Source organism: Sceloporus occidentalis, unplaced genomic scaffold (assembly GCF_023333645.1).
Source record: "Sceloporus occidentalis isolate IW3139 unplaced genomic scaffold, rSceOcc1.0.p SCAF_220, whole genome shotgun sequence".
NCBI lineage: Eukaryota > Metazoa > Chordata > Lepidosauria > Squamata > Phrynosomatidae > Sceloporus > Sceloporus occidentalis.
The window spans coordinates 41,503-113,591 of NW_028317200.1; the positions used below are offsets into that span (position 1 = coordinate 41,503).

Genomic DNA, 72,089 nt, shown 5'->3' on the forward strand with positions numbered 1-72,089 from the left:
TTTTTTTTTACTTGCTACATAAATTATTTTTTTTTTACCTAAATTTCCTTTTCCATCTCCTTTAAGTTCCCTGCATAATAGCCATTATTGTAAACAATGATTGTTTAGCGCTTTCCAGGGCCTTTTTTAGAATACGTTAAACCGAGGCTGTGATTTAGCGCAGACAACGCGTTTCGCCGACACCCTACAGCTCATTGCTGCTTAGAATGAAAGTAGTTATATTCCAAACCTGTGATTGCTCTAATATCTAATAATCATTTTTTCATTAGTTACCTTTACAGAGAATAAGTAACACAAAAAAACATCACTAAATAGATGGTTTATCATTAATAATTAACCCCTTAATGACAAAGCCTGTACACGTACGCTCAAAATGCATTGTTTTCAATGGGTTTAGGGACCGCCCATTGTCCTTAAGGGGTTAATAGAGAAAGTCTGGTGCCTGTGATAATGTACAGCCACCGGTATAGTGAACCCCAGCAGAGCGGCTCCCCATCGCCCCGGCGTAAAAAATGACTTAAAAAGTTGTTTTCTAGCAATACTACAGATTTACAAAATAAGAGACGGGGTAGATAATGTTATCACGGACAGCGCGTTTCACAAAAACCCGATGGGTCTCTGCCGGCGAGCATAGATTCCCCCGGACAGATCATTCTATGCTTTAAACACCTCATTAAGGTAGGAAAACGTGAAATCTGTATGAAAGGTCATGGAATTTTTAGAGGGAGAGAAGGAAAGGTTGACCTCAGATCCCTTCCCGATGTGATGAAACTTCTTAGCATGACGGGAGGAAGTTTAAGCACACAGGGGTTATTGTGCTTACTGTATCTCTCTGTTGTAAGGGATAACATAAGATCATTGTCAGCGTTTCTGTAAACGGGGAAAAATTCTTCAATAGAGATGGCCGCGGGGCAAATAAAAGTGCGTGGGAAAAAAAATAACGGCGCTTTGACTTTGAGTCAATCGGTATAAAACGCGTTGGCCATTTCCCCGGCCAAAAACAGGATTAATGAGAATAACTTTCAAGTAATAACTTCCAGCCCAGCATTACTGTGTATAGGGATTAATTAATGTAAATATTATGAACCGTGAAATAACACAAAAAACAAGAGTGGAAAATAACTGCACAGATTGCCAATATCGCAAATTCATTGTATTGTTATTCTTTTTTTTTTTTTCTATTAAAGTGACCGTGGAAAGCTTATGGTTCTACTGCCTGATAAGGCGTTACAGAGACATCTAAATCTCATGATGATCCATTTTTTGAACCCACCAGGAATGAAGGAAAATGAGACTTGCTTTCTAACCCCAATGGCTTTATGATGTGTGAGCCAATGTCTATGGATTAAAATGCGTTGGGTACAAAGCAGAATGGACTCCAATATGCATTTTACAGTAAACTTGAGATGCAGGGTTCAAGCTACATTGCAAGTTATAACGCTGGGAGTACACAGAACCCAAACCCCATCAGCTCGGGGAGGACACAGAACCCAACCCCAAACCCCATCAGCTCGGGGGGGGGCACAGAACCCAACCCCAAATCCCATCAGCAGGGGGGGGACACAGAACCCAACCCCAAATCCCATCAGCTCGGGAGGACACAGAACCCAACCCCAAACCCCATCAGCTCGGGGAGGACACTGAACCCGACCCCAAATCCCATCAGGTCGGGGGGACACAGAACCCCAAACCCCATCAGCTCGGGGAGGACAGAGAACCCAACCCCAAATCCCATCAGCTCGGGGAGGACACAGAACCCAACCCCAAATCCCATCAGCTCGGGGGGGGACACAGAACCCAACCCCAAACCCCATCAGCTCGGGGAGGACACAGAACCCAACCACAAAGCCCATCAGCTCGGGGGGGACACAGAACCCAACCCCAAATCCCAACAGCTCGGGGAGTATCCGGGATCAGGCGAGAGAATTAAGGGATGCAATGGGTTTCCCCCACCTGTGTTATCCCTGTGTTGCCCCCAGACCACCCGACTTAGAGATCCACGAAAATGTCTGCCTCTGCCCGGGGACAGAAGGTCTGGGGCAACTCCAGTTAACCTGCCCCTGTCACACTGCCCTTTCCATTTGGATGAAATTCTTTGTTACTTGACTTCTCTCGCGCTCTCATTCACTCTCTCTGGCGCTCGTTCTCAATGTCTCCATGAGTCCTCTGTGTCTCCTTTTACGCAGTTCCACTTGTTCTCCTTTCTTCTGTCTTTGCCCGTGTCCTCGGAAACCAGGTCTCCCGGTGCACTTCCGCAAAAGGGCGGAACCTCCGGGAACACCCTCTCGCATGATTGGAGGAGTAGGGAAGAGGCTGTCCCAGTGAGTCTGCTCTTGTGCGGAAGTACTTCAATAGGCCGTTTTCGGACATCTAGATATTAATCCAGGCAATGGGGCCAATATGGTTCCCTGATATGGGGCCAGGTTCAACGTCCCACCAAATACTACCTGACTTAACTCAAGTTTGTTCATGGGATCGGCATACGAGACCGACGACTGATTAAGGTTTGAGTCTTTACAGCAGGAGAAACGGGCGACTAGACGGGGGCCGGATGGGGCCAATCTGCCGGCAGGTTCTGGGTTTCGCTGATAGCAAATGCTAAAAGAAGCTAAATGGAGATGGAATAAAACACCCCCACCTGAGCAATTCAACAGATAACGCAAAATTTTGCTAAACTGATACTTTTTGGTTGCATTTTCTAAATGGAAAAATAAATATGACCTTTATTTAATAATTATTAGATACAATATTAAAGAATAGGGGTTTGAAATGTGTATGTGGCGGGTGTATTTGTCATCCATTTCACTTGGTATCAAGGGAATCTGGACACATTTTTATCGCTAGTTTAATTGAATCAATTGTTTTGATCTCGATTGGCTGAATGGAGTGACATTTACAGTTACGTTCACTAAATGCCTGAGTGAATTTCAACCTTTGCCGCCGGTGAGTTTAATCGCTTACTGGAATAATAATCATAATATATGATATATATAAAATATAATATCTGTGCGAAAGGTTGTGGAATTTTTTGATGGAGAGGAGGAACGTTGAACCTTGGATATCTTCCTGATGTTATGTAACGTCTCAGCATCACAGGAGGAAGTTATTGCGCTTACCGCATCTATGTTGGAAGGTAGAAAATAATGTCATTGTGCAGCTTTCTGTAAGAAGTCGGAAATTTTGTCGAACCGATCTAAATGACCATGGGGCTAATCACGTTTAGGTTAAATTACCTGGAAACATTGCGTTGTTTTGACTTTGAATGAGTCAACAGGCATGAAAACGCGTTGGCCGTATCCTGGCCAAAGACAACATGATTGAGAATAACTTCCAGCAGAGAATTACTGTGTAACGGATACATGAATGTAAATATTATGATTCGTGAAGCACGAGGGTGGAAAATACCTTAATGGATTGGAAATACCCTGAACTTTTTACAATGTTAAGATACTATACTGTATATATATATATATTAAACATGCAAATAGGCGAGACGGAGATTCGGATCTAAGACGAGACCAACGACCGATTTGGACAAATTCTTCATTTCTTTTTTCGCCCACAAATTACCTTCTCTGACAGAAATTAGGATGCCCGCATTCACTCTTGTTCACTCTTATTCACTCTTACCCCTTACACTCTCTCACACTCTTATTCTAGTTTCCCTACCTTCTTTGCCAACCTCTTCCGCCTCTGCTTACCACTTCTTCTTGTTCTTCATCTATCTTCTCTTTTCTATCTTCTATCTTCATCCGCATCTCCGCGGACATAACCTAGCCTGAACTTTCCCCCGATCCTCCAAGCGGGGGAGAGGACGTCACTGAAAGCACCATGATTTGGGCAGAAGTTCACCAAATGGCGGTGTGCTTCCAGTTATGTCTCCTCCCCCAATCCTCCAATCAGGGGAGAGGACGTCAGCCTTTTTGATTCTGTGCGTAACAATGTTGAGTAACAATTTATGTGGAATCTTATTTTATTGAGTTCAAAAGGTCTAGTTTTAGAGGGCTTTTTTCCCAGATTCTTTACATAATTCTAATTGTGCAATGTTAAGGGAAATTATCATGTCTGACTTGGGGGAGAGAAAAGAAAGGTGACGGGAGAGATAGAGAAAGAGGAGAGAAGAGAGAGAAAAGGGAGGGGAGAGAAGAGAGGGGGTGGGAGAGAGACGTTTAAATACATAAAGGGTTAATAAAGGACGGGAAGGAATTTATTTCAAAGGAGGAGAAAAGTTACAACAAGAGACCGGAATCTAACACTAGAGAGTCAGAGAGTGAGATAGAACAGAAGGAAGTTTTACTTTACTGAGAGGGGGGTAGATAAGTGGAACAGCCTCCCAGCAGAAGTGGCAGAGTCTTCTGCAGCGAGGGAATTTAAACATTCATGGGATGGGTCTGCCGGCTAATTCTAGTTTTCTTTGTTAATAGAAGTCCTTTGTAGAAAGTTTTTGGTATATTTTGTTGCCAGTAAAGTCCAGGTGAGACTTTAAGCAAATACCCAGAATTCCTGGTGACGCCCTGGTCGTTTTATTACGGTTCGCCCCTCTATGAGCGACTCACCTGGGTCCCAAAACGTTACTGAAGTCCAGGTTCGGAGTGACTCTGAATAATCGGCTCCGAGGCAGGTGGATTTTAATTGCTGAACCTCGACCACTGAGACCATAGACGCATTTTATTCCATTTTCTGTTATTTGCTCATTTTTTGGAGTAGTAGAAATTGTAAGAATGATTGGTCGCGGCCGTTGGTCGCGGGGAAGGAATCGGTGTCGGTGTTTGTCTCAGTAATCGTCCTCGCGCTCGGTCACATGCCCGACACACGGGAAAAACCCACCGAACAAAATCGAATTACGACACACGAGGCTCGTGGAAATCCTGTGGATTTGGTGCGGTCAGCCACAGACAGCAAACAGCGCTCTTCTTGTGAGGGCGACGGAGCCGGTTCTTAGTAAGCGCTAATTGTATTTTCCTCGGAACATTAAAGAGAGAGCGAAGCATGAGGTTTGAATAAAGCGCCGAGGTCGAACGTTCAGCTGGTGATTAAACGCGTGCTCTCTGTTAGAAGCTCTCTGGATTCCGCTGATTTATAGAAGAAAGGAGGTTTTATTTATTTTATTTTTTATTATTTCTTTTAACCCCTTAAGGACAATGGGCAGTCCCTAAACCCATTGAAAACAATGCATTTTGGGCCCGTACATGTACGGGCTTTGTCATTAAGGGGTTAATATTAATAGAATATTTTTTATTATAGCTCTGCTCAGACGGAACACACGCTTTGCATGTAAAATATAACATTTTTTTCGCTTTGCCCCAAAACAAGGAGGAATGTTAGGCTGTAATCAACAAAGGGCCAGAAGAAGGAATTTTTACCTTACTGAGAGGGTGGTAGATAACTGGAACAGCCTCCCAGGAGAGGTGGTAGAGGGTAATACAGCGAGGGTATTAAAAATGCATGGGATAGACATAGGGCTCTTGAAGACGAGACCAACGACTGATTAAGGACTGCAGGTTCTGGGTTTCAATGTTTTACTTTGATAAAAACAGCCCCTGCTTTCTTTCACATAGAGTGGTTAAGAAATAAATGCCCCCGTTCTAAAAATAGACCAATCACATCTTAAAGCATAAATTAATTATTTTATTAAAATTACCTGTCGCTTGTTCTATTTGGTTGACAAGAGTATAAAAAAAAAATTTTTTTTTTTTTAATATTTGAATAGAAAGGGATTATTAGACAGCAGGCAGCCTGTGGCAGAGCCAGCATTATCTAATCAAGGGCTCTCCCTTCTTCTTCCCCGCCCCTTACAAAGGCTGCCTGAACCAATCAGCAACAACCAGCAACTGGATAACAGTGGGAGGAATAATCCTGCAGATCCTGAGAACAGGAAGTTGAGACGGCCGCTCCCATTGGATAAATATAAGGGGGGGGGTTTCTCATACATACAGTATATATTTATATGCTTTTTAATCTGTAAACACCACGCTACGGATTTATTTGGTGTCTCGCACTTTTTCTAAGCCCTCGAGGGTATTCTATATATTTGTGATATATATTTTTTTAGACATTATTTTCCTGACCAATGACGCATGGATGAGCGCTATTCCGGTATCGCCACCACATCTTGGGTTCTTCGCGGCGCAGCCTCAAGCGTTTCGTTGGCCTCGCAGTTTAATGATTCATGCTGCTATTTTCCTTTCGAGGTCTGGGTTGCCGTCCCCGTTTCCACTGAATAAAGTCAGGTTTTTTAATATAATTTAATGATGGTTTCATTTCCTTTTCTCTTGTTTATTTTACCATCTTCGCTGCCGCAAGAGCATGGCGTCCAACCCGAGCTTCCTAGCAGTGAATTCTTCTGGGCAGAACCCGGGCGGCGCGGCGACTCCGCGGCATCCGCTTCCTCGTCTTTTAATGTCTCGTCTATTCATTGGGGATAACATGGTTTAACCCTTTAACTTCTCCGGGAACAGGGAATGGTGTTAATAAGCTGACTTTTTTCACACAAAGGGTAGGATCCACGAAATGTTGGGATAACGAAGATTCCGCCCGTTGACACGGAACACTCGCACTCGTTACATAATTACAACCTTTAAAACAAATCAGACTTCTTATAAGACGGAGGAATCACCGACCGGCGCTTTCATCTTTTCTTATGTGGAATTTAAATATATGAACCAATTTTGTGATATTAATTAATCATTGGAGAGGTATTTCCAGCATTTTTAGTAGTTTTCTTATGTTTAAGGTGTGTACAAATTCTTAAGCATTTCCACTGTAAGAGCCGTCGCTCTCTAGTATGTTCAGCGGATAAATCCTGGCGGATCGGGCGTTTTATTATTTGCGCTGAAGGTTTCATCGTAGAAAAACGACACAAACAAGAAGCTTAACAGGTTCTGTCGCGACAGCCTATCAGGAGCCAGCGTTTGTGCCACATGACCAATAAGTGTTCCCGGCGAAAATGATTAATGAGCCAAAGTTTTACATGATGGAAGTATTATTTCTGGGAAGGGTCTGGAGATGATGTTTCTAGGTGCTAAAAATATGTTAAAAATATCCATTCATTTTTGGTTTACAAAAAGATAAAATTTGGTTGAACTAAAAGATAAAAGCCACAAATAGGAATTAAAAATATCGATCTCTTCATCGCTGCTGGCATTTTATTAGAAACATAGAAAACCAGAGCCTGCCAGCAGATCGGCCCCATCCGGCCCCCGCAACCCTTTTCTCCTGCTGTAAAGACTCAAACCTTAATGAGTCGTTGTCTTAGATTCAGATTTAATACCCTCACTGTATTACCCTCTACCACTTCTGCTGGGAGGCTGTTCCACCTATCTACCACGCTCAGTAAAGTAAAACGTCCTTATATTCCATCTAAGCCTCTAGTGTAGATCATGGCCATTAACCATTAATCACTTTTAATTATATAATTTACAGTTAATAAAAACTATGATATTCATATAAAACCTGTCATTAACTCAGAACCAGAGCTGCCAATGTCACCTTTTTTAAAGGCAGTTAAAAAAAAATAAAAAATTCTCTGATCCATTACAAAAAAATGTATTCCTTCAACCTCCCCACCCGAAACCCCCCAAATTAAAGTGATTTAAAATAAAATAAAAAATTATTACTAATAAATTACAATATATTTCCTTCAGCTTTCTGATGAAAATAAATCCTTTGTTATTCAGATATAAATCCATAATTTTAATTATTAATTACAATAATTGTTTTATTATTTTTTAAACAATTCCAGTTTATGTTTTTATCATGTCGATTGATCATTATATTCAGCAATATACTCTTTTCAGGCCGCTATCTGAATGCGGCTTTAACTTACATGGGAATTTCATATAGTTGGATTCCTCTTATAAAGTGCATATGATGTCTGAGGAGGGTGGTAGGTACGTGGAACAGCCTCCCAACAGAAGTGGTAGAGGGTAATACAGTGAGGGCATTAAACATGCATGGGATAGGCATACGGCTCCTGAATCTAAGAAGAGACCGAGGACTCATTAAACGGGGGCCGAATGTGGGCGAATTCCATGTTTCTATGAGTGTCCCTTTAAAAAGAAAACACATTTTTTAAGTAAAGAAGAAAAGCTTTAATCCGTGTAGAAATGATTTCAACAAACCAAAAAAGCACGTTCTTGGGTTTAAATTACCATCAAGTGTCCTACAAGAACTCAGTAGCGCGCTCGCTAACGCCAAAATAAATATTTTTTTGACATAAATATGTGAAAAGCTCCCACCGCAAAAAACTTTCCATTCGCCGGGGAGCTATCAGTTCATGTAACGCAATCCCTTGTAGATTATGCAAGTGGCTCAAAAATTAAGGAAACCCACAGGAATGGAATTAGGAACTTGGACTCGAAATTCCGCAGGAATGAAACCTTGAAAACCATTTGAAGGAAAGTTACAAGCAGAGCCGCTGGATAATTTTCGGAAACATCAATATTGAATCTGGTTCCCATCAACGACCAGCAGGCAAATAGCGAAACGCGTGTGGAAATATCACATTTTTCGTATTCTGTTGGATTGGGTTTATAACTGGTAGATATTGAGCACAAATACATTTCCAGTAACTTCCGCGAAGGACGATCCAACTTCATGCAGTTTACAGCATGACTGAGGCGCTTTCTCCACTGACGGCAGACACCTGTTACTGCCGAAAATAAAGACATACCGCGTCTTCGCTCGAGGGCCATTGGATGCCATTTGCGGCCTCCGTATTTTACCAAGCGACGTTGCGCTCCACTGTCATGTACCTGGTCTGCCTAACTCACGTGGCGGATCTCCTCCTCAGCCACCGGTGAGGTCTCGGTGAGTGTCGGAGGTCACAGGCACACTCCCACGTAGACCTTGTCTTGTGCACATCTTCAATGCCGGGCGCGGAAGAAGATAGAGAGGTCATATTCACGTGATGAACAAGCCTGGACGCCACAGCTAACGACACAACTGTAGCGGTGTGAGGTGATTGGTCGATGAAGGCATCCAATGAGCGGAGCATGTTTGGTTCACGTATAAAACCTCTCCAAGTGCTCTCAGTAGGTTCTCAAGTGTCCTGATGCCTACACGCTCTGTGTTGCTCCTCTTCTTGTCGTGTGATACCAGTTGATGACCTTGCGTACTCCTCTGGCCCAGACTTGGTTCTCAGATTGTTCTGGTAGATCCTTTTTGTTTGGTTTTGACCCTGCCTGGATCCTGATTCATCCTGCCTGACATCTAATCATCTGGTTGGACCTTGGCTTGCTCTTGACCTGGACATTTGGTTACCAATTCTGCTCACCAGCCCCCTGATCTCCTGGTTTGACCTTGGCCCAACCGTTGACTACCCTTCTCCAAATCTAGTCTCCGATATGTTACGGGCAACACCATCGCTACAGTCTTCCAAACTCAAAATGGCTTCCAGGTCTTAAGGAGAAGACAGAAATGTCCCAGAGGATCACGGGTTGGTGAGTACTTGTGTTAAAGGCAAAAGCAAGACAAATTAATGAATTATTACTAACATACCTAAAACTTCAGATCTGGCTCCTCAATAACTTAATAAATGTGACATTAGTCAAACTGCTTTTATATTGTGCTAACATTATATGGAAGGGTTCGATTGTTTTTAAGATTTGTCCTGATGGAACCATTAACTTTATTACTTGCTCTTCTTTATATATAAATATAGGAGAGGACGGATCGTCACTTCATATCGGTATTATTGTTATCTGAAACAATATGTAACCTGCGGCTTCCTTGTCAGTCTGATTGAAAGGATAATATTTGAAAGAATGTTACCATGTTGATAATAGTCATCCATAATATTTCCTGCTGCTTAACGCTTAGATATTGGCATGAATTATTAATATTAATAATAAATAGAAGAGTTTGTTCCCTGGAATAGGCCATGAATAACATGCCGTCGGCCGGGATTATCGGCGCCCTGACCCGCTGTTGAGAAGAGTGCTACGTCTTTACTGTGAATAAAAAAAAGTGAAAATGCTTTATTTTATATATATTCCTTGGAACCTTCGAAGGGCCAGAATATACAATTTTTTTTAATTTTTTTTTAGAATGTGACATTTGAGTCAATCCACTAAGAAGTTGAATTAAGGGTTAACTTGACTGACCAGGCTTGACTCCGCTCACGTACCCAGACATGCTGACACTCTCAAAGCAACTTGCAGGTTCACTAACCTGTTAATTGTTTGTGAAAGTATGTGAGTGCCTGCGGCTTTAAGTTGCTCGTTTTACAGGTGAGGACATGCGACTTCACTGGGAACGCACATGCCCTCATCTAAAACTCATGAAACCATCAGCCATTCTCCTGCCTCGTTACGTACATATAAAATGAATAAATCTTTTTTTTCTAACTTAAATGGAAGCCCTGCCTCCCCAGCTTCGTTGTGAGTCAACTTTTTGCGAGTAACTACTCAAAATTTTTGAGTTGCCATTGGAGTTAGGTTTGGTAGATTAAAACACATTTGGGCTTCTATTTCCTGTAACATGGAATATCAGGGCTTTTCTTGTTGTACGCAAGGCTGGTACAGGGCAGAAAATGAAGAATTACGCCTTAAGGGGGCAAATCGGTGAGGTTTTCCGGTACACCAGGGCAGCAAGACCTTCAGCAAAACAGTATAACCAACTCGGTGGCGTAGGAAGCGGCAGCTATAAAAGGATTTATGTGCTCAAGTAACAAAGCGACAAAGAAAGGTAAGTGCAAATAAGATAATACAGCAATTTGGGCAAAATGAACAAAACAAATATGACCTTCCTTCCGTTTTAACAAATTCATCAATTTAGACACACAAAAATAGTGTAGACAAACAACACGAATCTGGAGAAAGAACCGGGAAAGACATGTGCGTCAAGTCAAAGTAGGTGTAATAATAGCCGAGGATATTTATCATTCTGAGAGTCCCTGGTGACATTCTGTAGGATTATACAGAAGGAAACGAGACTCCATGCCAGGAATACGTTTCCCAGGGCACACAAAGCGGGATTTAAATAAAAAAAAAAATCACGCAAACATTACGAAACACACACAATAATCGAGATAAAAGTGTTTGCAGAAGTCTTTAATGTTTGGTTTCTCAAAACACTTTGCTTTCCTTACGGCGCATGATCTCCAAACAAAGCAAAGGTTTAATGTTCCTTAAAAAATGTAAATGAGTATTACAAGATAAAAAAAATAAAAGCGTCACCATTACACTTAAAAGCATGGAAAACACCGTTCTGGAGTCAGAGAAATCCAGTGGATTTTAATAAACTTTGGGTTCAGAAGACTTCATATTTATACATATCTCACGCTGGCGCCAGTGCCGCCATCATGGGCGTACAACCAGTACTGGTGTATAGGCCCAGGCAAGCAGGTGAGACCACCCTCCCTCATCCGTCCCAAGCCCCCATATTGGGAGCCCACTACCCAGGGCTGGTTCCTTGTGGCGCGCCATCTATGTTTGGGCCCTTACCGGGAACTGGCATCCAGTGGCTCCTTTCTGGACTATGGGGGCCGATGGCCGCTCTGAGAGTTTTAGGTCATGGTGGCCCCCGTTATAAGCAAGAAACAGAGCAGAGGGAGGAGCATGGAGCAGAGTAATGGGTGGAGCATAGCGTGAGATGGGGCAGAGGGGGCCCTGTCCATATTTTTGTATAGGGCCCCAGGATTCCTAATGGCTGCCCTGTCTCAAACTAATTAGCGCCACACGTGTAGTCAAGTATTTTATTCCAAAGGCAATATTAGGTTGGCCCTGGTGGCCGTTAGCGACTATTAAAGCTGCTGTTCCACCTACCCTACTGACTATGACTTTTTAACTAAAAAGCATTAGAAATATCATTTTCTAGTTCTGTTTCATTCTTAATTTTTCCTGGGATAACTTTATTGCCATGTGACACGAATGCAAACAATGATAGGTTGTTGCCGTAGAAACGGAAGATGCTTCTTAATGTTATGTTATGAAACCTTCAGGGGAAAGAATAAAATGACAGATCTGCTGGGCTTTATTTGCTTAACATACTAGAGAGAACAATTAATATTTTTCGGAACAGCGCATTTACGATTCCAACGGAGCTCTAAAGATCACAATTATGATAAAACATTTCTCTCTGCCAATCAACCGCAGAAATGTTATTATTTTGCACACTTTGTTTTGCTGTTTTAAGGTTATTTTGCAATATCCTCTGTGTTGCAGGACTTCTCAGACTTCTCAGCACAAGGAGATTTCACTTTTATACCATTTAAAAATTCCATGTAATTTAAACACGCATGGGATAGACATACGGCTCCGGGATCTAACACTAGACCAATCACTGTACAGCTGTAAATGTATGTAGATAAGAGTGTATGTGTGTGTATTAGTGTGTATTAGTGTGTATTAGTGTGTTATCATGCGTGTATATGTGTATTAGCGTGAGTGTGTATGTGTTATGAGGTTATTGTCAAATAAGATGGCCCAGCGTCTGTCCCTTGAGTTCAGTGCCGGGCAAGAGAGGGTTAAGAGATAAATGATATTATTTATCGCAGATTTTATGAAAGTCAAAGATTTTGTGCTAATTTTTAAAAATAAATCTGTTCCAGGCAGGGCTGGCGATGACGGGGAGGCCGTGGCGCTTTAAGGCCGGCAGCCGCCTGATGATGTCATTGCGGTGGCTGGCTGGATACGAGGGTCCGCACGCTATGTTTTTTATGCTCGTGCAGCGTGCAGCTGGACATAAACAGCTGGTATTTCCCGGTGTGCCAGATGGCTGGTCCAGGCCTGGTTCTGGGGCCCGGGGCGAGACTGGACAAACTAAACCGAGACACTCGGGAGGTTGAGTTTATGCCCAGCACAGCGCAATGTTTTTTCAATGTTCAAATACCGGCGGCCATCGATAAGCGATCTCTGCTAATTAGTCGTCGGAGGCAGCATTTTCTATTTGGTTAAGATCGGAATCGCCGTTAGCGATGCTGACCCAGCGAGTTTCTGAATGTTTATATAACCCGCCATATTTGATGGATATCTCGTTAACCTCTGCGTTCCTCTCCTCGAAACCGGCGCTCGATACCGGAACTGCAAACATAATAAATACCCGGCCATGTCAACAGCGAGCAGCATCGCAAGCACTCCGCCAAGAAGAGATCACTTTTTATTTCTCTTTCCTTCAAAGATTTTAATAAAATAACATTTTTGTTAATTTCTAAAACTAAAAAAAATCTGTATAAATATATATATTTTTTGTGTTTCTGGGACGAGGGTCAGTGCGCTAATCTATTAGTTTGGAAAGACATAATGGGGGCTGTGATAGCAGCTCTTAGGGGCGGGGTGTGGGAGGGAACTAGGTGGGGAGAAGGGAGAAGTGGGTGGGGAGCAGGCAGGGTGTGGGTGTGGCCACGCATCGTTCCCTTGTTTGCACCAGTTTAGCCAGACAAAATATTCTCATATATGGGAAAAACTGGTAACAAAACGATTTGAAGTTCCGTATCAGATTTTATGTAGATTTTTTTTTATGCTGGGGGAAATTGTTAATTATTTCCATTCTCAGAACCTCATAAAAAAAAAAATAACATTAAGAAGCCGGCAAAGGACTTGTTTTCTTTTGTAAAATTCCTGCCTCCTATTTCCAGCGCGATATTATCTGAAAGCTGCATTTAATTGCAAATTACCCAAGATTTCAACGGAGCAGAAAAGACATTTCGCCGACTCAGCAAAATCTGAAGGCGATATTTCTGTTTCCAGTTAATCAATTATATCAAAGGGCTGAAGCCGGGACACTTGGCAGGTATGGAAAGACAGTTGGCATGTATGATTTTAGGTCTGTTTAACACAATACTTTAAATAGTTAATCCAGTTATCTGTTTTTCTTGCTAATAACTCAGAATTGTTTAATTTAGCTAAATTCAAGTACACTTACCTATATTTCAGTATTCGTTTCTTATAATGATGATGTCATTTTCCACGAAGCCGCCGCAGGAACACATAATGCCAATATTAACAACTTATAGGGTCGGCCCACAAAATATACAGAATAATGTAACTATTATCGTTAAATACGTAAGTTTATTAGTCACATTTCGGGTAAATGTCATTATTACACAAGGCTGTTTAATTGCCAAAAAAAAAGATTAATCACAGAGGCCAGGAACGAACCCAAGTGTCGGGCGGCGTGTCTGCGCTCACGTACCGCCGCGACGTGTAGCAATATCAGGAAATATAGGTCAGAGGAACACGACACGTTACAACACGCCACGTATGATTTGGGCTGTCCGGACTGTGTAAACTCATAGCACCGCAGTTACTGAAGGGTTAAACCCGAATAAATGTGCTATGAAAGAGTCCTTATTCTCTTATCTTGACAATATTACATTTAAGGGACTATTTTGTCTCACACGATGGGGGCAGCCTGTGTCAGAACCCGCATTACTTAGTCAATTTCCTGTTCCGCAGCTCTCTCTCCCCTCCCCACCCTTACAAAGGCTGTCTGAACCAATCAACAACAATCAACAACTCAACAATAGGGGGGAGAGATTACTTAATGGGGAGGAATAATCCTGCAGATCCTTAGAACAGGAAGTTAAGACGTCCGCCTCTGTGTTATACACAAAAGCCTACCTGGGAACTCTCAGGGTTTCACCCAGAGACTAAGGGGGTGGGATCAGCGTTGCACCGTTCCCCACTTCCCCTACAACAATGGTTTCTTCCAGTAGGACCGCCTACTAACGTCAGCAGGGCCGCCCACCCGCATATATTGCTTATTTTATCCTATACACAGCATTTTATATGTTCATTTAGTGTACAGAACCGTAGCGTGTAGTATTTGGGGAAGTGGATCGTGTCATGCGTGATCCCTCCATGTTTGATATGCGGTTGTTAACTCTTTGACGTCGGTTCGCAGCCACGCTCTGACCCTCTTCCGTTGCAGTTATTGATTAACCTGTTCCTGGCCAGAGATCGGCCGCTCTGATAGCCTCTTATCAGTCAGCTGTATTTACTAACCAAGTAATGTCAGAGAGAGGCCGGTCTCCGTCGGCAGCTTCTGATTGGTGGGTCAGGCGTGCGCCCTGTGGTGATGGAAACAGAATAAAGGACACAGACAGGGTTAGTTATTTTTAGTGACATCAGGTTAAAGGGATTTATAGATTTAGTACTTTAAGCTAAAAATAGGTGACTGACAATTTTTATGAATACTTTACAAAAAAAAGAGATGTTTTTATGCATTTTCTGTCTATTGTCATGGCAATAGAAACATTGAAACATAGAATCTGCTGGCAGATCAGACCCATTCAGCAGATATACACATATGTACACACTTATGCTACCGCACACATACACAGTCACGCTAACACACATTCCCTCTAACACACACTTACTCATACACATTCATGCCAACACAAATACACACCGACTCTAACATTTCATTTCCTTTTCTCTATTACCCCCTTTTTAACTTACTCAATCCCTCCAACCACCAATCAGAACCCAGGCCTTCCCTGAAAAACACTCACATAAGACCAGCTAAAATCATTAACACACAGTGGTGGTTGTCTTTTGTTTAACTTGTAGGAGCCCATCTTTCACTTACCAGTGAGCTGATCCTTCCCGCCGGTGAGCTGATCCTTCCCCGTCAGTAAGCTGATCCTTCCCCGCCAGTGAGCTGATCCTTCCCCACCAGTAAGCTGATCCTTCCCCGCCAGTGAGCTGATCCTTCCCCGCCAGTGAGCTGATCCTTCCTCGCCAGTGAGCTGATCCTTCCACGTCAGTGAGCTGATTCTTCATGCCAGTGAGCTGTTCCTTGCCCGCCAGTGAGCTGATCATTCCCGTCAGTGAGCTGATTCTTCCCGCCAGTGAGCTGATCCTTCCTGCCGGTGAGCTGTTCCTTCCTGCCGGTGAGCTGTTCCTTCCTGCCGGTGAGCTGATCCTTCCTGCCGGTGAGCTGATCCCTGCCCCAGATAGAATAAGTTCACTGCTCTGCTTCCTCTCTCTCTCTCTCTGACAAAACTCTGGTACCCAAATGTGAGGTCAAGACACTTCCAGGTTGAGGAGGCAATGTGTTATGAGGGAGCGCAGCGCAGCGACTGCCTGAAACGTGTGTTTAAGTGCAGACAGTCTGGCGGAGAGGTGTGAGTGTCCGTCCTGTATGTGAGTTTGAGTGTGCATCACTGTGGCTGGTTCTGCTCAGAGCGCCAAACAGGTCGGTAGCTATGAGTTTGTGTCAATGTTGTTTGAGTGTACATGTGAGAGTACTTGAGAAGCTCTGTGTAAATAATAGTTGGCGCTATATCAATATAATAAAATAATAATAACCCCTTAATGACAAAGCATTGTCATTACATACATGTACGGGCTCAAATGCATTGTTTTCAATAGGTTTAGGGACCGCCCATTGTCCTTAAGGGGATAATAAATGTGGGTATTGAATCATGTTTTCTGTCATTTATATTATGAAGGGTCCTAGTTGGTGAAAACAATCGATATCCTAAGTTACTAGCCAGGTGGAGGCACTGCCGTTAGTTTGAAGAACCCCATTCAGGTTATTGTGACGCACCTGGCCAAAGAGGGGCAAATGGGGCAACAACCCTGTTCTCCACACCTAGAAGGACCCCAGTGTGACGCTGCTTACGACTCCATCCGCCAGTAATCTCTAAAATATTGTCATATGCCACATCAGCAGCTCTTCTCCATGGCGATTCTCCGCTAGGACCATAGGACTGGCCCCTGCTGTGAACCACGGAATAATTGTTTGAATGGAAAAAACTTCTCGGTTGCCCAGTGAAATGCGATCGTCTTGTGGCCTTCAAGACGACGTGGATCATACCAACTCACAAAGGCTCCTTCAGTCCGCAGAACCCCAGTCACACCCCGTGGGGTTCCGTTCATGGAATCTCATGATTCTCTCCGCCACTCACTGGAACGTTTTTCCCCAATAAATAAAAGTTTTAGGCCTCGGGGCTTCTGTTGAATCCTTGAAACAAATCCATTGTGAGGAATAAAAGGTGCAGTACGGTGCGCCCAGAAGGAGGAAGACATTATAATACGAATTTATAAGTCATGAGCTACGTTACTGCTGGAAAGTAACAAATCTCACACGTGGCAGGGATAAAAACCGGGATTTTTCCACTCTTGGTATCTACGTATCCATTGAACGAAGATTAGTAACATAATGCTCGAGGCAGCGGGGGCTGGGCATGGTATCTACAAATGCTTTCATTTTATTATGTTCCTATTAGAAAAATAAAGATTTATTAAGTGTTTTATTGACGTAGCCCTGAGCTGCCCTTAGTAGACTCAGATCCCAACGGCAGGGGGGGGGGGCGATGCAAACCTCTCCGAGGGAACCCTTCTGGGTCTATACATTTACTTTGTGTCTTTTTTTTCAGCTCACAGCACTGAAGCTGTTAAAGAGTTAAAATAAAGATGCAGAATTGGTGATTTTATTCACAAAATTTCGGCTACCTCTACACGGCGCTGCTCACAGCGGAGTACTGGCAAGGGTGTCAGGGACTGTATTCCTCCGGGGTCTTTTTATGACCCCCCTACCTGAAGATTTGTTTTTAACTTGTGCAGTTCTACATAAACCCCCCCCCAAGATGGAGACAACAGCAAGTATGTTCAGACTAGATCCTTTCTGTGCTCTTTTTATTTATTTTCTATGCATTCCTTGAGTTTGGAGTAGGGGTGGAATAAGCCAAATGGCCGAGGAGTTGAAGCAATGAATACAACGGTCGAGCATGGGGCAAACGCAGTTTAATGTTGATAAATATAAAGTAATGCACTTGGGAAGTAAAAACCCAGAGGCAAAATACAGCATTGGGGGCCCTGTAGGGTGACCCCGTCGGCCATGTTTTCCAGGACACATATTAGTTTTACGGATAGCTGACCAGTTTAGTTAAAATGCTGCCCTGCAGTATGGGGGATGTATACATCCCACATAGTGCAGGGCCGGTCAGCAATATGTAAAAATGATGTGTCCTGGAAAACATGGCCGATGGGGTCACCCTAGGGCCCTGTGCTGCCAGAGACAACAGAAGAGAGGGACTTGGGAGTAATTATTTCTGCGGAGGTGGTGGATAAGTGGAACAGCCTCCCAGCAGAGGCTATTCCAAAAAAATAAGATATATTAGACGGCCAAAATAAAAGGTGCGCCTTTAAGAAATGGGGAGCAGGGATATGACAACAAATCGCGACATGCCATGTCTTCATGGAGCGCAGTAACTTTAATGAAGTCTATTACTAAGTAACTAAAAAGAAAAGAAAGTTGAATAAAAAAAATTCCCTTCTCGCATCAGAATAGTTTTTTCTAACTAACCATAACACCATATCCATATCCACCTGAAGAAGAGACCTCTGAGGTCCTGAAAGCTTATGTAACTTTACGTATTTTCTGTATTGGCCTAATAAAAAAGTATCAACTTCAAATAAAGGCTCATTCTACATTCCGCAGCTGGAGAAGATACATTTGTGATTTCTTTTGTGTATTTTCCGGTCTCCGTAGAGGACAATGTATCTTTCTTTAAAGTAACAGAATGTCGGAGAACGCGTTCAGTGCAAGAAAAAAAACAAAAAAACCCATCTTTATTAAAAAATAAAAAAGATAATAAATGAATGATACAGTCTGCAGTAAATCCTGTTTGGTTACCCACGTCTTCATCCGGCCTCAGACTTGGCCTCCTGTCTGAAGCCTACAAGGTTCCTCGCTGAAGAACCTTTAGAATCTTCTCCTTCCTTTCTCTCAATCTACTGAATTCCAAAGTATGCGCAGTCTATCTCATCGAGCTCCCTCTCACGCTCCTGAGACTCTTTTTGGGGCAAGTTCTTCATTCTGAGGACTCGGACTTGGTATCATTCGTGCCGGATGAGTCTGTGTCCTCTGCGTCTTCCTTCCCTTTAAGGACGGGCTGACCGTTCTCGTGGTGGGAAACGTCTATGAGTTCGCGGTCAGCCTTCTCCATCTCGACCTTCTCCCTGCGACACCTGAATACCTCGCTGTGGTTCTCCAATAGGTTTATACACAGGTTAATGATCAGTGCCAGCCATGCCATGCCCAGGAGGATCCAAACCGACACCACGTTCCTGTACCAGCCGGGGTAAGTCTTGTCAGGTACTCTACCTGCAGAAGGAACAAAGACATTTATTAAATATGGTATCTCTCCCCCTCCCCCCAACTTTTCCTTTTCCAGTTATATACATTTTTGGAATTAAAAAGTATCCAGAAGATCACCTCCACCCAGGATCAGATAACAGCGAGAACTCATACAATATGCAGCTGCCCAAAAACCCCATTTTATTGGACAAAAACTACAATCGGGGTAAAAACAGCAGAATATTTTTGAAAATGTATTTTTAATTAGATATTAGGAATAAAAAAAAAGAAATCGTTGGAGGTAACGGATATATTGAGGAGTTTTTCATCCCTGCATTGAAAATAAATTGTATTTATTTTTTTTCTACCTTTGCCCATACACTCACCAATTACATAGTCTCCGAAGCCTATTGTGCTGAGGGTAATAAAAGAATAGTAGAAACCTTCCTCGTACGTCCAGCCCTCAATGGCCCCGAAGAGTACTGGAGGAAGCAGGAAAAACAGCAGCAAACCGACCACAACGGCACAGAAATTTGTCGACATCTTGGTGATTTTCTAAAAAAACAAACAAAAAAACAGAATATTTCAGAGGATATCCAATTAGTGGGAAATACGCACAAAATGTAAGTTTACAAACTACTGTCATAATATATGAGGTCATTTTATGCTAGTGCGGGTCACATAGAAACAGAGATTTTGCTGGCAGATTGGCCCCCATCCGGCCCCCGTCTAGCCACCCGTTTCTCCTGCTGTAAAGACTCAAATCAGTCGTCGGTCTCGTCTTAGATTCAGGAGCCGTATGTCTATCCCATGCATGTTTAATCCCCTCACTGTATTACCCTCTACCACTTCCGCTGGGAGGCTGTTCCACTTATCCACCACCCTCTCAGTAAAGTAAAACTTCCTTATATCACATATAAACCTCTGACCCTCCAGTTTTAGATTATGCCCTAACATTTCTCCTCTGAAATCTGCATCATAAAGATATGATGATATGGGAGATATGCAGAAATCTAATGGATCCAAACTATTAATGAGAACACATTTTTGTTTTAATTTAAATGCACTCGCATTTTATTGCATGCAAATACGCAAAGCATTTTAAGCTTTAGGATTCAGTAAATGAGAAATTTTTACTCCTCCTCTACTTCTAAACGCTTGTGCATGCGTGGCAGTGGATGCCAGCTTAACATGCAGATATTTCAGATGAACTTCTGTTGAGGCAATAGACTCTAATGTGCATTTAGCTAGATAATAACGATACATTGTTCCTTTTATACAGTTCTTACAAAAATTAGAGGTAAGGAGCTTTCTAAGCAACGATGCAGTTCATAAAAATAGAAAATATATAATATAAAAGGAAACGCTACCTGCCGGCGAACTTTTCTTCCAAATAATTCTCCGCATCGGTGAACAGCGGTGAGCATCCTCTGGCCGATCCGATTCAACAGGATCAAATTCAGCGGAATCCCAAACAGGGCGAAGAAGACGCAGAAGATGCGGCCGCCTACGGTGGTTGGGCTAATATTCCCATAGCCTTTAAAGAAACGATCAAGCTGATAACTTTTGTTTTATATGTGAATTCATGAATGTTATATAGGCTGAATAACTCTCTAAGGTTTGAAGGGCACTTTAGACTGCAAGCTCTTCAGGGCAGGGACCTCTTTACCTAATGTATCTTAAGATGATATACAAATTGCAGTTGAAAATGTTTGTCTGTTCCCTGATTTAAACACTAGGTGGCAGCAGCCCCATACAACTTGTAAGACTCAGTGTTACAATGTATTTACAGTATATAGAGAAGCGTTATATAGAAACCTAGAATTTGTGGCAGATAAGAACCATATGGCCCATATAGTTTGCCCGTTTATAAGTCCTTGGTCTGCCAATATATCTGCCATCATGAGGATTTTAGTCTACTGTGCGGCTTCACATCCAAACCAGGTTGTTGATGAGTCTTTAAAGCAGGAAAAATGACTAGATGGGCCAAATAGTATCTTCCATCAAACTCTTTGCTTCTATTACCGCTGACGCAGATGCCAATTATCAACCTCCAGCAGCTTCTCCTTGTAGACAAGTGCCAAGGAGTCCAACCCCTACTACATCCAGTCAGCCGTCTAACTGCATAAATACACAAAAGCGGTCGGCTAATCCTTTGGGCAGCAAAAATCAACTGGTGGCTAGGTCATTTTTCACTGGCCCCCTTTGTATCCCTTCTTCCATTGAGTCTCTGTTTTGCCATGTGATGTGTATAAAGCTGCCCTAAATAAATAAGTAGAAATTAGTCACAAAGAACAGTGCAGATGGGGCAGTGGGCTCTGTTCTGCCATCAATGTTATCTGAACTCCTTACAGAATGTGCAGCACTTGTTACAGAGAAATGCTGCCACCTACTGGACATCAGAAATACTACACCCTGAAATGGTTTTTTTCCCAATTCCACCAATATTCTAGACACGCTCTAGCCATGGATCGCCCATAATAAAAACAGCCCTATTGTTTTGGAGAATACACAATGTAATGGGTGTAAGAGTGAGTAAGTGTGTTCCAGAAAAATGACTTCTGAGTCCCAAGAAGGAGAAAAAAACCTGAAATTAAAAATATTTTGCTATTTATGTTTTCTCGGAAAATTACTGAATTTGAACTGCATTTGCTGCTATTAGCATTTTTACTCAGACTTCCAGAGACCCATTTAGAGAGAGGGCAGATGCGTGTGTGTGTGAGAGAAAGTGTGCTTGTGTTAGTGTATGGGGTTAGAGTGAGTATATGGTGTAATATGATGTGTGATAGTACTTAGTACTAGAATGAGTGTGTGTATAAGTGCATGGTGTTAGTGTGTGTTAGTGTATGGTGTTATTCTGTGAGGGTGAGTGTGTGTTAGTGTGCAGTGTTAGTGTGTTGGTGTTAGAATTATGTTTGTATGGACACTAATTGCCTGGTGGGGAATGCTAAAGAAATCCTGCACCCTGGTGCCAGTAACCCTTGTCTCACCTCTAGTTCATAGAATGTCATATAGTCTTCTCTGAGACATTAAAGTCTTCAGACAGAAAAGCAGTATTATTGTGTATCCTGGAGAGTATAAGGAATTAACCCCTTCACGACAAAGCCTGTACATGTACGGGCTCACAATGCATTGCCCTTGAGGGGTTAATATTTAAATAAAGAGATACTGCAGATGCACACAAACTGTATACTAATAATATAACTAATAATAACAGTAATCATGACTGACAGGTAGGTAAAACTTTATAATGAATGCAGAGTGTTACATCCTTCTCCCCCTCCCCCGAGCCGTACCTACCGATTGTTGTTATGGCCGTCACAGAGAAGAAGAAAGAACCCGCGAAACTCCAGGTCTCCAGGCTGGTATCGTTGGCCTGGATGCTGACCCCATTTTTGTAAGCTGTAATGATGCCCTTAAAGAAAGATATAACAGATGAAATATTAATTTACATTTTAGAGAGCGCTGGCGCTCATAACATTTTACGAGCTCTGAGTCCTGAGGACGTTCTATCATCTGCAACACATTCAACGACCTCGTTACCAGTCAACAACGGGCACACGATGGAGACCCTTGCCAATCTCTGCTCCTAGAGAACTGGTTATCACACCATTGGTGAGCTGCGGGGAATGAGGCATGTACTAAAAAAGCTTCTGCCAAAGAGACAGTCCCGACAAGAGACACGGGGATCGGTCGGAAGCGTTGAACTCTTGAGGACTTCATATTCAAAATATAGATTTTCCTGCTTGAACACAGATAGGACAATCTGTTTCAATCATTTTGAACATCACACCTGTGGTCAAGCAGGGATACCAACAAATCCTGATCTCTTTGAGACCCTAAATGGCTAAATCGCTCGACCAATTGATTTGAGAATAATATTCCGTACCTGACTTTCAGGATCTCATAGCAAGAGTAGGATGGGAATGCTACTTTCCCATCTTTTCATTAATAGTTAGGCTTTTTGTAGCCACGTAACCAAAGCCCATTACTGCGTTTAAAGGAGGAATCAAAGCCCAGCCGTACGGATTGAGTGGCTTGCACATGGTCCTCGCCTACAATACCCTGCGTGGGGTCACAACACCCCTTCTATGACCGGCAGCTGGCTCATCTTTACGGCTTGAGTGACCCCAAAACATTATGGGCTACATTGGCTTATGTTACTCAGCTACGGGCACCTCTAGGTAACATCGAGTGACTTCTATAAGGGGCCGAGCTGGTGCCTCGCGATCATCCATTCATTGATAGAGCATCAAAGGCGCAATTAGAAAATATTTGGATTTGGGCTGACAAAGAACCATGAGGGCCGGGGGGCCGGTCCGCCAGTGGTGTATCCAGGGATGTAAAACACTTTCAATGACCCTTAGTACCTCCTGGTTTTAGTTCTTGTTTACAGCGATAGTAAATACATTTACTTTTAGATTTTTCAGATTGAGTTTCTGTATTTATATTTATTATATATATTATATATAGTGTATTTAAGATGACTAATTCTTGGGCAACATTGCTGCCTAAACTAATTGCATTTGGATTTGTATGAATTGCAAATTTACAGAATCTTGGTAAATTCGGAAACAAAGCCAGATTCCCCCCCACGAGATTCGGACGAAAATGAACCAAAAACCGAAATAGGTGGTTCGTCCCAGTTCTGAAGTAAAATGTAATTATTTCTAGGGCTGGTTGTTATTCCCAGTCCGGCCCTAGGTGATTCCAGGTAAAAACAAATAATCATTTCAGCCACAATGGCGGGTCTCGTTCTCACGTGTGGACCTTTCTTTAGTAATTACCCCTGAAGGGATGTTAATTACGTGTGTGTATTTCATTACAGGGTAAAGCCTCTCATTCCTGTGAATTTCATTTTTTCGGGCCATAAACGTAACTTTTATGAGTTTTTAATGTAACAGCTGGGCTCGGAGGAACGGGTGCCTGACTAGTACTGGTGTTTGTTCTGTAATATGTGCCACATTATACGAGGTTTTAACAAAGAAGGGTTAATTACAGTACAGTCACTCAGCATCAAATTAACTAAGGTGTCAAACTTTCATTGGGGGGAAAAAAATCATTTAAAAGCAATACCCATTGTACGGCGCTACGGAATATGATGGCGCTATATAAAACAATCAATAATAATAATTATATTTCATACTACCCAAGCGTCCTTGTTTTGTTTGGCAAGTCACTCTCCCAAATCCACATGCTCCTTATTCCTCCCTTGATGCCCCTCTCTCCCCCACGATGCCCCTCTTTTCTAGGAGCTCGGAATGTTTGCTGGGTACGAGGGGATCGCAGGGTTCTACAGCCCTAAAAGCCCCGATAATGTGTATAGAAACAGCAGGAAACGGCTTTATAAATTAAACGGGGTAAATAAACCCCATTATTCTTCCTCTAAATGCCCGACTTATATGTATCGATATATGAGCGGGAACCCGGAGACTCTGGGGTGATGATTATAAGCTATGGGGTGGAGCATTAACATTAAGGGGTGGAGCATAGCCAGGAAGAGGTGGGTTATTGAGGGTGACACCTAGCTTTAAAGTGGGCACCAAAATGCCCCCCCCCCCCAAGACACCATAACCATAGGCTCACCGCTGTCCAGGACAAATCCCAAATAGGACTATTTATTGCCGTAAGCCCACCAATAGTGTTTTGGGCCCCCAGTTTTGACGCGTTAGGATTGACAGGGAGTCTCGATGTTTTAATCACCAGTCTCCCAAATAGAAAGGGTTAATTCCCTGCGTCCTGTACTGGTAAACTGGATGCTGTGTTGCCCCTCCAGCATGGATGCTCCTTAGTGTACATACCCCAGCGTGTGTGGGGGGGTCACAGTCCAGACGTACCTCTCCAAGTCTCCCGATAAGAATTGTCAGGCAGCCAGAAAACATGTTTAACTCACATAGTTTACTTAATGGGGTCAGAAGTCGCCCGATCAGCAAAAAAGAAATAAACAGTCATAAAAATTATAATTTGGACGATTTTACCTAACGTCACTTTATTCTCTTAAAGCAAAAATCTTAAATGTCCAAGATATTATTATTATTTTGTTAGGTTTTAATGTTTTTGATTACTCGGACAGTAAAGAGGTTATTTTGGCCGCATCTAAGGTATCTACACGCTGCTGAGTCCTGCACCAGTCACGTTTCAAAGCATTACAGTGAGCAGCCAATCAGGAAAAACGTGTCAAAAACGTGTACATTTTATTATATTGATATCCTAGGGACTGTTTTTTTTTTTTTTTAATTACATGTAGAATAAGGAACGGCTTGTTACTTTGTTACTTCATAGTAAATGTACATGCGTGTGAACTCCAGCTATTGCCACTAGAGGGAGCTACATTTAAATATTTTTTTTTCAACTTTTTTTTAAATTCATTTACTTTTACAAAAATGAAAAAAGGAAATCATATGTTATTAATTTTTTTTTTTTTTTCAATAAACCTTTATAATAGGGCTTGCAGAGGAGCTCTATATATTTATTAGGAAGCATGGCGTCATCTTAACTTAAGTTGCCTTTGGTGGAAACAAATAGGTTTGATCTGCCTCAGACAAGGAGGAGGGCGGTAGGCTCAGTCAGGGGGGCAGTAATTGCTCACCCAGGTTTTGTCGCCAACTGGCACGGACCTTACCCCCGGAGGACACCTTGTGCCATTTACTGGCAGAAAAAAAAAGTACGGGAAGGCGTTGTGAAATGCCAATGCCCTGACCAGAAGTAATTCTTTAGTCAAGTGGGACTTTGCCTTATCCATTTTAACTTTTGCCAAGAACATTTAATTGTCGTGTGACACAAAAACAAGCATTGATTCGTTATTGCCATAGAAACTGGGAGAGCTTTCTTTTATGTAATTTTTAATGTAATTAAAACTTAAAGAGAAAATATAAAAATAACTGGGATTTTTTTTTTTGCTTTAAAGGCACAGTCCAGGGTCCCACACAGCTTCCCCAACCAAGAATGCCTATTAAAGTATTTTGTAAGCAGTTCCTCAACCTAATAAACTTACTTTTAGGAGAAGCTGCAGCTCCGCAGAGACAGCGCAACACTCCCTCTGCGGTCCTGGTTTCACTCGGCTTATTGTGGTATCTGTCATCAATGGGAGTGCTTTCACACGTGTGCACGAGGGTCTCGTTAGACCACCCCTGGAACTTTTGAGACAACGCTGAGGCTAAATTATGGCAAGTACACCACATGGACACGGGCAGCAGGACATGGCTGGAGTGTCCTTTAAAGACCCTACTGAGCTTAATTAACGATGTTTTGTTTTGTGAAGGGTGAGGCGAGTTATCTGGCGTTACAGAGCATTAAGTGGCCTGAAGACGTCATGTAAATATTTGGCATCCTCCAGCAGGAAGGTCCTCCATCGTATCATGTCTTCCCCCCGTCTTCAGCCAGATCTCCAGGTGAGAAATTCTGAAACAAGGAAGCGGCCCCAGGAAGAGCGGCTCACGGACGGAAACTCTTCACCCCAAGTGAAACGTTACGAGCTTCCTTGCATTGTTATGGTGGCTTAACCCATGGTGTCATTTCTCACATCTACGCAGGAACTAGGAACACAGGAGCGAACGGGGAACTCCAGACGTAACGACCCCCAGATCATGGTCAACCGCAGCCAGGCGGCAGATCCGGGTCTCACCTACACACTGTACAAAAGTAGTAGCGCGGGACGGGGAGTTACTGAAGGTTCAGGGCAGAAGATACGCGGATAAATGAGGAATAAAGCACACTTTGCCTGGTCCTGGCTTCCATCTTTGCTCTATTTAATGCCTCCGTCTCTTTTCTCCATCTCTCATACTTCTCACCTTTCTCCCTTTTGTAATTCTTCTCTTTTTTGTAGTACTTGATGCCCCCTGGTCCATGGATTTTTCTGTCCTTCTTATGGATCAAACCACCACAGAATTCTATCTTTCCTCCATTCGGACCCCATTTTCATCCTTCCGTTACCTTCGTTCTACCTTATCTTTGAGCTCCTTCACCTCCATTCTTCCCCCCTTGTCATTACTTTGAGGTTCCTTCACCACCATTCTGTCCTTCCATTTTGCCCTCTGCCTTTATCTTTCTCCCACCTCCATTCTGTCTCCTTCTTCCACTTCCGTTCTACCCTTCCATTCTGCCCCATCTTTATCCCTCTGACACATCTTGGAGCCCCTTCCACCGCCATTGTTCCTTCTGTCTTCACAATCATCCTGTCCTTTCACTCTGCCCCCCTCTAATCTGTCTCCCACCTCCACATCTGTCTCCCCTTCTTTTCTGCCCCTGCAGGTATATTTTACTCAACCCTACCTTCAGGCCCCAGTTTTAACCCATTAATCTCTTACAATTAAAACACAGATAAGTCCGTATTCCTTGAACCTCCACTACGCCCCCCCCATTGCGGTCAGATGATAAATTGTAGCTTATTTTTTATTTAGCCCTTATTATAAATAATAGAAAATAAAATAAATGATATCATTGTTACTTTCTTTTAGTTGCTATGGAAACCTTCTCAGAAGTTACATAGTTACTTATTAGAATCGTTATCACTATAATAAACATTTATATCTAATAAGATTATACGGGAAACGCGCCGACATCTTAACAAATATTGGACGACGGCTGGATTTCCTTAAACTTGTTTATCGAGCCGCGCAGAGAATCTTTTTATATTAAAGGAATCTGAAACCGCGGCTTGGAGTCAAACAAGGCGAGATACGCCCTGCACCTTAACCCCGTTACTCATTTACCAATAAATGTTATTAGGGGCAAAAGACTGCAAAAAAACAACAAAAACATAAGAGAGAGAGAGAGGGTTCCACGGTCAAAAGACTTCTGGCCGGATTCTAACCGCGGTGGTTCATTCATAGTTATGAAACGCTGTCAATAAGGACACAGTGCTTTGTATCGGAATTTTGTACGGTATTAGCCTCTACCACTTCCGCTGGGAGACTTTTCCACTCATCTACCACCCTATCGGTAAAGTTTTGTCGGTTCTGATATAATTTTTAACAATTACTGTCAACCTGCCTGCTACGGAATCCATTGCTCTTGCGGTACCCGTGCCCCGCTTCTGAATAGCTTGCCTGCTTACGCCGAAGGCAAACATTTTCCCGAGTCCTCCACCGGTCATAAAAAAAAATGTAAAAATAAAGCCAACTGCGAAAGGTCAGGGGAATATTTTGCGGCCGAGAGGGGGTAGAAGCGGGATAGTGATGTAAGACAGGCTGTAAGTGAAAGGGTTAATTAACCCCTCCTCTGCTAAGGGCCAGCGGCACATGCCATTGCGGTGGGGGCTGAGAGGGAAGGGCCGGGTGGAGAGGCGACGATTCCCTGAAATATTTGAATGTTGGAGCTGTGGGCGCAGCCCTTTGTCAGACGCGTCTCCCTAACCAAACACCGGCTGATTCTGTACACAGAAACTCTGTGGCCCTTTATTAAAAGAACACGCATCGCGTGACACGCTACCCCAAATGACAAATCCCTAAACGGCGACACAAAGTAACGCGACATTCGGCTGCCGACGGAGCGCAGCGCTGGGCGCGTGAAAAAGGCTGCGTCGGAAGTGATTAAAAGCTGCGGTTTGGTAGATTGTAAGCTCCTTTGAGCAGGGCTCTCACCTTTTTTTTGTTTGTGATGCACTTGTTATGTCGTGATTAACCATTTGTATGCGTTATATCTCACATTATATCACTCTTTAGAAGTCTAAACCAAATATTGACATTTATATATGAATATATAAAACATTAAATATTACTATAATAATAATAATAATAATAATATAGACCTTCCCACTTTAATAAAACAAAATATGACACAGATTAATGTATATATATATATATATATATATATATATAATATGCCAAACATTATTATTATACTACTACGAAGAATAATAATAATTATAATCCAATAACAAGAATTGGATATTAATAATAATAATAATAATAATTGAAAGTGGATAGAACTTGTACCCATTAGTGATGTCACTTTTGATTTCTGAAAGTACTCTTTGGGAGCAGAATAGAATTTTGCATTTCATTTATTCTTAATTTACTCTCAAAATGATAGGGGGTGAGCGGAGTCTGCAGCGGGGAGATGAGACAGAGGATCTCCTATCTGATTAGGAAACGCTTCTAACAGGAGCCGGCTACTCGTCTTACAGACCCGGCTCCTTGGAAAAAGAAAATCGAAAAATAGAATATTGTTCAAAATACTCGAGTTTCTCCCCAGATTCCTGCTGCCTGGGAAAGACGTGAATGCAAATAGGGGGGGGGGGGCCTTCTGCTGAATCCTTCCAATCATTTAAAAGGGGGACCACATCAAAAATTTAAAGGAACCTCTCAGCTTTGCATTAAAGTGCATACAATGCCTGGAGTGTCCTTTTAAATTAATGGGGAGGAAAAAAAAACTTGCAAATCATGTCACTCACAACACACACGTTATGGCTCCTGAATCTAAGACGAGACCAACGACTGATTAAGGTTTAACTCTTTACAGCAGGAGAAACGGGCGACTAGACGGGGGCCGAATGGGGGCCGATCTGCCGGCAGGTTCTTGGTTGCGATGTTTGTTTTGGCCGAGCTTTGCCCGTTTAGCGCCAAACAGCTGTCAGGAAGCTGGGGACGGGTACTATTTGTTTTGGTTCATTGAGGCCAATTAGAGAAAAGCCATTTAATTAAAGACAATAAAAGAAATAAACAAATGTTCCGTGTCGTCTGTTTTAATAAAACAAATCTATATATAAGATCAGGATCGCCGGGAGGGAATCGGCCCCATGTAATAATTCTAACAATGATAATATCAAATCGCCTCTCACTTCTGGCTTTTTCAGTACCTTTGAGTGTAGGGACTGTAAGAAGTTCTGCGGGGATTGTGGGAGCTTTATACATACAAGATATTATTATTAATAATAATAACAACAAAAACATTTTCATATTCTTATTTGGTTTTCCTTTTTAAAACTTGAATTCTTCATCTTTAACAAACTAGTGCAGAAAACAGGAAATCTGCTCTGGTGTGTGCCCAAAGTGCCCGAAGCAGAAGAAGCTCCAAATAAAATTAATTATATTAAGTTCACTTAATTCATGAGAAAAAGGAATAAAACGCTGGATGTAAGAATTTTCCAGAACTGTAACTTTTTGTTGCAGATCTCATTCTGGGGGCAGAAACAGCCGAGGGGCATCAAGATCAGGTGGAGCCCTGCAGCGAGACTGCTAGAATATAACTCAATATACACCACAGAGCCGGTGCTTTAACCAGCCCTTGGGTGCGCAGCAGGGTAACAACATTGTGATGGGAGTGATAAAGTGCCGTTGGAACACAAGAGTGATGGGAGTGATAAAGGGCCATTGGAACACAGGAGTGATGGGAGTGATAAAGGGCCACTGGGACACAGGAGTGATGGGAGTGATAAAGGGCCATTGGAACACAGGAGTGATGGGAGTGATAGAGGGCCATTGGAACACAGGAGTGATGGGAGTGATAAAGGGCTAATGTGCGCCCATTAAGAGATTCCATTAAAAATCAGCCGTTCCCAGCTCCAATAGCCATTTACAGCATTAACCCCGTCTGCGCTGGATTTCTCATCCAGTTCATGTTATTTTAATTGACGGAATGTGCTTTTCTTTCAAAACCAAGGACATTTTTAAGTGACCCCAAACTTCTGAATGGTCGTGCATGTACTCCCCAAAGGCATTACGCTTATACATGCTGTTCATACGCAGACGGGTGTACAGCTTGTTTTTCATACAGAAACATCCCCGTGTAAAAACACGCGTGCGCAAGTATACACACTGACTATTACGGGGGTCCACAAATTTGGTTTGGATCTAGGAGCCAGATTTTTCCCCCAATTGTGTTGTTTTTTTTCATTTATTTAAGGTTAAACTATTTACTGATATAGGCTAGGTTTCCACTTGTTTTTTTTTTTTTGCTAAAAACGCCCATAAAAACGCCAATTCAGCCACACTGTGTTTTTTTTTGTGAAAAAACGCTGCGGCCAGATGTTAGCTGTTCTTCAATAGGAAATCGCACAATGCCAGATCCACTTGGCGTTTTTCTGTTCGGCGTTTTTTCAGTCCTCTTTGGCGTTTTTCTGCTTTTTCGGGCTCTGTGGCAGTTTTTCAGAATCGCAGCATGCTGACACGAAACATGTGGGTTTTTTATGGCGTTTTTAATGGCGTTTTTTTCCACAGTTACAATGCAGAGGATGGACCCGGTATCTGTGTGTCCTACGAGAAATAGGCTGGAAACAAACAGTTTCACACAAAACAAAGTTCATATTGAATTTTACACCATTTGGAACAAACATCCAATACAAACAAACCAACAGGATCCTGCCTGCCAAAAGCAACAGCGAACAATTTGCTCCATCATTTGGGGCCAATCTTCCTCGAGGAGCAGACATTCGGAATAAAGCAGGCCTTACAAACCACAGAAAAGAGACAGAAGGGTCCGCCGGGGCGTAGAACTCTACCAAGGAAATGACATCAGGGGGCAGATACTCGCCATTTATCCGAATCCCTTTTAGCTGGGGGGAAATCCCAACGTGTAAAGGCTGGAAAAACTGCCTAAGGTCAAAAAAAGCAATTTCCACAGAAAGGCTAAAACGCCAGAAAAAACTCCAGAAAAAAAAACGCCAAAACGCAGGAGAATGCAGCGGGAGTTTTCCTGGCGTTTTTCATCAAGAAAATAACGCAGGACAAAAACCCAAGTGGAAACCTAGCCATACAGGGGGGGTGGGCTCTTTAAAACAAACAAATATTACGCCTTCGCTGTGAGAATATAATTGACTGTAGTAGCCTCGACTCCCGGGCTAGGCCCCCTGCAAGAACCAACCAACCATCCCCCCAATAAAGACACGACAACCATAGATTTTGGGTGTAAAAAAGGCCACAGCCGAAATTTATTTAAATGCAGGCCATTGCCACGCAGACCTAAAACCAAAAATAGGTGCGTTAACAGGACAATGACCAACACACAGAACAATAAATAACATAAATTAACATAATTCAACATTAACCATTTAATGTAAACCATCCCAAGCTTACCAGGTTATCCAGGAACCACACAGGGAAGGACATACCGAGATGCCCAAACCCAAACCTGAGGTTCCCAGTTCCACCTACCAGGAAACCTCCCAAAACCAATGCTCTCCCATCAGCATTAACCCCCTAGATACCTGGTAAGCTAACGCACGACCGTGACAACAAACACACACCAGAAGAACACACACACAAAAGGAATAGGGAGGGAGGGTGGGACAAAGAGTGAGTGTCAGGTGAGCCAAAATGGAGACTGCTCCATTGGCGCCAAACCCCTAAATAGCCCACCGTTAACCCCTCCCCCCACATTCAAAAAATGCCGTCAGGACCTATCCCTGCTCGGCACACAGTCAACGGCCCACTAAGGCCCATTCTGAGCACGTGGGCTTCAATCCATCAGGAGCCGCGGATTAACAGCGATACGTCATATAGTAATATAGGATATGTGATTACATTCATTCTAATTTAATAATGACGCATCAGGTAATCTCCCCAGAGCCAAACAGGACAGTTTGGGGAGAGTGCTTAAGGGGTTAAATATGTTGGCACATTCTAAAAAAGGTACTTTTAGGAATTAACCCCTGAGCATCCCCTTTAGGCAAGCCCTATAGTTCCACGGCCCCCCCGAGAGACGGCTGCGGACAGCTTGCGCTCCGCACAGACGGGTATGCGGAGCCAGACTTACCTCCCAGGCCTCAGGTAGCGATTTCGAGTTGCCATGGCGACCTGAACTATTATATACATGAATCACAGCTCCGGGGAGGGGGGGCGACACAGTAACTCCGAGCCGAGCCTTGCAGAGCGTCACTCAAACCACAGAATCCACCTGCGTCTCCGCAAATACCCCGGCTCCAGGAAAAGGGACCCCATGGACTAAACGGACTGCCCAAACTAATCCCTAAATCAAAGGCGCCCTGAGTCCCCCTCTTTAGGAACCATGTTTGTGTACCTGAGAGAGAGAGTGTATGCATAGAGGCTTGATTGACCACACCCATGTTCAGGCCACACCCCCTGCCCCATAATTTAAACTTTGACCTCTTTTGCACCGTGTTGGCCCCCGGTCTGGCCCCCCATTTTGCCCTGGACAATAAGCACTATGTTCCTGCTGGCAAGCATATAAACAGCACAGAAGTACCTGGGGCCCCTTGCCACCAGAGGCTCGGGGCTAATGCCCCATTTGACCCACCGTTAATACCCCAGTGCATACAGCACCCCGTGAGTTCTAGGTTTTAAGCAGCCAGACCTGTTTGGTGAGTCTCCGTTCCCCTGAGTGGCTGCTCTCTTATTCCAAGAAGTCGGGTATAATAAAGGATTATTTTACTGCTTTATTGCCCCGCCGCACATGATCCCCGGCGAGGTCCTTGACCAGAAGGATTTTAAGGAATGGAGACCCGGAAGTTAATAAAACTTTCAGAAAGCGAACACCCCGCGGCTTCTGACCTCGGACGGCCCTCGCTCGCTAAATCAACGCACCCTACCAGCTTACTTTGGAGGAGAGAAGGGGGGGGGGGATTAAATACATAAAGGGGTTTAATAAAGGGAGAAAAGTTACAAGAGACCCAAATCTAACACTAGAGGATCAGAGACTGAGATGGAATGGAGTGTGATAGGTAAATGGAACAGCCTCCCAGCAGAAGTGGTAGAGGGTAATACGGTGAGGGTATTAAACATGCATGGGATAGACATACGGCTCCTGAATCTAAGACGAGACCAACGACTGATTAAGGTTTGAGTCGTTACAGCAGGAGAAACGGGAGACTAGACGGGGGCCGGATGGGGGCCGATCTGCCGGAGGGTTCTGGGTTATGTTTTTAGTGCATTATGCAGCCGCGCAGTCTTTCTATATGAGGTCATCGCATGCTGGTGACTGGTAGCCGCGGCGGGGGTTGGTGTAGACCGTGTGATAATGTGGCTTGTGGGATATAAATTCTTGGAGCTAAAAGCAGAAGATTTCACACAAAAGTAACGATTCTCAGGGTTTTTGTTCTCGTGAATCGAGGTGACGGCGCGGCAGCAAACCAGACGGGACTTTCCAGGAACCGCTTCACACTTCTACACATCAACACTTTCTATCCCCCCGAAAGAACCTCACGACCCCTAAAATAATGGGGTCCTCTCTGATTTAACTATACATTATACAGGGGGCCGGTCACTGATTTATCTATACATTATACAGGGGCCAGCTCACTGATATAAATATACATTATACAGGGGGCCGGCTCACTGATTTATCTATACATTATACAGGGGCCAGCTCACTGATATAACTATACATTATACAGGGGCCGGCTCACTGATTCATCTATACATTATACAGGGGCCGGCTCACTGATTTATCTATACATTATACAGGGGGCCGGTCACTGATTTATCTATACATTATACAGGGGGCCAGTCACTGATTTATCTATACATTATACAGGGGGCCGGTCACTGATTTATCTATACATTATACAGGGGGCCGGTCACTGATTTATCTATACATTATACAGGGGGCCGGTCACTGATTTAACTATACATTATACAGGGGCCGGTCACTGATTTATCTATACATTATACAGGGTCAGCCCTCAGGTCCACCCTGCACAATGCACAGTAAAGTTAGAGACATGAGATGATAAGCAAATAAAATAACTGATAACCTGCAAAAAAAAACTTCAAGAAAATAAATCCTGAAATAACCCGGGCGCCTTTAAGAAAAACTAAAACTGGCCAGTTTTGGGGATGTTGTCTTTTTAAAGATCTCTGGCCAACCATCCACATGCTAGTAGACTGTAAGCTCTTGGGAACAGCGCTGTTGGTTACCATACAGTTTGCATCTCAGTACTTTGGCAACATAAATCCTCCAGGACACCATTTCCCATCCCCCACTGTGACCCCAGGGCAATTATTCTGTGCCCCCCTATAAAGGTGGGGTAATCTATGGGGGTCTCTTACCCTGATCAGCTGCTCCAGGGTCTCATTGTCCATGCAGGTGTGGTTCTTCAGGAGCTGCCACTTCTCCTGCTGGAAGCTGAGGGACAGGTCCACCTCCGCCTTACTCTCCAGAGCCCAGAAGATTGTGGCCCCCAGCAGGAGGTAGCAGAAATAAAGAATCAGCAAGATTAGGGTAACTGGCACCTCACAGCCCCTGGGTGGGGGGCAGCAAGGCATTGTGGACCTTCTGGCACCAGGAATGAAGCTGGGGCTGCAAGAGGAGGTGGGGGGGCTGTCATCACAGGAGATAAACAGGACTGGCTGCAGGACACAGGGACTGGTGAGTGACAGAGAGAAGCAGGACTGACACACTGGAGTTGGGGAGGTTGTGTGGAACAGATCTCAAGAATCTGGGCGGAGCTTCAAGCAGGAGGAGAGAGAGAGAGAGAGAGACAGACAGAGAGAGAGAGAATGAATGAGAGAGCAAATCCAGAGAAGAGATAATCCAGAAACTGAGAGAGGAGAGGGAATCCAGAAACTGTGAGAGAAGAGAGAATCCAGAAACTGAGAGAGAAGAGAACCCAGAAACTGAGAGAGGACAGGGAATTCAGAAACTGAGAGAGGAGAGGGAATCCAGAAACTGTGAGAGAAGAGAGAATCCAGAAACTGAGAAAGAAGATAATCTACAAACTGAGAGAGGGGAGAGAATCCGGAAACTGAGAGAGAAGATAATCTACAAACTGAGAGAGGGGAGAGAATCCGGAAACTGAGAGAGAGGAGAGAGATACGTGAATGAAATTAAAGTGGATGAGGAAAGGGATGCTGTTGAGATGGAGATGGATGAGATTAGAACCTGGAGTATTACCGTGGAACCACTCTGGATTTGTTGAGTTATAAGGAAGGTGGTCTGTGTTAGATTTTCGGGCAAGCTGCAAAGGAAAATCCTGATTCATCTCCTGAGGAAGCCGGTTGTCCGGTGAAACGCGTTGAGAGAGAGAGAGAGGGATATATTGGGAAAGTTCCTGCTGCTGGACGGTGGACTTTCCTGTGCCCGGTTTAAAAGCTGATTACCTTGTGCACGCTTTTGTACATTTCGTCTGTTGTAAGTGCAATATTTTACCTTATCCACATGACCGAGTGATACTGTGCCATTGCTGCTGTGTTTTTATATTTTTTAGCTACGAAGAATTAAAGAATATTTTATGATGAGCGCATTTATGTCCTTGGAAATGCGAGTGCACTACTTACTTGCAATACTGCTAAGCCTCATTTGCATACAGAGTCACACAATTTTTTGTCAGAAATCTTTTTTTCCCCTATGTGGATGTGCGCCCCATTTGGAAGAGTTGTATGTATTACTGTATTTGCTCGATTATAAGACAAGTTTTTTTCAGAGCATTTCTTATATTCGAGGTTGTCTTCTAATCAGACGTCAAATAGACCTCTGATTACACGACTAAGATCCAGATCCCCCGCAGCGCTGCAGGGACCCGGATCCTCCTCTCTGGCAGCCGGAGAAGGTCTGTGCGATGCAGACAACGTCCGCTGCTGTCGTGGCTTCTGTGACGGAGCACCGGCATCACATTACCTTCCGGTGCTCATTCATAGAAGACCTGGTGGAACTAATGGGGAGCAGAGGTTGTCTACACGCATCGCGCAGACCTCCACCGGCTGCCCCCACTAGACACCAGGGGGTTTTAAGTACGGGGGATGAGTCTTGGGAAGTCGGGGGGGCAGAGTGGCATATGGGGGGGTATAAGGCATATCAGGGAAGCAGAGTGGCATCTGGTAGCCTGGGGGCAGATGTACATAACTGGGGGGGAAGGTTGGCAAATAAAAGGAAATAAAAACAAAACATGCATTTTTCTCAATCATAGTTTTTATTAAATATGAAAAATATTTTACATGAATTAACATTTACTGGTAAAACTTTTTTTTCTATAGGCTCGTCTTATAGTCAGGCTTATTCAGATTTTGGGGGTCACCTTATAATCGAGCAAATACGGTATTATTATTTTTATTATTATAATATATTTTATCAATTTACACAGCGCTTCATACAATACAGATATTAACCCCTTGATGACAATTGATTACAGAAGCCTCAGTGCCATGGGCCGTGGAGGGGACTGAGTGCCAGCCTCCTTCCTACAGAGTATGGGCCCTGGTATGGAGGGCCACGTTTCCCCAAGTACCAGAGACTCTAAAGACTGTGGAGCTCGGACACAGATTTGGGGTTACTGTGGGTTGGGAGGGGGTTTATGTGTGGTTTTACTCTCCATCGGGTCAGGACTGACAGGACAGAGACCTCTATGGCCAGTATTTGCACTTGGATCTGATATCCAGCAGGTTTCAGCCAGAAGTCAGGGAAGTGCCCTGGTTTACCGTCCTCCCCAACAGACTACAATAGCGACCCGCTACTGGGCTGAGGTGGGCCGAGTGCGAATACTGAGCAGTGTGCGAAGGAGCACCTGACGGAGAGCTTTGTGTGGTTTGTTGTGTCTATTTCAGGACACTGTGTAGCTAAGCTTCGGCCACAGCGCCAACGCAGTGGCGTCCCCCCTTCTCTCTACAACGCTGGTTCTGTCTGGCAGTGAAGGGGTTAATCGTTGGTGTCCCAGCAGGAGGAAACAACGTTTGGCGGCAGTACCCCATCGGGGTACAGGGCGTCCCGTCACAGGCATGTCATGCACTAACATCCAGTTAGTGACAATTGACGTGCCAGGACCGTCATGGCTTTAAACAGGTGCCTCGATAGCGAAGCATTTAGCGACACCGAACACCCACCCCAGGAGAGCGGTCACAACCGCCGCAGTGAGTGATTTAGCAAAAAAAAGAAAGAAATATTTTATAATATGAAATAATATTTTTAATAAATGTAAAAAATTAAATTTATAAATAAAATAAAAATAATTTCCCACTGATGTCACCATCAGTTCCAAAACATGTGAAGAAGAAGAAAAAAAAAAAAAGCCCCCTCAACAAAATAATAATATATATATATATACATATAAAATACTTTTATGAGCAAGTCGTAAAATTAGCCATTTATCTTAAAGCAATTCTGGCATGGAAAGAGTTAAAATACTGGCATGTTAAATGCCCATGGGGTGGCTACTAATGTATGATTTGATGGGGTAAATTGAATTGGCCGGGTTCAACAATGTCCCAATTAACACATGGGGAAGGATGACCACACGTCTAATTTCCAATTTAAAAAATGCACGTCCCAAATGTGGCTTTTTCGCCACCAAACAACCTGACAAACCCATGCATGTGGGGTAAACCGGAATTTGAAATACCCTGGGGGGTCTAGACCCGAAAAGGTGTTTTGTTACCAATTGCAGTGATGACCATGTATATTATGATTCGATCATGCTATGTGTTCTGTAAATGAGAACTGTCACTGAGATTTGTACGGATTCAGATCGTGACTGCTTAAGCCCATAGCCCGATGTCTAAAAGACCCAAAACCAAGTTTACCCCCCTCCTCCCAAATAAAGACACAGGCCACCATTAGTGCGGGTAGGGCCTTTGGCCACAGCTTTATTAGAATTTGCAGAAACATTCCCCAGACCAGCGGTAAAACACACAACCAATCCTAAAACGACCTACCAGCTGATGCACTAAGCCCAACAGGCAAATAATTACCCCAACAAGCCAAGAGTCCTAACCCCTGTAGGTGCCATAAGCCCCCACGGGACGCGCCTCCCCAAGCCCATTATGGGCAAACATTTGCTTATTTGTAATCCGCGCTGACCAGGGGACCCAGACCGCAGCTGTGACAATCCGAACAAAACAATGTTACAAAAGGTAACAAACATATAAAAAAAAATGAACAGACCACGTGTAGTGAAACGAAACCATTCGGTGTATAACATTTAAATAGTGCAGGCGGGAGGGGAACGTCTGGCAAGGTAGCCGGTGACAAGGAAAAAGAGGTAAGATTCATCTCTTGCCCCCAATATAACCCTTAGAACTGCAACAATGTTACCGCTACCCACCAATGACAGGAGACCCTGACTGACTTCAGCTCTATGCATGGCCCAGCAGTCATGACCCCCTTCCCTATTGGTCCAGGGGGCCCCTTTATTGTATGTATGTTTCTCATTTTGAAATCTCATAAACGTTGAATAAAAAAAGAATCTATTTAGCAGTTTTTTTTTATTAGTTTTTGTAGACTTTTTTAGTCAGATATATATATATATATATATTATAGTAGAGTAGAGGTTGTAGCCGTATTAGTGCAGTGGTGTCAATATCAAATAACAGATGGAATAATTATCTTGTCAGAAAAGTTTTAGACTTGAGAAAGGGAGAAGAGCTCCCGAAAGCTCGACATTCCAAAATTCTGTTAGTCCAATAAAAAAGGTATCATCACGAGATACTTATTCCATCTGTTATTTGATATAAATATATATATATATATAGTAAATCAGATGATACGATCCAAATAATGACATCTAAAGAAAGCCCTTCTTGTCCTGAAAAAACCCCCAATATATAACTTGTGTGGGTTCAGTAAGCGGGAAAAAAGAAAAATGTTACAACAGTGATTGTCAGGAAGGGGTTAAAGGGGGTCTGACAAGACGAGAATTGACAGACTGAGACAACCCGATACCTTAGGTGGACAGAGCCCGGCTCGCAAGCTTACAATCTAGACAGAGAGAGACAGACGGCTGTACGCGGGAGAGGACCTGCTTTTGTGTCACACGGCGTTTAAGTGTTCCCGCCAAAAACAAAACTACGAATAAAGCAAAGTATTTCTGGGGAAGGTTTGGGATTCAGCAATTCAGCTGTAAAAGTGTTAAATTGGTAGAGCAGGTGGAACGGCAGCTTTAATACATTATGCTGGATGTTGCAGTCCGTGTTTTCTCTTCCATTTCCTCGACTTTGTTTATTCCGGAAAATTCTCCCCTTTTATGATTTATCCCTTCCCAAAATATTTCATACTGATACTGAAGGAGTTAACAACAGCACATGCCTCTGCATCGTGAGTTCACAGGGAAGGGCTGGGTGGATTTGTGTGGCTGTCAGAGTAGTAGGTACCGTGATGGAGTGTCTGGCTTTGTGTGTTGTCACCTGTCACTGTTTCCAGGAACCCCTACCAGTGACGCGCGTCTCCTTCACACAAAGACGCAGCTATTTCTGCAAATTGACTTTACTCTGAGAAATTGCAACAGTAATAACCCCCGCCACTGTATACAGTAATATAACCCCCAGCACTGTATACAGTAATATAACCCCCAGCACTGTATACAGTAATATAACCCACAGTGCTGTATACAGTAATATACCCCCCAGCGCTGTATACAGTAATATAACCCCCAGCGCTGTATACAGTAATATAACCCCCCAGCGCTGTATACAGTAATATAACCCCCAGCACTGTATACAGTAATATAACCCCCTGCGCTGTATACAGTAATATAACCCCAGTGCTGTATACAGTAATATAACCCCCTGCGCTGTATACAGTAATATAACCCCCCAGCGCTGTATACAGTAATATAACCCCCATCACTGTATACAGTAATATAACCCCCAATGAGCTGATGCTTTATGGCAATGCTAATGAAGTCCGTTCCTCCATAGACTTCCATTAATCAGATAGTCCACCTGGGTGATTAGACTGGGCCATTCTATCGTTTCCCACAGGCATATTATAAGCATTCCTGGGAGCTTCTCTGGGTCAGCACCTGAATCCTCCCCGGCCATTTCCTCTTTAAATAGGGGGGTTTCCCGCAATGTCAGCAGGAACGCTAACAAGTTCTCAAGGAGTATGATAAGGAGTCGCGGTGTTTAGTAGATCGGGGCTCAGATATCAGAGCGAGAATCATACAAATGGCTGATATGCAGCTGCCTGAAAACTTTATATTATGGGGCAAAAAACTACAACTGGGGTAAATAAGAAAACAGAGCGACATTTTTGGAAACATATTTTCGATGGGATTCTAGGAATTAACAAAAAGCTGGGAGTGCCTTTATTTATTTTTTATTCTATTTTTCCTTCGCACATTCCTGGCATATTTTCTTGGAGATTCCAGGAATAATTCTCCGGACATGTTTTTTTTTTTTAATATGAGATATACTTCAAATGGGTTTTGAAGATCTGGTTGAGTTTATTCATTTTTACTAAACTTAGTCGAGTTTCGTCGTGCTTGTCCCAATCGTCTGGCACCCGATGGGTTAACGTTAGCGAAGACTTCTGAGTAAATGACGCCATTTGCAAAGCGTATCCATGGCGCCCGGACTAAAAACGCATTCAAACTATTTGTACCGATTTTAGAGACTCCGTGGGAATGAGAGGGCGCCGTGCGGAGGGTGTTGTGTTGACTTGAGGTGTGTGCGTCTGTGTGTGTGTACGAAGTGTGCGACACGCTGATTGTGCTCAGCTTGCGATGTAATGTTTGTAAAATCATATATTGGTAGCACATGGTGCAGTAAGATAAAGCCCTGGTAGGTTTCATTAGCCAAGCCGTGAGCGGTGGGTTATCGTTACGGCGGATCCTAAATAACTGAAAAATTTTGCATTAAAAAAGATGAGTTTCGCCGGCTCTCGGAAATCTCATTGGCTGCTTTTTAAATTAATTTTTATTGTGTGTATTTTTTTGCACAAAATGTGGTTTTCAGCCAATGAGGAACAGGTTGTGGGAACTGAAGCAAAACCACAATTAACTGAAACAGTTGCAACTTTGTCTATCGTCGACACAACGTCTGGTATTACTGTTTAACGTAGTGTGACTTTGTTACAGGGTCACCGTACCCAAGGCTGGGTCCCCCTGTTTGAGGGCTGAGGAATCACCAGTCAGTCCCTCATACGGATCGCACTCAGCTATCCACGGATCATCCAGACCACCATTCGTAGCAAACCAAGAAGAACTCTCTTTATTACAAACACACAGAATTTATATACAATCTCAATGCAATGTGTACCGAACCCAACCCCCAATCCCATCAGCCACATCCCATCACAAATCCCATCACTATACAGGGGATGTATCAGGTGAGGGGATTACAGAATACAATGGGTTCCCCCACCTGTGTTATCCCCCCTGTAGTGCGGGTGCCGGCTGGGCAGACAGGGCTGTGTTGGCTATTCTGCCCCCCAGATATGCCTTATCCACCACTATATGCCACTCTGCCCCCCCCCCCCGAGTTACCAATACTTCCCCAGACTCATTTGCTAGGAAAAAAAACTTGTCTTATAATCGAGCAAATAGGGTATATCAAATATAATATAAAATATAAGATACCGGTATATATAATATAATATAAAAATACATTTTATATTCAATTTTATATGATTTTTTTTCTGGCCTCTTGCTCTAACATTTGTGCACCTTTGCGTCATTGCAGTCCTTTGCGTCATTGCAGTCCTTTGCGTCATTGCAGTCCTTTGCGTCATTGCAGTCCTTTCGAGCTGGGATTGGGGATCAGGGTTCTTTACAGTAATTGCCCCTCTACAAGAAGTTTAAGAATCTGGTATTTCCTGGAAAATTGTTTTTAGAAAAAAACTTGAAAATAGTTCAAGGGGGAACGAACAGTTTTGCATCCCCCTTATTCCTCCCCGATGTTTATAATATTTCCATCTAAGTTCTGTGATATTCCGCATCTTCTTTATATAAATATTTTGCGGGAGTCTAAACATAAAACGCTAAGAATCAATTCCAGCCACAGCTGCCCTTGCATGCTGTTAACCTTTTCAGCGCCAGTGAAGCATAATGGGAATTACAGTTCAAAACCACACGAGATTTCTAACTGGTTTAGGAGTCCATATACAGCTGACTACAATTCCTATTATCCGTATTAAGGTAGAGGTAGTCAAGAAAACAGGCAGCTGCTGCTGTAATATGATTTTGTCTTTAAGATGGCTGAGAATCATGGGAGTTTTTTTACGGACAGCTAGATCTATACCTTCTATGAAAATATCAGAATGGATACTTAGTTACAAAGATAGCAGAAAATCCGAGACCCTGTATGGAAGCAACAGGAAAAGTAAAGGTTTTGTGTTATTTACTCTGTTTCAATCTTCTTAGGGCCACCATTGATCTAAGGGCCCCCAAGTTAGGCAAGGAACAGCAGAATTACAGGTTCCTCATAATTTTACACAGGGACCCTAAAGACAACTATCTACCCCTTTATAGGAATAGCCTCAACGAACATAGCCCACTGTTGCCACAGAGACTGCTTGGGAAAGTGGCTTTACTGTGCGAAACGCGTCAGCTGCTAAGTGCGGACCTGGTGATTATATTCACTGACCACAGTGTTCAAGTTGGGGGGTGACTCGTGGGGGCGCACTTAGGAAATAAAGCATTTGCGGACCATCTTTCGGCTCCTTGGGCCAGCACAAAATTCTTGCAATAAGTACAACTCTCTTGTCTAAGTAGCCACTTTGCTCTTGCTTTTAGTCGATGCTGCTCTGTCTGCCCCTTACGCTCTGTGCCCTTCCCTATTTCCTCAACGCTGACAAGAACACTTAAGAAAAGCTGCAGCTTCCTAAAGATCTTATAAATAATCACAACATAGGAAGGTAGATATTGGGATAGAAATGAACAATTCCCTAAAACTTCCACCAGAGGGCAGTAAAAATCACCTCCAACCCTTTAAATCCGAAAGTAATGCTAGGATGCTGAGTTACCCTCTTTAACTTTAAATAGTTATGAAATTATTCATAAGGCAGGGCCCTAGGTGCCCCCAAAAGGCGTCTTGATGCACAAGTGTATCCTAATAACATCTGCCGCTAATTCATTTTCTAGTTATTTATTACGAATCATGTGCAAGGTGGGCTATTTATGTGAAAAAAAATGGCACTTAGACACTTAGTATTCAATCGCATTATGATGTCACCAGAATGAAAAACCTTTACAAACCCCCGGCCTGCAGGACTTTACTGGGGAGTTAATAAAATTTGTTATAATCCCACTTATGGCGTTTGTTTACCATGTATTAAAAAACACACCTAATCATCCTTATGCCAGATATTAATGTTATGTAAATACTGATATATAGGCAGTGAAAAACTACAAATAAAATAATAAATACAACGGTGTTTTATATATGTCTCATATCCTAGGTATAAATATCGTATTGGTATTTAAGTGCAGGGAAGGTTCAGATGTAAAAACAGCAAGCCTGGGAAAAAACTCCCCAAAAAACATAAATGCTCTAATACAGCACATGCAATGCCCCCTCGAGTATTTTTGATCCGCACAGGCAGCCTTATCTTTAAAGGCAAGGGGTTAATTTGTTTTGAGGGGGGGGGCGCACAGTTTTGGCCATAAAATTTGTTTGTTACAAAAAAATCTAGTGTTTCCTTTTATTTTAACAAATTTTAGCAAATATATTAACACGGTGCCCAGATATTATGATTATTATTATTAGACTTTTTGTTTTAAGACAACTCCAAACTCGGGAAACCAGACGCACCCGATTTTTAGAATTTGGCTTCCTGGTCGTATTCGCAAACAATTTCTAGGACACATTTTCAAAAAAATAAATAAAAAACCAAGTCATTTTCCAAGTTATGTAGCTGAAATAAGTAAAATCAGTTAAAATGAGGTTACTGAAGTATGTGGTAGTAGCTATTTTTTATTTCGAATGATTCATTCTAAAAGATGACTGAGATGATGCGTTACTTTTGAAGACCAAAGCGAGCGAGTAGCAAAACCAAAAAAGTAGCGCATGATCAGAGAGAGACAGCAGGGGGAGGACAGAGAACAGACGGGGAGCTCGGACATCAAGGGACCGTTTCCATTGTATGCATGTAGTTACTTATTGAAACCACAAGGGGCACAATTTCATTTTCTTTGAATAATGTTCGACCAAAAGAACGTTTCCAGCCTTCAGTTTGTGGACCAAGACCCCCCCTTGCTCAATGTTTTACCCCCCCCAGGCTAGTTATTAGCATTGTTACATTGTTTATATATTCTCAGTTTAGTAACAAATTATCCAGACAGAACTCTCAATCCGTGGCTTTTTTCCACAAACTTGTCCGTTCTAAATGTGTCTTTAGATGTGTTTTCGTTCAGATTTGTCTCGCCGGTTTCTTCACTCATGTGAGTAAAAGATCACGGCACATTTACTAAAATAATTCTCTCCGTATAGTCTTTTTTCCAGTTATTTACGTGAATTTTACATCGGGATTCTGCTCTGAGACGGGTGGTCCTCGGACTTGCGGACCGCGTTCTCCTCTATCGTCGTCTGGGTCCGGTGCATCCTGAAATGGACTAATTTCTCCACCAGGTCTGCGGCGAGTTTAAACACCAGGGCCAGCCAGGCCAGGCCGAAAATAATCCAAAGTGCCGCTAGGCTCCTGTAGATAGAGATGTAGTGCTTGTTGGGGTCGGTCCCTGAATAAATGAAAACACAGGGATGTGTAAGAACAGGCTCCTCTCCAAATCATCACTAATCTAATGGAGAATTGGACGCATTTTACTTAATAAGGTCTGTAGTTTGTAAAATTAGCGTCTTAGGTTGTTTCGATAACCCTGATAATTATATGGGTGGGATCTGAGACTAGTCTCTACGGTCCAGTGGATCTGACCACTGTGGCTTCCCGTCGTGTCTGGTGGCATCGCACCTTGATGATCAAGATTATTGGCTGCCGTGCTTACATTTTTAATCATTCTCTCTTATCAATAATATATTTTTCAGGGTGATAATCAATAAAATAAATGTAAAATGACCCTTCTTATCTGCCGAATCCTTACCCAGCACGTAGTCTCCGAATCCGATAGTGCTGAGGGTGATAAAGGCAAAATAAAAGCCCTCTCCGTAACTCCAACCTTCCACGTAGCTGAAGATCATCGGAGGGAAGACCAGGAAGAGCAGGGAGCCCGTGGTGAGAAAAACCGCCATCACCACGACCTTCATCACCTGCAAAACCCCAGCCAAGAAGAAAAGGCCTTGAGTATTAGTTCACTGATTAGTAATAACGCTTTCTGTGCAGAGACGGGGGGGGGGGGGGACATTTAAATACATAAAGGACAGGAGGAAAGTTTATTTCAAAGAAAAGTTACCAGAATCTAACTAGAGAGTCAGAGACTGAGATGGAATGGAAGTTTTACTTTACTGAGAGGGTGGTAGATACGTGGAACAGCCTCCCAGCATAAGCAGTAGAGGGTAATACAGTGAGGGGACTTAGACATGCATCAGTAAAAATGGGCAGACAAGGTGGGCCATAAGGTTCTTCTGTCAAATTCTATGTTTGCTTTAGGACCTCAAAGGTCTCTTCTACATTGTGTCTGAAGAAGAGACTTCATAGGTTTATATAACTTGACATCTCTTTCCATGGTGGCCAAGTATAAGGTTTCCATTGTGACTAAAGATTCCACAGCAATATAATTTTTTCTTAGAAAATAAAAAATATGAGCAACATAAATAGAAGATAATTTTAGGACAGGTACCCCTGAGCCTCCCGGTTCTTGCGCACATCGTCCTAGCGCTAGGAGATGGGAATTCAGCCCTTTTCCGATCAGGTTTAGAAAGGCCAGGTTGAGGGGGATCCCAAACAACGCATAAAAGACGCAGAAGACTTGTCCGGCGACAGTGCTTGGGTACAAATTCCCATAACCTGCAAAAAGACAAAAACGAACAGTTACTTTAAACTCTATGTGTCGCTCAATAAACGATCGGTTACACTTGGGTTATAGGAATAAAAAAGATAATAAATAGTCTTTTAGGACACCCTCTTGGACGAACAGGCTTTCCGGTGATTAATGGGCCGGTTACAGACAAGATCTTTAATCTCACCAACCGGCCCATTTCCACTATGAAGGCTGTGTTGGTTTACGGGATTAGTTATACAGCCGGAGAGTATATAATATGAGGAATATACAGGATATAACGGGTTATAAGGACGGGATTAGTTATACGGCCGGAGAGTATATAATATATAATATGAGGAATATACAGGATATAACGGGTTATAAGGACGGGATTAGTTATGCGGCCGGAGAGTATATAATATATACTATGAGGAGTATACAGGATATAACGGGTTATAAAGACGGGATTAGTTATACGGGCCGGAGAGTATATAATATATAATATGAGGCATATACAGGGATATAACGGGTTATAAGGACGGGATTAGTTATACGGTGGGAGAGTATATAATATATAATATGAGGAATATACAGGATATAACGGGTTATAAGGACGGGATTAGTTATACGGCTGGAGAGTATATAATATATAATATGAGGAATATACAGGATATAACGTGTTATAAGGACGGAATTAGTTATATAGGCCGGAGAGTATATAATATATAATATGAGGAATATACAGGATATAACGCGTTATAAGGACGGGATTAGTTATATAGGCCGGAGAGTATATAATATATAATATGAGGAATATACAGGGATATAACGGGTTATAAGGACGGGATTAGTTATATGGCCGGAGAGTATATAATATATAATATGAGGAATATACAGGGATATAACAGGTTATAAGGACGGGATTAGTTATACGGCCGGAGAGTATATAATATATAATATGAGGAATATACAGGATATAACGGGTTATAAGGACAGGATTAGCTATACGGGCCAGAGAGTATATAATATATAATATGAGGAATATACAGGATATAACGGGTTATAAGGACGGGATTAGTTATACGGCCGGAGAGTATATAATATATAATATGAGGAATATACAGGATATAATGGGTTATAAGGACAGGATTAGTTATATAGGCTGGAGAGTGTATAATATATAATATGAGGAATAAACAGGGATATAGCGGGTTATAAGGACGGGATTAGTTATACGGCCGGAGAGTATTTAATATATAATATGAGGAATATACAGGATATAATGGGTTATAAGGAAAGGATTAGTTATATAGGCCGGAGAGTATATAATATATAATATGAGGAATATACAGGATATAACGGGGTATAAGGACGGAATTAGTTATATAGGCCAGAGAGTATATAATATATAATATGAGGCATATACAGGGATATAACGGGTTATAAGGACGGGATTAGTTATACGGCCGGGGAGTATATAATATATAATATGAGGAATATACAGGATATAATGGGTTATAAGGACGGGATTAGTTATACGTCCGGAGAGTATATAATATATAATATGAGGAATATACAGGATATAACGGGTTATAAGGACGGGATTAGTTATACGGGGGAGAGTATATAATATATAATATGGGGAATATACAGGATATAACGGATTATAAGGACGGGATTAGTTATATAGGCCGGAGAGTATATAATATATAATATGAGGAATATACAGGATATAACGGGTTATAAGGACAGGATTAGTTATACGGGGGAGAGTATATAATATATAATATGAGGAATATACAGGATATAACGGGTTATAAGGACGGGATTAGTTATACGGCCGAAGAGTATATAATATATAATATGAGGAATATACAGGGATATAACGGTTATAAGGACGGGATTAGTTATACGGGGGAGAGTATATAATATATAATATGAGGAATATACAGGGATATATAACGGGTTATAAGGACGGGATTAGTTATACGGGGGGGGGAGTATATAATATATAATATGAGGAATATACAGGATATAACGGGTTATAAGGACGGGATTAGTTATACAGCTGGAGAGTATATAATATATAATATGAGGAGTATACAGGGATATAACGGGTTATAAGGATGGGATTAGTTATACGGCCAGAGAGTATATAATATATAATATGAGGAATATACAGGATATAACGGGTTATAAGGACGGGATTAGTTATACGGCCGAAGAGTATATAATATATAATATGAGGAATATACAGGGATATAACGGTTATAAGGACAGGATTAGTTATACGGGGGAGAGTATATAATATATAATATGAGGAATATACAGGGATATATAACGGGTTATAAGGACGGGATTAGTTATACGGGGGGGGAGTATATAATATATAATATGAGGAATATACAGGATATAACGGGTTATAAGGACGGGATTAGTTATACAGCCGGAGAGTATATAATATATAATATGAGGAGTATACAGGGATATAACGGGTTATAAGGATGGGATTAGTTATACGGCCGGAGAGTATATAATATATAATATGAGGAATATACAGGATATAACGGGTTATAAGGACGGGATTAGTTATACGGCCGGAGAGTGATGGGAGTGATAAAGGGCCATTGGAACACAGGAGTGATGGGAGTGATAAAGGGCCTCTGTACGCCTATAAAGAGATTCCATTAAAAATCAGCTGTTACCGGCTACAATAGTCATTTACAAAATTAACCCCGTCTGCGCTGGATTTCTGATCCATTTTATAGACGTTTTAAATTTATATAATCCGTTTTAGAAGTGCCTGTAGACACAGAAATTACCTATAGTCGTGATGACGGTGCCAGCAAAAAAGAATGAATTGCTGAAGTCCCAGTTGCTGGGGTTCGTGGAGTTCCCTTTGGGGTTCAGTCCCTTATCCCAGGCTTCCATTATAATCTAGGGGAGAATTATGGCATTAGAGCTCGGAGCAGTGGGACAGACAGACATAGATATAGTAACACATATGAGGTGGAGGAGGACGGAAGAAAAAACTTCCTATGATTCCATGCTTGTGCTTCCGTGATGTCATTTGACCACTTTTGATGTCATGACATACATTGTGTCGCCCGGGGAGTAGAAGAAGCCGGTGAAGGAGGCAGTAACGTCTGTGAATATATTATTTAATCTACATGAATATAACCCGAGTACACTGAATTCATTTGCATGACCCCAACGCTTCTTAAAGGGACAACATCCCAATATGTTTTTAAACAAGGATTTGATATATGATGCCCGTTGCCTTAGTGTCAGGGGTTAATGCAGCTGCGCAGGAGGAGATAATGCTTATTGGAATTTAAGGAAATTGCGATTTATTTCCAGATGTTCCAGATTTCAAGGAACAGTCTCTGGGTAATAAAGGAAAACTATATATCAGAGATAAATTGGTCTTTTGCCAAATAAACCATCTTTTTAATGACATATAATAATATGGCCCTCATTATTTTATTAAATATAACCATTTATATTGAATAAGTAAAATTTAATTAATTTAAAAGGAAAAACAAAAAATGTTTTTGTTGCTCCTTGTTTTGTAGCCTACAACTCCCATCATCAGTCCGGCTGATTTAAAAAAAAAATAATCAATATATATATATATTAATTATAAATTACATTTGTATCAATGGATACGGCTGAGAGGGTATGAGAGGGGGCAAAAGACGGGGACTTGAGGTTGGTTGGGGGATATTAAATATAAAAGAAATCTAAAAGTAAGCAAGAGGTTATTTCTATATTATATTATTTCTATATTATATTATTTCTATATTATATTATTTCTATATTATATTATTTATATTAGTTATTTTTTCTTTCCCCTACATATTCTCAGGGTTATTTAAAACACAGATCATCAGGTTGTCAAACTGGGAAGACTTTATTCACATAAGCTTTGGTTTAATAAAAATTCTATAACACTGCACTCCGAGAGAACAAAGATGACTCAATGAATTAATGAATGAATAAATAAATAAATAAATGTATTTATTTATTTATTTATTAATAATTACTGCTTAATATTATGCAGCCTGGTGTAATGTAGGGGAAGTTTTTTCTTTAAGATTGTCTTTGATAATCTACAATGTATTCATCTCTCCCTATGCCATGGCAGGATCTTCTATAATCCTTGTTAATTTCTTTTGTTTTCTAAAAATATATTTAGTGGGTTTTTTTTCATTTTTATTTCTTTTGTTATGTAACAAAAAATTACATAAAAAGTGTCTATAATTATCTCTTTTTAAACTAATATTGATTTAATTTAGGGGCCACGAGAGTCCGGTGGATGTGGCAGCCCCCCACTTCCAAATACATGCATTTTATATTAATTAATTATATTCTGAATGTGGCATCAGGTGGCATTAATTCATACCCTAAATATTTATTGTAAATTGGGCCAAATCTCCATTTTTATTTAAAGAAATTCTGAAAAGTGAAAAACTCTTTAACCTGATCGTCTTCAGATCGAGTGATCTGGATGAATGTTGTTATATAAAATAATAACATTTCAATTTTAATAAGAATATAAATAGTTTAATCAGAGAGAGTTTATTATAATATTACAACAGAGTCCCTATATTTTTCATTTAAAAAGCAATAAATGCATGGTGTTTTTTTTCATGTATAACCTGTATCATGATGTCATAACTGTTATCACAATGTATACATGAGCCGTGGCAGTGAAACATTAAAATCGGGGATCTCCAACCTTTTTGACGGCCTCCTTATAATTAATAAGGGAGAAAATAAAAAAAAAAATTGAAAAGTGATTTTTTATGGATAAAGGAAATATTTGAAAAAAAAAAGATTATAATGTATTTTTAAGGTTAGGTTGAGCTACAATATAAGCGAAATGAATTAACTTTCTTTAACTTTCATTAACCTCGATTTCTAATTAAAAAAAAGGTCCCTGTATTTTGGAAGCCAACATTCAGAACGAGTTAGTAGGAGATGTACTATGAGGAGTAGCCAAGGACACACAACGTAGGTGAACTCGTACCTGAACAAACTGTTCAAGGGCCCTCACGTCCAAGCAGGTGTAGTTCTGCAAGAACCGGAGCTTTGCCATTTGGAACTGATCCCTCGAGTTGGCCTCGGCTTGTTTCTCCAGGATCTGGAACATCATCGCTCCCATGAACAGGTACATGAAGTAGCCCAACGATAGGGCGATAGCCAGCATGGTCTGCCGACGGCATAAAAAGTCTTGGGTCATTGCGCCTGTTTATGCTCTTTCTTTGTGTCACCTGTTAAACTATTCAGAACCAACCAAGAGGAACATCTCCATGGGGAAAGTGGCCTGAGAGGTCTTCTGCTCAGCTTCTAGTATGTCCATAAGAGATTTACTCTGTTACCTGCTCATCCTCCTGAGAAAAAGAGTTGGTTCTTTGGGAACTGAAATATAGCTGTAATAATTACCCTCCATTTCTCAAAAGAAGAAGATCTGTGTGTCTTTTTTTTTAAGATTCTCAATATGCCAACGAGAAAAGGCCAGCGGGACCTGGTGTCAATCCATACAGCTAGGTCACCTTTTAGAAAATGACTTCTCTCCCTTCGTCTTTCCTCTCGCATCGACCGCCCGACCGCCCGACCGTGCTCAGATTCTCTTGCCTGGCTTCACAATTGAGAAAACTCTTTGTGTACGTGATAACGGAGACGATCATGTGCCCAAAAAAAGATAACACTTAGTCTTCCTACATCATCTGAATAATCAGAAGGAAGGAAGTCGGTTAATGTTTAGCTGGTAAAAGAAGTGGCTTATAGATAATCACCAGGCAGGGATCTTCCATTAGACGAGGAAAGTCAGTAGATCATTTTAGAAATCTAAAAAATATTCATGCATTTTTTTTTCACAAACAAAGCAATTTGTCAAAAAATTGTCAAAAGATAATATATCGAGAACAAGGAGATTGTGTGCTGTTGTTGGGCGCACTTGTCAGTACTAAATTAATAAAATTTCTTTTTCACTAGATTACAGGGCTAGACTGGGCTACCGGTTACCGGAAAGTTCCAGGTAGGCCGCCTCCCCCTGGGGCCGGTCTTGAGGCCAGGCGTAGCCGAGGCCGCCAGCGTAAAAGAGATCTACTGATTGAGGCGCGGATCTCCTATTCAAACTCTCCCTGCCCGTCTGCCATTCAGAACCGCACCGGATGTGACATCATATCCCAAGTGGCCGCTGCCTGGCAGACATGCAGCGGAAGATCACAGAAAAGCAGGGGCAGACTGGCAGAATCAGGCGCGGAGGATGGGGGGTTGAGGAGAGAGATATGTTTGCATGAATGTGATGGGGGGGACATGTTGAGGGACGGTATGAAGGTGATTGGGAAATAATGCTGGGTGGGTTAGGCCGGACTGGGACTGAAAAGCAGCCCTGGAAACATTTGGAGACCGGCCTCCAGAAATGCCTTATACCCACTATATGCCACTCTGCCATATAGGGGGTTAAAAGTCATATCATGGAACAGAGTGGCATATAGGGGGGTAAAAGGCATTTCTGGAGGCAGAGTGGCATATAGGGGGTTAAAAGGCATATCATGGGGCACTCTGCCTCCAGAAAAGCCTTATGCACCCATATAACATAAGTTAACAACATGGTTTAACATAATTAAATTTAATAGCAACAAAGGATGGTAAAAAAAAGCAAAACCTAATGATCCCTTGATGCTCAGTCAGTTAAATGCCCCCCATGATACTGGCTGAGGATTATGGGAAGTATAGTACACAGCAGCAGGGACATTGTAAAGGCGAATATGAGTACCCTACCAGGATCATACCTTAAAGTGGGCCCATAAACTCTCAAATATTAATTCACTGGAAGGGCTGATTGGGGAAAGAGGTGACACTGGGGAGCTGAATGGGGACAGCAATGACATGGGGGGGCTGAAAGGGGACAGAGGTGACACTGGGGAGCTGAATGGGGACAGCAATGACATGGGGGGCTGAAAGGGGACAGAGGTGACACTGGGAGGGGCTGAAAGGGGACAGAGGTGACACTGGGAGGGGCTGAAAGGGGACAGAGGTGACAATGGGGAGCTGAACTTGTGAACACATACAAAAACAGGTTTATTTTTTTGTTTGATCAATTTAAAAAAGCATTATGCCCCCACAGACACACTTACATACACACACATGCCGATTAACAAATACAAAAAAATACTATACAGTTTGTACAAAAAATAAATTCGTTTACTGACCTTCTACTTCTTCCACTTTGGGGCTTTTTCATCTTGACCTCCGTTCTCCGGTAGCTGCAGCCATTTTCTATGCTGACAGGAAGTCACTGACCCGACATCCGGTGCTCCCGCAGTCTGAGTGCGAGGGGGCGGAGCTTCCACCCCTCACGCTGCTCCCATCACTATGCAGCCATCAGACTGCTGGAAATTTCATCTTAGTGGCCGCTGCGTGCTGATGCCGCCGGCCGGAGCTACTTTAATACTTTTTTTAAAATTTAATATGGCAAGCTGGATCGGCTTGCCATATAAAAAAAAAAAAAAAAAAGTATTAAAGCAGAGCCGGCCGGCGGCATCAGCACGCAGCGGCCGGTTAGATTAGATTTTCAGCAATCCGATGGCCACATAGTGATGGGAGCAGCGTGAGGGGTGAAAGGTCCGTGCGAGGGGGCGGAGCTTTCACCCCTCACGCTGCTCCCATCATTAGGCGGCCGTCGCACACGGCTGCTGCGTGCTGAATGCTGATGCTGCCGGTCGTCGCTACTTTAATACTTAAAAATTTTTTTTATTTATTTAACTATTACAGTAGCGCCGGCCGGCGGCATCAGCACGCAGCGGCCGTTTAGATTAGATTTTGGGCGGCCTGGGGGGTAATTGGCCCTCTGCCCAGCCCGCCCCTGGTGCCGGGGGAGGCCTCCAATCCTGTGTGCAGCCGCTCAGCGGCTGTTTTCAGTGTTAATCTGCCGGCCGCCCAGCCCACGGACATGCCGGCCCACCGGGAAATTTCCCGGTATCCCAGTGGGCCAGTCCGGCCCTGGGTGGGTATAGAGATGAGGAGTTATGTTAAAGAGTATGAGTATGGAGGAGAATGATTGAGGTGCAATATGGAGTGGTAATGGTAAGGGATGGAGATGATACTTGGAATGGTGGTTGGGGATAATGATTGTGGTGAGGGATGGGAAAGTATTATGATGTGGGTATGATGATGGTCAGGGGCAGATCTACACTTACACATACATACACATAGCCCCTCTTACACCATACACTTACATACATATGTATGACACTAACACTTTCAACATTCTAACACCATACGCTTGCACGTATATACACACACACTCTAACACCATAGACTTACCCATATAAACAAACGCACAGCCTCTCTCTCTGAAAATACATGCGCCTCACACACTTCCTCCCTCTTACATTTATAGCGCTAAACCTAAAAGAGCTACAAATTTATTGGCCTGCTTATTACATTTTGTGAAAATGTTTTAAGTAACTTTGTACAAATAACTTGTATATAAATAAACTTGAAAATGGTAAATTTCATGCTTAATATTTAGTTTTTCTCATTATTCGAACTATAATGGTGCTCTCCCAGTTGGTCCCAACCCATTACGCCATGTCATGGGCCTTAGCGATATTAGAACTAGACTTGTGCATTCGTCTTCGGGCGAACATGAAAACGAACACGAAGAGTGCGTTTTCGTGTTCGTTCCGAAGACATGAAGAAGAGAAGACAGTGCAGGTAAAACGTAGGCGAAGACGAAGACTCACACACGAAGAATCTTCGCCTTCGTCTACTAATCTACCCGGTCCCTCCCCCATCTAATTTACCTTATCTCCCCGCTGCAACAGTTAAATGTCCGCACTCGCGGACATTAATTTTGTCGAACTTCCAAACTCTTTTTTTCTATTTATTTTGGGGTTTTTTGTATTAAACTGTTAGACGAAAGGATCATGGGAATAAATGCAAATGAGCACACGGCCCCATATGGCTTATATATCTTTGGACAGAATGCTGCCCTCTGTTGGTTTTACATTAAGTAGCATACGTTTGAAATCCAAAGTTATTCTGCTACTCGACGTAAAACCAACAGAGGGCAGCATTCTGTCCAAAGATATATTAGCCATATGGGGCCGTGTGCTCATTTGCATTTATTCCCATGATCCTTTCGTCTAACAGTTTAATACAAAAAAACCCCAAAATAAATAGAAAAAAAGAGTTTGGAAGTTCGACAAAATTAATGTCCGCGAGTGCGGACATTTAACTGTTGCAGCGGGGAGACCAGCGGATCATGGAAATATATTTTATTTAAATAATTAATAAATGAAAATGAACACACTGCCACATATGGCTAATATATCATCGGACAGAATGCTGCCCTCTGTTGGTTTTACACTGAGTAGCATAATATTCTGCCCGAGAATATATTAGCTATATATGGTACTGTGATCATTGGTCGACAGCAGGAGGCCCCCTGCTGGCGACCAATGGAGTTGCTGATACACACATTTAAAGTACTGGCGCCAGAGCTGCGTTAACCCCGTATTAACCCCTTAACCGGAAAAAACGAAGAAAAAACGAATATTCGCCCGAAGAGAAGACAGGAACGGGCGAATATTCGCGGAATACGAAGATTTTTTTTTCCCCGAAGACGAGCACGAAGACGAACACGAAGAGCCCCCTGGTGCCCAAGTCTAATTAGAACCACATGCTTGCCCCTAGAAGAAACATTGGGACTGGAAACAAATATACGTGCACAATAATGGCACTATGAGAAATAGGTAAAAAGTCTCGTAAAATACTCAGACCCGGTGCTGAATTTATATGAGGCTTTGATAAGAAGGGCACATGGATGGAGGTGAACCAGAAGTAGGCAGTGACCCATGTGCTACGCCTGCTTAGAGCTCCTGGTGTACTTTATGGAAACTTTATCTTAAGCGTAAAAGCTCCTGGATCACATTATATACAAGAGTGTCAGATCATGGTGTGTACAAGGATAAAGAAGATGCTGCCAGATTATGGTACGTGCAAAAGGAAGAGGGGCTGCCTGATCATGTTGTTTGGAGGAAGAAAAAATGGGTTGCTGGATCATGTTGTGTGCAGGTAGGACAGAGGGGTTGCTGGATCATGTTGTGTGCAGGTAGGACAGAGGGGTTGCTGGATCATGTTGTGCTCAATTCACAATTGATCCAAAATTGCCCCACACAATAAAATACCTGTATTTTTAACATATTATACATAACTGTGTGAGAGCAGAGGATGATAGGCATTGCGTTCTACAGCCAATAAAAGACAAATGAGAGAACTAAAAAGACATACTTCAGAAATCAGTGATAAATCAATGAATTTATTAACATTTGAAAGTCAAATAATTTGGTTTTAATGTGGATTTTCAGCTAATAAACAACACGAGTTTCCCAGATGGAAAGATTTATTTTAAGTAACGTGTTTGACTAAAAAAATACTGTTTTCCCAATATTGCCATATTGTATATTTAGTTATTTACAGAACCTTATCAATGCAGGAAGCTGGGAGCTGTTACTCGGTATCAACAACTCGCAAAATTCATTGATTTTTTTCTCTGTTTGAGACAAAAAAGCTCACAAAATCGCTTGTAATTGTAACTTATCTCAGTCAGAGGTTCATTGGTTTGGACGACTAGGTTTCCATTAATTGATTGTATCAGGAGCTTCATGTTAAATGCCTTGTCCTGCACCCTGTGTAGGCCACGTGGAACCCAAGACCAGGGATGATCCGCGGCTCTGGAATCAGGGTCAGCCACTGCTTGTGATGATCGTAATACAGAATATACAGTGTTTCTGGGTGTCTTCAACATTCTTAATAATAATTTAAGAGATTCTGTCCAGAACAGAAGGTTCACCATTATTGCATCTTTGAAATCATACCTCAGATGGCCAACTCCTGCACTGACGCCGGACCCCGAGAGACCCCCTGCCATACCAAGAACCTAACAAAACAAGGGAGGGCTGGCGGGAACATCACTCCGTATAATTTTCTAAAACTTATGGTGATCCCCCCGGGAGAAATAAATACCCCTTGGGTGGGGTAACAGCAAACATTAGCATAATCCCTTAACAGAGGGTTAACATTGGGCTAACACACAGAAAGAGATACATTGGGTAATTTACAGCACCAGTCATGGGGTGACATCACACACGCTATACCTGGGGCATCAGTGACATCACATGCATGTAAAGTGACCACATTTTATTTCTGCCATTCAAGGACATAATATAAAAGAATACGGGGATTGCTATTTAATCACTTTAATCACTTTACTGAGTAGGTTGTAGATAAGTGGAACAGACTCCCAGCAGAAGTGGTAGAGGGTAACACAGTGAGGGATGACTAGCCGGCAAATTCCATGTTTACAGCTCAATGCAACAATGATAACGATGCCACAATGTCTTAACCGGCATCACAAGGTCCTAATCTGATAACTCAGTGGATAACAAGATTAGTTTAATGACCTGAAAACACAACGATCAGTCATTCCCAGACGGCTTTTACCTCGGGGCATCTAAATATATATATATATAGCGAGTTTCTGCAACACCTCCTGCTTCTCCCCAGCGCTGTATACAGTAATATAACCCCCAGCGCTCTATGCAGTAATATAACCCCCAGCGCTGTATACAGTAATATACCCCCCAGCGCTGTATACAATAATATAACCCCCAGCGCTGTATACAGTAATATAACCCCCCAGCGCTGTATACAGTAATATAACCCCCAGCACTGTATACAGTAATAACCCCCAGCGCTGTATACAGTAATATAACCCCCAGCGCTTGTATACAGTAATAACCCCCAGTGCTGTATACAGTAATATAACCCCCAGCGCTGTATACAGTAATATAACCCCCCAGCGCTGTATACAGTAATATAACCCCCAGCACTGTATACAGTAATATAACCCCCCAGCGCTGTATACAGTAATATAACCCCCAGCGCTGTATATAGTAATATAACCCCCAGCACTGTATACAGTAATATAACCCCCAGCGCTGTATACAGTAATAACCTCCAGCGCTGTATACAGTAATATACCCCCAGCACTGTATACAGTAATATAACCCCCAGCGCTGTATACAGTAATATAACCCCCAGCGCTGTATACAGTAATATAACCCCCAGCACTGTATACAGTAATATAACCCCCAGCGCTGTATACAGTAATATAACCCCCAGCGCTGTATACAGTAATATGACCCCCAGTGCTGTATACAGTAATATAACCCCCAGCACTGTATACAGTAATATAACCCCCAGCGCTGTATACAGTAATATAACCCCCCAGCGCTGTATACAGTAATAACCTCCAGCGCTGTATACAGTAATATAACCCCCAGCGCTGTATACAGTAATATAACCCCCAGCGCTGTATACAGTAATATAACCCCCAGCGCTGTATACAGTAATATAACCCCCAGCACTGTATACAGTAATATAACCCCCAGCGCTGTATACAGTAATATAACCCCCAGCGCTGTATACAATAATATAACCCCCAGCGCTGTATACAGTAATATGACCCCCAGTGCTGTATACAGTAATATAACCCCCAGCGCTGTATACAGTAATATAATCCCCCAGCGCTGTATACAGTAATATAACCCCCCAGCGCTGTATACAGTAATATAACCCCCAGTGCTGTATACAGTAATATAACCCCCCAGCGCTGTATACAGTAATATAACCCCCAGCGCTGTATACAGTAATATAACCCCCCAGCACTGTATACAGTAATATAACCCCCAGCGCTGTATACAGTAATATAACCCCCTGCGCTGTATACAGTAATATAACCCCCAGCGCTGTATACAGTAATATAACCCCCCAGCGCTGTATACAGTAATATAACCCCCAGCGCTGTATACAGTAATATAACCCCCCAGCGCTGTATACAGTAATATAACCCCCAGCGCTGTATACAGTAATATAATCCCCCAGCGCTGTATACAGTAATATAACCCCCCAGCGCTGTATACAGTAATATAACCCCCAGCGCTGTATACAGTAATATAATCCCCCAGCGCTGTATACAGTAATATAACCCCCCAGCGCTGTATACAGTAATATAACCCCCAGTGCTGTATACAGTAATATAACCCCCCAGCGCTGTATACAGTAATGTTGGTCGGTGACAAAAACCTGGTTTTATCTAATTTTGCTCCAATAAACCCCCTTTATCTGCAGACCTGGAGCCGCCGTTGCTGTCAGTCATGTGATATTTTGGGTGACTTTCCTGGCTCAAACCCCACACTGAGCTGATGCTTTATGGTAATGCTGAAGTGAGTACCTCTACAGAATTCTATTAGTCAGAGTCCAGCTGGGTGATTAAGACTGAGTCATTCTCTTGTTCCCCACAGGCCAGGGGCGGGCTGGGCCGGGGGCCAGGGGGGCAATTGCCCCCCAGGCCGCCCGAAAACTAATCTAAACGGCCGCTGGGTGCTGATGCCGCCGGGCGGCACTACTATAATACTTTTTCTTTTTTACTTACTATGGCAAGCCAATCTGGGTTGCGATATTAAATTTATAAAAAGGTATTAAAGCGGCCAGCAGCATCAGCACCCAGCGGCCGTGTGCGATGGCCGCCTAGTGATGGGAGCAGTGTGAAGGGTGAAAGCTCCGCCTCCTCGCACGGAGCTTTCACCCCTGACGCTGCTCCCGTCACTATGCGGCCAATCTAATCTAAACGTCCGATGCGTGCTGCTGATGCCACCGGCCGGCGCTACTTTAATTTTTTTTTTATTTAATATGGCAAGCCGGATTGGCTTGCCATAATAAATGTAAAAAAAAAAAAGTATTAAAGAAGCTCCGGCCGGCGGCATCAGCAGCACGCATCGGACGTTTAGATTAGATTGGCCGCATAGTGACGGGAGCAGCGTCAGGGGTGAAAGCTCCGCCCCCTCGCACTCAGACTGCTGGAGCCCCTCCCAGTGTCACCTTTGTCTGCATTCAGCACCCCCATGTCATTGCTGTCCACATTCAGCTCCCCAGTGTTACCTGTGTCCCCAATCATACCCTCCCAGTGTCACCTCTGTCCACAATCAGCCCCCCATGTCATTACTGTCCCCAATCAGCCCCTCCCAGTGTCACCTCTGTCCACAATCAGCCCCCCATGCCATTACTGTCCCCATTCAGCTCCCCATTGTCAGCTCTGTCCCCAATCAGCTCTTCCAGGGAATAATATTTGAGAGTTTATGGGCCCACCTGATCCTGGTAGGACACTCATATTAGCCTTAAAAACACTTTCCCTGCTGCTGTGTACTCTACGTCCCATAATCCTCAGCCAGTATCATGGGGGGCATTTACCTGGCTGAGCATCAGGGGGACATTAGGTTTTGCGTTTTTTTTTCTATCCTTTGTTGCTATTAAATTTACTTTTGTGAAACCACATTTGAATCATATTTGTATTTTTATAATCAAGATGCGTTAGAAAATCAGTAAAAGATGGGCTGATTCGGTGGCACAATGGGCCACTTGACTTGACTTGCCCCCCAGGCCTTAGGCTGCCAGCCCTTCCCTGCCACAGGCAGGATGATAAGGAGTCGGGGTGTTTAGTAGATTGGGGGTCAGATAACAGAGCGAAAACTATAAGTGGGGTAAAAAAAAGAAAAAAAAACAGAGCGAAATGTTTCTCCTTCTGTGAACGTCCTTGTTTTGGGCACCGGCTGTGAGTGTTTAGATTGTGAGCCGCGTGGCTCGTATTTCTGGTCTCGTGCTGTGATGATGGTCCGAGGAAAAGCCATCAGGAGCTCCATGGAATTAAGATAAAGGAGAGAGGCGGCCTAAGTGTCTTGGTGTTTGCTTTGGCCCGTGAAAGGTGGCTGTCTGCCGGTGCGTGCGTGTTTACTCGACAGCAATTTCTGATAAGCGGGGAGATAATAAGGTCCCTCTTAGGACAATACTAACACCATATGCCGAGGGCCGGAGCCGTCCGACCCACCCACGGGAAGCCATTACGGCACAAATAGACAGGCTGATAGTTCCCTATCTGTAGCTCCCTGTTAACCCATCACATGCCAAGCACCAGCCCAGCAACACAGCAGATCAGGAAAATATTTGTGATACGACAAAAACGTAGGAGAGAGGGATCATAATAGAAGCCGAGAAAGGATCCAGACATGCTGTATTAAAATGCTTGGTAATCCAGACACTCTTGCGTTGAATCTTCAAATGAGAGCCGCACAGGGGGGCAATTGCCCCTTTGTCCCCTTTTTCTAGCGCCTCTGTATTTGAAATATCCCTGCTGGTTTACTGAGCATGATGGGAATTGCACTCCGCAGCAGCGCTCCTGCTCCGCGTTCTTATGAGAAAGGCAGCGGATGTGCAGGAAAAATATATTTTTATTTTTTTGCTTTCTTTATTTATTTTTATTATTTTATTTCCCATATTTAAATAGTTTGTGACTTTTGTTTGTGAAATAATGTAAATAATACTTTCTGATGAATTCAGATCCATAAATGGCTTAATAAACCACTCGGCAGCTTGGTGCACGTAATGCTGGATTCAAACATACTCTGATTTAGAATAGAAAGGAAGCAGAAAATGAGAGCCGGGGGAAAGCGTTATTATATAATATTTGTTATCGCATAAAGCTGAACGCATCGATATGGCCATAGCTGGAAGTTTTCCATGTTTGCTCTGCGTCTCAGGGTCCCGGGGTGAATGGGCAGACTTTTAGGGTTTTTTTTTACCCCAGTCTCAGGGTGTCGGAGTGAATGGGGCAGATTCTTGGGTCACACAGTCTGGAGCCGACACCTTCATATTCTCCTCTGATTTAATGATCTCTGAGCATCCTGATTGGTGCTTTTCTCCCTGCTATATCACAGCTGGAATCCCTGCTTAACTACAGGTGACTCTATTTAGAATATCTTTACCTCCTGGCCAGTCACTATCAGTCTCGGGTAGGTGCGTTGCAATCTAACGCAGGCAATGGTGTGATTGGGGTAAATTCTGTCCGTTAGGGAAGTAGCGTCCCCCTCGCTGAGTTACTCTCGGTACGCCGGGATTGGGACTAACCTGCGCCGGGCGGCCGAATCATCCAGGCTGCTTGCGAAGCTTCTCGCTGCCGGGTCCACTGAGTCTCAGTATTCAGGATTTGCCCCCTGCTTTACCCCTTCCCACTCCCGTATTCAGGATTTGCCCGCGCCGCATCCCTTCTCTGGAATTCCCGTCCCGTCAGACATTCTCCCTCGTACTCACATTTTAAAAACTTGCTGAAAACCGACCTCTTTCGAGAAGCGTCCAACCTTTCCTCCTATCACTCTCAGCCAGCCTCCTAATCCAGCCATCTGAACGACCAACAACCTCTACAGATCATCCGGACCGATCAGCTCGTCCCCATTCCAGCCGTCCTCCCCTACTGCTTCACCTCCCCCTCACCCACCCACTAGATTGTAAGCTCCTAGGAGCAGGGCCCTCTTCTGCTATTGTGTGTGAATTTAAATTATTTTACTGGCCCGGTTGTAACAGCGCTATGGCATATGCTGGCGCCATATAAATAAATGTCATGTAATGTAACATTTTAAAGAATTTAGTGAGTTTCTGATTCATATTAAAAAAAAAACAGTTTGTTGCAAATAAATACATTTTACTCTTTATTGAGGGGATTCAACTCCATAGCAACAACGTACACCTCAGCGACATAAAATGCTTTGTTTGTGGAGAAAATTAATTTATTTTCCTTATCGGTTTGTAAGAACTGTGCTAACACATCGTGTCACACACTGTGGTCTTTATGGTTTCTTATTTTCACTTCTTTTATTCTGTTTGCACCCAATTTACACAAAAATGGTAACTTTCAGAAAAGCATCACACGAATGTCTTCATTATAATTACGGTATTATAATTAGATGTCCCGTGCGCCCGGAAGCGACAATATCCATATTCACTAAGTGTAATTCTCAACTTGCTCACTAGGTGGCAGTGATGTCATGCAGTGAGTAAACAGCGCAAACAATGGAAAGTCTGTCGTTTCAAATGACTTTATTAGAAACTGCATTGAAGGAATGCACGTTTTAGATTGCGAGCTCCATTGCGCAGGGCCCTAATTAACTTTTCTTTCTATTAATCAACATTTTTATGCACTACTTGTTAGGTCCTTTTTGCTCATTGTGCAGCGCTGTGGAATATGATGTTGCTATTATCTATGAATGGAAAATAATTATACAAAATGACTTCAGGAACATCAGCTTCTGTCACTGTCAGTCGTTATAAGCATCATTCATATGAACCAAAAGGTTGGGAGTAATAACTTTAAGGAAGATCCGAGAAATGCAGTCATTTAATGCTGCCAATCATCATTTAAAGGGCAAATGGTAGGGGGGTAGGCCTTGTCAAGACCCCGCTCCCGCGACCCGGAGGATTCCTGGGTATGCTGATGACACTCAGATCTACCTCTCCTCTCCCGATCTCTCTCCCTCTGTATTAGACCGTTCTCTCATCTGTCTCTACCTGGATGTCTGCACGATTCCCAAAACTCAATCTCTCCAAAACCCAACTCCTTATCTTCCCTCATCAGATTCCCTCAATGTTACTGGTGCTATCATCTCCCCGTCTCCTCACGCTCACTTGGTGTCACCCTTGACTCTGACCTCCCATTCACCCCCCGCATTCAGTCTTTCGCTAAAAACCGCCGTCTCCATGTCAAAAACATTCCCCGCATCCATCAACAGCTCAGATAAAATGCTGCAAATATCTGAACCTCCATACTGTGCAACTTAGTTTCCTTGGGACACAATCGGGAACTTGATATTCTGTGTCTGTTTTCTTGGAAACAGAATCACTTTCATAATATACAGAAAATCAAATGGATTCGCAGAATCATTTCTAAACTGCAAAAATATCAAGAAAAACTCAAAAAGGGGAATTTTATCGGATAAAGTGTTAATCAATAGCAAGCGGCTCAACTACATCAATGGCACAATTTAGATAAACGAAGGAGATTGTTGGTGATCTGGTCAGTGAAGATCAGGAGAAGGCAGACATTCTAAATATTTTTTCTTGGTATTTACCAATAATTCACGCACGGCTGCAGGTTTGCTAATTCATTCTACAGAAAAGCTGGCAGCAAACATATGATTGGCTGAAAGAGGACAAAGTGCCAGATCTGCTAAATAAATAAAGTAGAACAGATAATGCCCCGGGGCCGGATGGTATATACCCTCTGGTACTTAAACACTTGGCGTAAAGCAGAAGCGCTAACAATACAGACCAAAATCTCAGCCGGGTGGTTATAGACCCAGCAGTAGCGGGGACATTTTGGAAGCCGGTTAAGGGATAATATTAAAAAAAACAACTATTTATTATTATTTAACTCGGGTTTATGAAGCAGAGATCGTGCCGGACGAAATTAATTGCTTTCTATGAAGTGTTGAGTAAAACCCAGAACAGAGAGTTTCAGTGGATGTGATTTATTCAGATTGTGTGAAAGCAGGCGATACGGATCCACATACAAGGTTATTGAGCGAATGGAAGGAGGTCGGCTTAGGGAGCGCTGCTGGGATAGAAAACTCTCCAAATGATAGCAGTCCGAGAGTTCATGGAGAATTATCCAACGGGAGAAAGGGGGTGAATGAAGTGAAATGAAGAGTTCATGGAGAATTATCCAACTGGAGAAAGGGGGTGAATGAAGTGAAATGAAGAGTTCATGGAGAATTATCCAACGGGAGAAAGGGGGTGAATGACGTGAAATGAAGAGTTCATGGAGAATTATCCAACTGGAGAAAGGGGGTGAATGAAGTGAAATGAAGAGTTGGCATGTGGGCCGGGCATCATTAAAACGAGATTCTGGCTTCCTTGATGATTAGGAAACCATAGTCAAGTTTAGAGTCTGTTTGCTTTGCCCTCCATGACTTTCATTTCCTAAATTTTTTCAGTTTTTTTGCGATGTTCAATTTAGGTTTCTTCATTTTCTTCATTTTCTTAATTTTCAATTTTGCCTTTGACTTCAATTTCCGCTGTTCGCGCTGAAGTTTGGCTTTGGCTTTCTTAGATTCTGCTTTCACCTTATGTCGCATCTTTTTGATCTCTTTGATGCTTTTTTCTTTAAGATCTTTTTTCCTTTTCTTCATTCGCTCCTTTCTCTCCTTTTTCTCCCTTTTTTTCTTTTCCTCCATTGTATGTTTTTTCTCCCTTTTCTCTTTTTTCTTCACTTCCTTCTTTTTCTCCATTTGCTCCTTTCTCTCCTTTTTCTCCCTTTCCTTCTTTTCCTCCATTTTCTTCTTTTTCTCCCTTCTCTCTTTTTCCTTCATTTCCTTCTTTTTGTCCTTTCCCTCCCTTTTCTCCTTTTTTTCCTTTTCCTTCTTCTCCTTCTTTTTATCCCTTCTCTCCTTTTTCTCCTTTTCCTTCTTTTCCTCCTTCTTATCCTTTCTCTCCCATTTCTCCTTTTCCTTCTTTTCCTCCTTTTCATCTTTTCTCTCCCTTTCCTCCCTTTTCCTCCCGTACTTCTTTTCCTCCTTTTCATCTTTTCTCTTCCATTTTTCCTTTTCCTTCCTGTCCTCCTTTTCCTCTTTTCTCTCCCTTTTCTCCCTTTTCTTCCTCTCCTTTTCTGTCTCCATTCTCTCACATTCCTCCTTTTCTTTATAGTCCTCCTTTTCCTTATAGTACTTCTTTCTCTTCATTCTCTCCCATTCCTCCTCTTCACTCTCCTCTCCACCCTTCTCTTCATCATAAATCTTCTTTTTCCTTCTGTCAGTGTGGTCTCTTCCTGACGATGCCATCAAGTTGCGAAAGAAACTGCTGGATGTTTTAGGTTTCCTTTCAATTCTTTCTTCACTCTCCTGTTCTTGGAGACTGGAAATTGATGGACTTACTAAAAAAAATAAAAAAATAAAAGAAAGCAAATCGGTTAATATGTTACGGATCGTCCCTCGACAACGTGTACATAAAAAACGTAAAAACCCTATGATTCCCAAGCTTCAAAGAAATGTTTCCTATAATGTGACTTTCAACCTTATTTTTCATTTTTTTTAACAGTAGCAAATAATTGATATTCTATTTATATTGGGAAATCATTCCTTTTTAAGACGGGTGAGTTAAGTTCCAGCAATGAATTTTAAAAGTCCAAGTTTGATGACATCATACGGTCAAAATAAACGTATACTCTTTCTATTATTCATTATTGTTAATATATGTTACCCAAGGAAGTTAAGAAGCGGAGGGACTCTTCATCCGGTGGTCTCAGTCCAGTTCCTCGTGCATACCGTTCAGAAATGTTTTTTTGTTGTCTACAACGGCGAAACCTGAAATAAGAATAATAAACCCGTTAAGGAAGAAATGGATTCCAGCAGCATCGGAGTGTTTCTCCCCGTGTATAGTATACATGCTGTTTGGTCATTTTTTATATAGTGCGTTGCGTTGGATGTCTCTCCGCAGCATTTGAATTTCCAACAATTTGTATAACTTACTGTACGTAGAAATAGACCCCCAGTCCGGTTGCCATCGCGCATATAACACAGATGAATGCGTTCTGCACGATCCTCAACACCGGTCGTGAATGAACTGTAGAGAGAGCAAAAATATTTCTTAGCACAAGAAGAATGTGGAGATAAATACATATTTATATATTAAAGCTTAAAGAAAAATAGGATCTGCTACTAAATGAGATACGAGAAAATTGTCATTTCTGTCCTCTTCTGAAAGTAGGACACATTGTCGCTTCCAGACCTTCCTCTCCCCGAAGGCATTAACAGAACATGTCTTTTATCTCTAACGTTGTGCTTCTATCTTAGTGTAGAGGAGTTAGAAATGACACGTTTCTTTTTCCGGGTCCAGTTACTCCACTATGAGGGCATTTTCTATTATTGTGTAGTTTGCTATTCCATACGGTTATCATTAATGTTAAAAGAAAACACATAGCGTACCTGATTGTGCCATTCGTGTAATCAGTGAACGGAATCCTCCGATCGCCAGAGATCCTTTGTGAGATAAACAGGAAAAAGGAATGTTAGCTGCATGTTCTCTATACAATATCTTTCTATTATCCCCGAGTTACAGATAAAGCCAGCCCCAAATGACAGTTACATGAGGAGCGGATACTGTAACCTCTCTTATCTAATATTCAACATTTCATCTTTCTTACGGGTAATGAAATCATGCGTGTGCATTGTACACATACACACATAACACGGATCACACGCTTCTGAAGCATGGATGCCCATCTGAGAGACGTCTATATCTTACCATTAGATGTTGGGTTGGATTCTCGTGGCTGGAAATTCCCGTCGGTCCCTGCAAAAAAAACAACAACACCGGAGTCATCAACGGCCAACAAACTTCTTCATTCATAGGAACCTTAAGGTTTTTGTGTTTAGGAAATGCAGGAATATCATTTGACTTTTTGGGTATAGACTTTCTGGATTGCATGAATATTAAGGCAGGACCGCGTTCCCGCAGGCAGATTAGCTTCCTTCTCATAAAATGAATCAGATGTACTATAGATGCAGATCCTATCAGCGGATTTACTGGATCTCATTCTTTTGTGGGTTTTAGTGTTTTAAAGCTGATAACAAATCCTACGAATAACCGAAAGAAATCACGCGGTTTCAGTGCAGTCAGGAAGAGACGCGCAATTCCTTTGTGTCCCAAAAACATTTCTAAATATCATATGTTGCCCATTGTAAGGTGAAGAGCCCTGTTTTCATTGGATTTGTAACGGATTTAACTGATATTTTTTCTACCAAACCACCTCGAGTGCAGCTGCAGGGCAGCGATTCCGGCAGCTACCGATACAAAGAGAATTATACCGCTGTTTTTACTCAACAATATAACCCGCTAGCAAGAAATAGTTCATGGAAACATTTGCCGCTGATCTGCTGCGGTCACCGGGAGCGATTCAAATCTAACCCAGAAAGCCGATATTCCCCAGTTTTATCCGGATCTCGAGTTATTCGGATTCTTTACCTTTCGGGCGCGGAACAGGAAAAGTCTCAGAAGTCAAACAGCAAATAGCAAATAGCAAAGCTACTACGATCCGCATCTTCTCTGTTAGGAGGCTACAGTAGAAGTGTCCTTCTGCTCTCTGATGTGCTGTATCTGTGTACTGCACCTGTGATGTCACAATGAAGACATGACATCATCGTGGCATTGTGACAGCACCTCTGATGCATCAAGTGTTCCGTGATCTCAAGGTAATGAAACGATAGAGGTTTTCTACGTTTGCAATGCTACAAAAACACTTTTGATACAAAATAAAAATCTAGTAAAGATAGAAGAAACCTTTAAGGTCTTTTCCTGCCGGATCAGAGTCTATTGCTGGGCGCTGTGAGGATTATTATTTTCTTGTTATTTGTTCGTTTGCAGGGAATTAGGGAGCCGATCCGTTTATTGTTCAGTTAATTGTTGTTAAAGTTAATTCTCCCAAGATGTAGCATTTGAGGTGTCCTGATTTGGGAAGCAGCTGATACTCAGGAGACGGAATTCTATTCTCTTTCTGGCAGTAATGGGGCAAACATTACGAGGGATACATTGTTACTCGCTGCTTTTTTTGCAGGTTTTATGGTTATTTTGCTGATTTGAAATGGTAATGATGACCGCTGGAAACATTTATCACCCAAACAGATATATATTTCTGGAAAGCAGACTGCCCGGGGGGTTTCATTGGGATCGCTGGGCAACCGGGAGGCAGCTATTTGGCAGCCAATCTCTATAAATTTAGCCAAAACATGATTTTTGGGGCTTCTTCCACCAACGCATTGCTCTGTATTTTTTCTGTAGGTTTTTGTGCAGAAATGTATACACTTTTTTCAGCTTTTCTTCCAGCATAGATAGATTATTGAAGTATTTTGGAAGTTATTTGCCAACACCAATCCTAACCGTATACCTGTACAGAACCGATTCAAACCTTAACAACAACAGCGAACGCGTCTTTACATCAACGACTTCTTCAGATTGCAGCCCCTTGTGGGGCACGGATACAATCTCCTCACATTACACGACACTCAAACACGGGGCCACAACCTAGAAAAAGAGGCAACACGGGGGGAGATCTACATAACAGAGAAAAAAGGGGCAGAAAACATCCACGATCGCTATTTATAAAACAATTTAAACATAAACCGCATAAAGGTCATTAAATGCGGTCTTAATTTTGTCCCCCCCTCCCCTCCGCAGCTAAACTTGGCACATTCTCTTTGTATGCGGATTTACAGAAATTCACTCGATCCCTTTTTGGAGGATCCCGAATCACAATAAATCCCCATAATACAGAGAATAAATGTATTCACACTTTCTATTTTTTTCTCATATGCACGATAATCAGGAGCTATAGCGATATTTCATATATTTAGTAATTGACAAGGCAGAAAAAAATAAAAAATAAAGTGAAATATACACATAGTTAAAAAAAAAAAAAAAGGAATGGTGGGGGCTGAACAATTCTTCCCAGTAAATATTATCATGAAGAAGCCACTAGATTAATAAAAAATAGGGAAACAAAAAAGATCCCTTAACCCTTTTAGGACTGAGCTGTTTTTTTCTTTTTGTTCTCGTTATGATCGAGGCTGTTTCCTTATTTCTGCGGGGTTCGTGTTTGGCACTATTTCTGACTTTTATATGAAATAAGTCTACAAAAACAAAAAAAACCTGTGCTAAATAGATTCTTTTTCTTATTCAATGTTTATTAGATTTCAAAATTAGAAACATGCACACAATAAAGGGGCCCCCTGCACGAATAGGAAGGGGGTGATGACCGCTGGCGCGTCCACAGGTCTCCTGTCATTGGTGGGTAGCAACATTGTTGCAGTTCTAAGGGTTATATTGGGGGCAAGAGATGAAGCTTACGTCTATTGCCTTTGTCACTAGTGATGGGAAGTTCGGATCAGTAAAGTGAATCGGATCATTTCGAGTCATTCATTGAAATGATCCGATTCATGATCCGATTCTTCGGATCACTCAGCGTGACTCACAGCAGTTACTGTTTCCCAGTCCCTGCCTGCAGTCACACTGACGATTGGCCCCGCCCCTTTCATTACAGTCAATGAACCCTCCTGCCTGCCTACTCTAGTGATGTCACTGAAGGCAGAGAGTCGTTCAGAGATTCGAATCTTCACTGCCCCCAGGATTTCGATTCCCCTTAGTTTGCCCCCTTTATCTCCAACTGCACCTTAAGTTAACTTTATTAAATTAACTAAATTAACCCTCAGTCCTCAGCACTAAATTAACCCTGAAGACCCCTAAGTACGTGCAATTAATTTAGGGGCCGTTATGGTTAATGGGTTCTTTAGGATTAATTTAGGGGCAGTTATGGATGATGTGGTGTTTAGAGTTAATTTAGTGACAGTTATGGTTAATGGGGTGTTCAGGGTTAATTTAGGGGCAGTTATGGTTAATGGGTCTTTAGGGTTAATTTAGGGGCAGTTATGGTTATTGGGGTGTTTAGGGTTAATTGAGGGGCAGTTATGGTTGATGGCGTATTTAGGGTTAATTTAGGTGCAGTTATGGTTAATGGGGTCTTTAGGGTTCATTTAATGCTGAGGACTGAGGGTTAATTTAATTAATTTAATGAAGTTATCTTAAGTTGCAGTTAGAGGTAAAGGGGGGGCAAATGAAGGGGAATCGAAATCCTGGGGGGCAGTGAAGATTAATCCTGTATTTGTTTATCAACAGCAAGAAATACAGATAGGGGAAAAGCTGAACTTGATGGACGCATGTCTTTCTTCAGCCTAAGTATGAAACTATGTAACTAAGATTATTAAATGATGGGGAAAGATATAACGTTCTCCAAAAAGACTCCTTAACCGTTTATGAACCGAGCTTTTTTTGTGTTGTTCTCGTTATGATTAGTGATGGGAAGTTCGGATCATTAAAGTGAATCGGATCATTTCGATTCGTTCACTGAAATGATCCGATTCATGATCCGAATCTTCGGATCACTCAGTGTGACTCACAGGAGTTACGGTTTTCCAGTAACTCCGTGCAGGCACACTAACGATTGGCCCCGCCCCTTTCATTATGAATCCTCCCCCCTGCCTCCAGTGATGTCAATGAAGGCAGAGAGTCGTTCAAAGATTCGGATCTTACAGGGATCCGAATCTTACAGTGAACCGGATCACTGTAAGATCCGGATCACTGTAAGATGCGGATCACTGTAAGATCCGGATCACTGTAAGATCCGGATCATTGTAAGATCCGGATCATTGTAAGATCCGGATCTTTGAACGACTCTCTGCCTTCATTGGGATTCGGATCATTCAGATAATATCACCATACTGTTATAAATAATACATTAATAATCACTGCCCCCAGGATTTACATTCCCCTTTACCTGCAACTGCACCTTAAGCTTACTTTATTAAATTAATTAAATTAACCCTCACCATTAAATTAACCCTAAACACCCCATCAACCATGTATGCCCCTAAAATTAACCCTTAACACCCCATCAACCATGACTGCCCCTAAAATTAACCCTTAACACCCCATTAAGCATAACTGCCCCCAAATTAACCCTAAACACCCCATTAAGCATAACTGCCCCCAAATTAACACTAAAGACCCCATTAAGCATAACTGCCCCTAAATTAACACTAAAGACCCCATTAAGCATAACTGCCCCCAAATTAACCCTAAA

The 72,089-nt window shown here is 42.5% G+C and overlaps 2 protein-coding genes across 2 annotated transcripts; both read right to left on the bottom strand.

The window, feature by feature from the left end:
- Nucleotides 1-18,763: 18,763 nt before the first annotated feature.
- LOC149277046 (potassium channel subfamily K member 17-like) lies at nucleotides 18,764-36,104 on the bottom strand. Its single transcript, XM_089503097.1, has 6 exons — nucleotides 36,073-36,104; nucleotides 34,974-35,223; nucleotides 22,330-22,444; nucleotides 20,400-20,566; nucleotides 19,416-19,584; nucleotides 18,764-19,056 (listed from the first exon to the last, which is right to left on the bottom strand). The coding sequence occupies exons 1-6, from the start codon at nucleotides 36,102-36,104 to the stop codon at nucleotides 18,764-18,766; spliced, it is 1,026 nt and encodes a 341-aa protein (XP_089359223.1).
- An 8,982-nt stretch (nucleotides 36,105-45,086) lies between these two features.
- On the bottom strand, nucleotides 45,087-51,746 carry LOC149277047 (potassium channel subfamily K member 16-like). The gene is made up of 5 exons (XM_089503098.1): nucleotides 51,534-51,746; nucleotides 49,324-49,438; nucleotides 46,361-46,527; nucleotides 45,665-45,830; nucleotides 45,087-45,304 (listed from the first exon to the last, which is right to left on the bottom strand). The coding sequence occupies exons 1-5, from the start codon at nucleotides 51,744-51,746 to the stop codon at nucleotides 45,087-45,089; spliced, it is 879 nt and encodes a 292-aa protein (XP_089359224.1).
- Nucleotides 51,747-72,089: the final 20,343 nt, after the last annotated feature.

Excerpts from the sequence above, each read along its gene's own strand:
- LOC149277046 (XM_089503097.1), bottom strand. The coding sequence starts at position 36,104 with ATGGCACAGTATCACTCGGTCATGTGGATAAG. Across the intron at positions 20,567-22,329 it reads GACGGCCATAACAACAATCG|GCTATGGGAATATTAGCCCA; the intron begins GTAGGTACGGCT and ends GTTTCTTTAAAG. Across the intron at positions 19,057-19,415 it reads CTTCGGAGACTATGTAATTG|GTAGAGTACCTGACAAGACT; the intron begins GTGAGTGTATGG and ends TTCCTTCTGCAG.
- LOC149277047 (XM_089503098.1), bottom strand. The coding sequence starts at position 51,746 with ATGACCCAAGACTTTTTATGCCGTCGGCAGACCATGCTGGCTATCGCC. Across the intron at positions 46,528-49,323 it reads CACCGTCATCACGACTATAG|GTTATGGGAATTTGTACCCA; the intron begins GTAATTTCTGTG and ends GTCTTTTTGCAG. Across the intron at positions 45,305-45,664 it reads ATTCGGAGACTACGTGCTGG|GGACCGACCCCAACAAGCAC; the intron begins GTAAGGATTCGG and ends TCATTTATTCAG.